Source organism: Apium graveolens, chromosome 2 (assembly GCF_009905375.1).
Source record: "Apium graveolens cultivar Ventura chromosome 2, ASM990537v1, whole genome shotgun sequence".
NCBI classification, from domain to species: domain Eukaryota; kingdom Viridiplantae; phylum Streptophyta; class Magnoliopsida; order Apiales; family Apiaceae; genus Apium; species Apium graveolens.
Genome location: NC_133648.1, coordinates 244,858,283 through 244,930,371, shown reverse-complemented (window position 1 = coordinate 244,930,371; position 72,089 = coordinate 244,858,283). Strand labels below are relative to the sequence as shown.

General features: G+C 35.7%; 1 protein-coding gene across 1 annotated transcript; it reads left to right on the top strand.

Annotated features, from left to right (window-relative positions):
* The first annotated feature begins 14,066 nt into the window (after positions 1–14,066).
* Positions 14,067–16,837, top strand: LOC141698825 (zinc protease PQQL-like). Its single transcript, XM_074503476.1, has 8 exons — positions 14,067–14,151; positions 14,463–14,834; positions 14,901–15,049; positions 15,466–15,603; positions 15,888–16,022; positions 16,141–16,398; positions 16,464–16,601; positions 16,684–16,837. Exons 1-8 carry the CDS (start codon positions 14,067–14,069, stop codon positions 16,765–16,767), a joined length of 1,359 nt encoding a protein of 452 aa, XP_074359577.1. The 3' UTR covers positions 16,768–16,837.
* Positions 16,838–72,089: the final 55,252 nt, after the last annotated feature.

The following is a 72,089-nucleotide window of genomic DNA, read 5'->3' as shown; positions in this document are numbered from 1 at the left end:
ATTGCACCAGAAGATCAAGAGAAGACTACTTTCATTTGTCCATTTGGCACGTTTGCTTTTCGTAGAGTTTTTTTTGGCTTATGTGGTGCACCTGCCACTTTTCAGAGATGCATGATGGCCATATTCTCTGATATGATTGGAAATAATGTCGAAGTGTTCATGGATGACTTCTCCGTCTTTGAACATTCTTTTGATGAATGCTTGAATAATCTTTGTTTGGTGCTCAAAAGGTGTGTGGAAAGCAATCTAGTGCTCAATTGGGAAAAATGTCATTTCATGGTGCAATAAGGCATCATTCTTGGGCATAAGGTCTCTAGCAAAGGCCTTGAGGTGGATAAAGCCAAGGTGGGAGTCATTGAAAATCTTCCGCCACCTATTTCTGTGAAAGGAATCCGTAGTTTTCTTGGTCATGCGGGTTTTTTATCGGCGTTTCATCAAGGACTTCTCTAAGATATCTAAGCCGTTGTGCAACTTGCTCGAGAAAGATATGTCTTTCAAATTTGATGATGAATGATTGGCAGCATTCGAGACTCTCAAGAAGAGTTTAATAACTGCACCAGTCATTACGGCACCTGATTGGACAGAACCTTTTAAGATGATGTGCGATGCAAGTGATTATGCGGTGGGAGCAGTTTTTGGGCAGCGCAAGAATAATATCTTTCATGTGGTCTACTATGCTAGTAAGACGCTAAATGGAGCTCAAATGAACTACACCACTACTGAGAAGGAGCTCTTGGCTATAGTTTTTGGTTTTAAAAAATTTCGATCTTATCTACTTGGGACAAAGGTGACAGTATTCACTGATCACGCTGCCATTCGCTATCTGGTCTCAAAGAAGGATTCGAAGCCTAGACATATTCGTTGGGTGCTCTTACTACAGGAATTTGAGTTAGAGATCAAGGATAGAAAAGGTACTGAAATCAAGTAGCTGGCCATCTCTCTAGATTGGTGAATCCCGACTCTACTTCACATGATAAGACACTGATCAACGAATCTTTTCCGGATGAGCAGTTGTTCGTAGTTCAAGAGGAAGAGCCATGGTTCGCAGACATTGTGAACTATCTTGTGAGAAATATAATGCCTCCTAATATGAATGAGTCTCAAAAGAAGAAGTTTATGCATGAGGTGAAGTGGTACATGTGGGATGAACCATATTTGTTTAGACAAGGAGCTGACCAGATCATCAGGAGATGTATCCCATTTTGTGAGACGGAGGGGATATTACGAGATTATCATTCAACAATTTATGGTGGACATTATGGTGGTGAAAAGACAGCAGCTCGTATTCTTCAAGCAGGGTTTTTCTGGCCTACGTTGTTTAAGGATGCACATCAGTTCGTTTTAAGGTGTGATCGTTGCCACATAGTTGGGAATCTTATTAGAAAGGATGAGATGCCTTTAAATGTGATGCTTGAAGTTGAGGTCTTCGATGTTGGGGGAATCGATTTCATGGGACCATTTATCTCGTCCTGCAATAATCAGTACATCTTGATGGCAGTCGATTATATCTCAAAATGGGTAGAAGTCAAGGCTCTACCGACTAATGATGCAAAGGTAGTGTTGAGTTTTCTTCATAAGAAGATATTCACAAGGTTTGGAATGCCACGAGTTATCATAAGTGATGAAGGGTCGCATTTCTACAATCGTAAGTTCACTTCTATGATGCAACACCACAATGTGAATCATCACATCACTAGTGCCGATCATCCGCAAACTAATGGTCAAGCTGAAGTGTCCAATAGAGAGATCAAGCGCATTCTAGAGAAAGTTGTTTGTCCGTCAAGGAAAGATTGGTCTTTGAAGCTCGATGAAGCTGTTTGGGCAAATAGAACAACATACAAGACTCCACTTGGGATGTCCCCGTTTCAACTTGTCTATGGTAAGGGATTTCATTTACTTGCGGAGCTTGAGCATAAGGCTTATTGGGCACTGAAGAAGTTAAACCTTGATCTAGATGCAGCTGGGAAGAAGCAAATGCTTTAGTTAAATAAATTTGTTGAATTTCGACTTCAAGCGTACGAGAACAACAAAATGTACAAGGAAAAAGTAAAAAGGTGGCACGACAGGAAGCTATCTCCTACGTCATTTGTGCCGGGCAACAAGTTCAACTATCCAACTCTCGTCTCCGACTTTTTCTGGGAAAGTTGAAATCAAGGTGGTCTGGACCATTTATCATCAAAATTGTGTTTCCACATGGAGCGGTGGAGATTTTTGAAAATGATCTGGGCCAAGCATTCAAAGTAAATGGTCAGACATTGAAGTACTATTATGGGGATACGGTAAACCGGGAAGTGGTTAGTGTCGTTTTATTGTCAACTTGATTGCACTACTCTACGTCAAGCTAATGACGTAAAAGAAGCGCTTCTTGGGAGGAAACCCAAGATATGAGACCATAGGACACCTTAGAATTTAGTACTCTATCCAAAAACCCAAAAAAATTTGAAAAATTAGGGCAGGAAATTTTTTTTCCAGGAACCTTCCAGGTGCCCGCCTGCTGGTTCCTAGCGGCCGCGTGTTGGTAGGCGCCCGCCTGCTGGTTCCAGGCGACTTCCTACGGACCTGGACCGAGAAAAATCAGTTTCAGCCTATAAAAACAAACAAAATAGAAAACACAAAAACAAAACCACAGCACCACAAACCCCATTAACCACGATTTCCTTCTACAAATCAACCACAAACCCCACTCCTAATCTAATTCTAACCCTAATCTTACCCTATATATACACACAACCTCTCCATACACATCCATTATACTTTCAACTTACAACTCTCTCCTACATACAAAACACAACTCTACAACTCTTATTCTCAGTTTCAATGGCCCCAAAGAAATCTCGAACGGTAGATAGCAGCAGAACCATTCCGACTGCTGATTCTTCAAGGAGTACTGCTGCGAGGCCCCGATTGGTGGATAGGGCTGCTGAGGAGGAGTATGCTAGGCTTCTGACTAAGCCGATTATGAAGGAGAGGTGATTTTTTCCATTAGGGGGGATGGTGAGTTGTTGCCGATGATTGCAGATAAGGGTTGGATTGCTTTTTGCGAGTCACTTGAGGCGGTCCCGATGAGTGTTGTTCACGAGTTCTATGCGAACGCCAAGGCCGACAAGAATGGGTTTTTGTTGTTCGTGGGCTTACTATTATTTATCAGCTTGCGGCGATTCGTCGTATTATTGGGCAGCGACAAAGGAAGCCCCATGAGGAGAATTGCAATGAAAAGGCCCCTGAGGATTTTGACTCGGATTTCATTATTGCTACTCTCTGTCATCCGGGCACGGTATGGAAGTTTAAGAGGGGATCCAACGAGTATCATTCTTTTCCGGCTGTTGTGATGAATAGGTATGCCCATGCATGGAATGCCTTTATTTGTGCTAATATTTTGCCTTCTTCGCATGCACATGAGGTTACAGTTGAGAGAGCCAGGTTATTGTGGGGGATTTTGAATGAGGAGTATTATGTGGACCTTGGTGAGTTCATCTACCAAGGGATTTTGAATTTTTTGAGGGGGAAGTCGCAGTAATATCACGTATGCCTCTATTATCACGAAGCTGTATAAGGCAGTTGAGTCCATTGGCCTTCTTATGAGCAGCTGCAGATGCCGGTCGCTCCTATTGATTCATCGATGCTGAATGCGATGCAGGAGTGGATGGGTGGAGAGCCCGAGGAGCATGGTTTGGGATATCATCTCCCAGGAGGACGTCCAGCAGCTGGTGCTACGATGGCTAGGCTCAGTCAGGCTCATGGTGAGGCAGGTTCTTCTAGAGCCCATGGAGGAGATGGTTCAGGGTTGGCTGATGTCCAGTACAGGAGGCTTTCTAGGAGGATGGATGCGATGTATGAGTCGCAGAGTAGGTTTACGCAGGAGCTCACCCTAGTACTTGGGACTGCTTTCAGAGGCCTTGGAGCTGACATCCAGTGGCCCGTTTTTGGCGAGGACTCTGCTTATCCACCTCCTGACACTCCACCCTCTGAGGGTGATGATGATGATGCTTCTGAGTAGGTATACCCTGTGTTCCTTTCTATTACCTTCACTTGGGACAGTGAAGATTTTAAGTTGGGAGTGGTAGTTAAGGAACATATTTGTGTGTGCATCATGTAGTTGCCTATTCATGATAGTTAGTTCATATAGTTGCATATTTTTGGCATATAGTTTTTTATTTATTTTATAGTTTTATCATGTCATTTAGCTCATGCATATACCATCATCCCTTTTTGTTGCTTTACCAATTGATATGTGATATTGATGCGAGTGTAGTGATAGAGTTAGAGTGATGTTGAATCTTGTTAGGTTGGCATGCATGCTAGAAACACTTGTAGTTTCACTAAGTCTTAAAGTATGCTTAAGGACTAGATTGTTGTCATGGTTTGATGGTTTTTAAGGTTAATCTATTGCTTATGCTTAGAATGTATGATAGGCTCTTAATGATAAAAGGCATGAAAAGATAAAATTGGAGTAAAAATTAGAATTCATTGCTAGTTGTGGCTATGCGTCAAATGGCTAGTAGTCGGCTCGTATTGTATGCGAGTAGTCTAGGGTTGAGCAAGATGGAGCGAAACGCACTTGCTCCGAATTTGAAAAAAAAAGAAAAAAAAAGAAAAAAAAAAGAGAAAAAAAAAAGAAAAGAAAAGAATTATAGTTTAATCATAGTTGATCACGAGTGAGCTCTTTGGTATTCGAGTTATTAAGTTCTTAGGGGACTTTGTGCCTAGTGATCTAATGCTTTTATAGTCTGGGATCCGCTAACCTAACGCTCGCTAAATAGATACCATTGCATAAGTCTTTTGTGGACCTCACTCATTGCACGATCAAATAAGCATTTGTTTATTATGTTGAATAAAAGCGTGATTCCGTAATAAGCTCCAGTGATCTTGAAGTGTTATAAGTCATTTTGTGTCTAGAATATATTCTTCGTATAATCTTGTGATTGCCTTGAGGATAATTGAGTTATGATAATTGATCTAGTTTGGAAGCATATCTGTTAAGCATTCACACACACCACATTTCTAGTTATATGATAGCTTGCATGATTTGATTGAACTTTAGTCACCTAATTGCATTTGTTGAGATGTCAGGTGTTGGTTGGTTTAGTCATCGCGATGGGGATCCCTGCATTCATGTAGTTTGTATTCATGCAGGTTTTTAATATGTTTTGAGTTTGTGATGCTTGAGGACAAGCATCGATTTAAGTTTGGGGGTGTGATAAGTGGCATTTTATACCACTTAGAACGTCTTATAATGACTTGAATTGATGTCTTGAAATCAAGTATTTTGTGTATTTGATGCATTTTTCTAGTTTTTTTGGATTTCAGGGTATAACTTGCTTAGCTAGGGAGATTTCATCATAATAAGCCTAGGGAAGTACTTGGAATCAGTTGCGGGGAGTTGTGCGAAGAAATCAGCAAAATCAGAAGCAAAAAGTGGAATTTTCCAGAAAGCATGCAGGCGCCCGCCTGGATGAGCAGGCGACCGCCTGGGGAGCAGGCGCCCGCGTGGGATTGGAGGCGGCCGCCTGGGGTCAGAATTTCAGATTCTGGATTTTCTAATTTGAGTTCTATTGGGCTTCTGAGACTATTGTTTCTTGTGGACTCTTATATAAGTAATCTTGGGGGAAGTTTTCACAACAAGCAAGGAGCAAGTAACAAGGAGAGAAGATTAAGAAGACCGTTTTAGCACGCAACAATGAAGAAGAGGAAGCATACGTTATCTTGTGATTCTTTTAATTTATTGTAACAGTGGATGCTAGTTTTCTTTACTTTGAACCTTAATACTCTTGTGACGTACGCTGTTTTTATTAAGTATTTTTGTTAGTTTATAGTGTTCTGTTATTATCATGTTTTCATATGAACCCATGGTGACAATGAGTTCTATTATGGGCTAATTGTGATCATGGGATCGTAGCGGATTTACTATGGATTTCTTTAGTTAATTGTTTAATACCTTGGTATGTGATGATTGTATGATATCTAGCATAGGTTGTGCTTATTCGTCTTATGTGCGTCGTGAACATATAAGATAGCCTGTTAATCTCTTGTGAAGTGACAGTGAATCTTGAGATTTAGAACTTGCCATGCTAGCATAGGTTCATGTATTGTATGCATGATTAGTGGGTAACTCTAACCGTTTTACTTTCCCTGTGTAATCATAATGAATAACTTGTGCTTAAATCGTTATGTTGTCAAATTCTGTAGATATATAGGGTCTCAACATAATTGATGCCTATTCAACTTCTATCTTAATTATGGATGCTTGATAGAATCGTACTTGTGCAACGAAAGTTGGCTTTTATCAGTTTCGTGTTGTTCGATTAATATCATCATTGTTACATGCTAAGGGTAATAACAATAATTATTGACTGAAGTAGTAATGAAGTTATGATCTCATGTGTATTTAATATTATTAATTCAAGTGTTAATTTAAGTGTTTAATTCCCATAGTTAATAATTAGTTAATCAATGTCTTGACATTGAAGAGTAATCATACATTGGTGAGTAAGTGTTAATTAAAAATAATTAATCAGAGTCTCTGTGGGAACGAACTAGAAATCAATCTATATTACTTGCGAACGCGTATACTTGTGTGAATTATTAGCGCATGCTTTGTACCTAACAGCATCCTGTCAACAGAAAATAAGAAAACAAAAAGTAAAATTACTTGTTCGAAGATTGTAAATTCTACTAAAATATTTTACTTACAATTTTGACATTTATTTCTTCCACTTCTTCGTCATTTGTCCCATCTTTTTTCTTACGGCCCTTTTGCCAAAACACCGCCCTATCTTTCTTCTCCCCAGGGTGCAACCTCCCTGCTTTTATCTGTTTAAAATATATAAATATTTAAAATCCATGAAAAACAAACAAAAAAGCCAACAACATTGATAGTTTCTTACTTCCTCTTCTTTTAAACTGATATACCCTTTCCTCGACATGCGATGTGGATATTTGCGTTTTTCACCCGCTGCTCTAATCCTTACGCAATGGTTATAGCAAAACAACAGTTTTAACTTGGACCTCAAGATAATTAAAAAAAACTTTTTTTACAAATTTATAATATTTATAAAATTATAAATTTATAACTAATTAACTATGTTTGATGTGCTTAAATTTTTTAATATGTCATATGCTAAATTTAGATCACTAAATTAATAATAAAATTTTTATTTAATTATCTAAATTAAATAAATTCAGATCACTAAATCTTTAGTTTTATTGTAGTCTTTTATATAAATTTTACATTATTTAAGTTATCTATTACACACGATATTTTTTTTAAGTCCTATTAAAAACAATATTTATAAATTCTTTATACCTCTCACTTCTTCGAAGTCCTATCTTCAACAAATTTTTTCCAAGCATCCTTGCCCATATAGGAATATTTCCTACGAGGTTTCCTAAGCTTTTTCTTCTGTCCAACAAACGGCATGACATAGTCGGAAGTCAACATAGTTTTGAATTGCCTCCACTTCACTCCTGCCAACTTTAGCACCAAAGCCTCACATTCGGGAGGAATTTTGAATGTACTCTGAAAACAACTAAAAACATATTTAACAACAATTAAAAACAGATGTAACAATAATTGTACATTGTCCTAAGAATATGTACAATTTTTACCTCAACATCAGACCATAAGTTGGCTTTTAATTCCCGATCCACCTTAGGCCAGCTTGCAATATCGATTGGAATCATAGTTCTAGCTAGCATCCCAATGTAGGACTGAAAGTTGTGTCTAGTATCTCCTTCAAGTTCTCCATACATATTTCATCTGACTTTAATTTTCTTTCCCTGAGCTTTCTTGATCACGACTTTGTACATTCTTGAAATACCTCGCGCAGATCCATACCTCTGTTTTGAAGTTTCAGTACTGGTTGCTGGTTGAGTTTCTGTTTCATTTGGTGTTTCTTTTGGTCCTTCAGACTGACCACTGGCATCTTTTGTTATTCTAGATTCTTTACTTCTCTTCGGCTTTTTCTGCTTCTTTGCTGCTGGTACAGAGTCAGCTACTTCAGTTGCTGTTTTTTTTTGGTTCAGACTGATCACATTGTTCTGTTGCCTTGATTAGTAGAGGCAACTCATTGGCTTCCTCGGCTGTTTTAGATTCACTACTTTTCTTAAACTTTTTCTACTTTTTAGCTGCCATTTCAATCCTTCAATCTATAAAGTATAACAAAATATTAGTACAAATATATGCTACTGAGAGAACATGCAGATAAAACATTAAAAAATTAAACGGAATGATATACATCCAAAAGTAACTGATATAAATATGTGCATTAAGCAAACCGTGTAAAGTAGAAGTGCATTAATATAAAATGGTAATATTAAATGATAAAACATGCAGATATAGAACATGAATAATTAAACGGAACGATATACATCCAAAATCAAATGATATAAATATGTGCATTAAGCGAAACGTTTAAAGCAGAAGTGCATTCATATAAAATGGTAACATAGTACATTAAGCGAAACGTATTAACTCTAGACAAGAAAGAAAATACAGACAATATAGTACATAGTTTTACAATATATACATATATTGTTCAGTTTTTAACCTAAATTCCCTCAACATTTTCTCTAACCCTATGCTCCATATCATCAGCAACATCACATGCCGAGATATTAGAGCAGAATGGCTGATGCTCAATTGTCGTGTCTCCTAGGTCATCTTCATTGTAGATATCGTGATCATATTGAGTCGTGGATTTTAATACAATAGACCAGGTAGCATCAACCGGATCTTCGACATAAAACACTTGCTTCACTTGATCAACGGAAACGTATTTATCCTACTTGTGGCCTTATTGACTAAAGTCCACAAGCGTGAAGCCAAGATCATCCACTTTCATACCTCTGTCATTTGATGCCCATTTACACAAGAATAAAGGGGCTTTGAAAGCATGGTAGTCCAACTCCCATGTTTCTAGAATGATGCCATAGAATGTCATATCACTCTTGATCGGATTTAAATCCCTAGCACTACAAACTTGAACCGTCTTAGCAACTAAAGAAACACCATTGTTCTGAACAACCCTTGATTTATCATGATCTTTTGTGAAGTACAGAACTCCATCAACTAGATATCCTTCGTAAGTCAAAACAATATAAGATGGTTTGGCATCCAACCATCTTATCGTTTCTGAAACAGCGGCGCGGTTTTCCTTAAGTTCACTCCTAACCTACACACATTGTCATTAACTATATATAAGCCACTAATTAATTATATGAAATAACACTCACAATAAAAGTCAGAATAAGAGAAACCAACTTTTCTTTCAAACCAATCAGTAAACAGCCGATTATGTTCTCCCATGAGCCAATGAACACTCTTTTTCTTTCCTCGATGAATATCTTCAAGATACTCCTTATGCTTTCTGAGAAAAAACATGTATTATATTCACTCACAAGAATACTTACCGAAAAGATATGGTTTTACAAGAAAGAAAACTGAACTTACGTTATATAAGGAAATACTTCAGAATTGTTTAACAGGACAGTTAAATGTGCCTCATCTCGCTCTTTCTCATTGACTTCCTTCATCTTCATAACGGATAAGGGACCAGAAATCCTGACTTGGTCTTTGAAAACCAGCTGTTTTGCAATTCTCTTTAAGAAACTCGGTGCAGAATTCTACCGATTCCTCACCAAGATAATTTTGGAAATACAACCTTTCGAATGATAACTGTTTCTAACATAACTCTTCATCACTTTATTAAACCGTTCAAACGCATACATCCACCTATAGCACACTGGTCCACACAAACTTAATTCCCAAACCAAGTGGACTATGAGATGTATCATAACATCAAAAAATGAGGCATAATTTTTTTTTCAAGCTCACACAAGGTCAATATCACATATGACTGCAGTTTATCTAGTTTCAAAATATCGACTACTTTGCTGCACAAGGAGTTGAAAAAGAAACACAATCGTATTATTGTGACCCTAACATGTTTCAGAAGAACGGATCGAATTGCAACCGGGAGCAACTGTTGGAGGAGGATGTGGCAGATATGGGACTTCATCCCATAAATCTTTAAATCAGCCATGTACACGCAGTTTTTAATGTTCGATGCATATCCATACGGAAGTTTCATATTCAAGAATGATGACACCATTGTTCTTTTTTCAACCTTTGATAAAGTAAAAGAAGAAGAAGGCAAGTAGGTTTTCTTTTCTCCTACTTGTGGAGCTATATAAGCCCTAACACCCATGTCAAGCATATCACAACGAGATGCCTCACTATCTTTTGACTTGTGCCGCATATTTAACAGTGTCCCCATCAGATTATCACACACATTCTTCTCGATGTGCATAACATCGAGACAGTGACGAACGTGGTAAAACTTCCAATATTCTAACTCAAAAAAAATAGACTTTTTCTTCTCCAGACAATCAAACTTTCTGGACTTCTTTACTTCCTTGCCATAAGAAAATTTAATACGTTCCTGTTGTGCCAACACTTCTTCACCAGAAAGGGGTGGACATGGTCGCTGAAGCTCTTGTTCGCCGTTAAAAGCCAACTTTTGTCTCCTATAGGGGTGATGGTCAGCCAAATAACGACGATGGCCTTGATAACACATTTTTTTACTATGACTTAAATATTTGGCAACGGTGTCGTTACCACATATGGGGCAGCTCTTGTAACCCTTATTAACACAACCAGATAGATTTACATATCCAGGAAAGTCATTTATGGTCCACATCAAAACCGCTTTTAAAGTAAAATTGGATTTACTATAAGCGTCATAAACATTTTGTTCACCTTCTACACAAAGCTTCTTCAAATCATCGATCAACGGCTATAAGTATATGTCAATATCATTTCCCGGCTCGTGCGGACCAAGAATTAATATTGATAACATTATAAACTTCCTCTTCATGCATAACCATGAAGGAAGATTATAAGCTACCAATACTACCGGCTAGCAGCTGTACCTATTGCTTAGGCCATTATTAAACGGGTTTATACCATCTGCTTCTAAAGCTAATCAAAGGTTTCTTGGATCACTAGCAAACAAAGGCCACCAATAATCAATATTCCTCCATGAAGGAGAGTCGGCCGGATGCCGTATCTAACCATCATTTGACCGCTGTTTTGAATGCCAAATCAACTGTTCAGCGGTATCAGGAGATTTAAACATTCTTTTAACCCTGGGAATGATAGGAAAATACCACATAACCTTGGCTGGACTATTTACCCTAAGTTTACCATCTTTCGCATAACATTATAAACTTCCTCTTCATTCATAACCATGAAGGAAGATTATAAGCTACCAATACTACCGACCAGCAGCTGTACCTATTGCTTAGGCCATTATTAAACGAGTTTATACCATCTGCTCCTAAAGCTAATCGAAGGTTTCTTGGATCACTAGCAAATGAAGGCCACCAATAATCAATATTCCTCCATAAAGGAGAGTCGGTCGGATGCCGTATCTGACCATCATTTGACCGTTGTTTTAATTGCCAAATCAACTGTTCAGTGGTATCAGGAGATTTAAACATTCTTTTAAACCTGGGAATGATAGGAAAATATGACATAACCTTGGCTGGACTATTTTCCCTAAGTTTACCATCTTTCGCAACCTTCCAGCGAGATAAACAACATTTAGGACACTCAGATGCATTACGATTTATACCCATGTAGAGTTTATAATTGTTTGGACATGCATGAAATTTAATGTACTCGAGGCCCAAGTTAGATAAGGTTTTCTTTACCTCATACGCATTAATCGATAACACATGATCTTGAGGATGAAAAGAACCAACAAAAGTGAGAAGATCAGTGAAAGCGCTATCGCTAATACCAAACCTAGCTTTCCAATTATGTAGCTTTAACATTGACTCTAACTTCGTACATTGAATACCCTTATATAATGGTTATTCTGCATCAGCTACAAACCTATTGAAGTCATATGAATCATGATCATCCAAATTATAAGCAGCTTCACAAACGTCAACAGTTTCGGATTGAGCATTTTGCTCCATAGGTAGAAATGTACTACCGACAGATGACCTAACACTCTTAGAACCAGTATCTCCATGCCAAATCCAATCAGTATAGCCTAAACTAAAACCTTTTTCATATAAATGACCCTGTATTACTTTTACGTTACATTTTCTAAAATTAACGCAACACCCATAAGGACAAGGGATATTCTTAGGACCCTTTGAGTTTTCTTCTACAAATATTAAGAAACTTTAAACCCTCACTGATATTCTAAAGAATCCATGTCTTTGAAAATCCATGACTTATCCATATATTTTTAAGACAAACAGCAACCTAGCAACCTACATGTTTGTCATTTCAAATATTAAGAAGTAACACTTAGTTGTTTACTTATTTAGGATTAAACATAATTAAACATATTAATTAATTATGCATATAAATTAAACATGCGAATGCTTGTAATATGAATTCTTGTAACACGCATAATTAAATATATAAATTAATTATTACAACTACACATGTTTACCCATATACAATTCCACACCTAAACTAAACAAGAACATAAACAAGAACATAAAAAAGAACAAGAACAAGTACATACAGTGAGGAACACAACATAAACTAAACAGAACAAGAACAAGAACAAGAACAAGAACATACACAACATAAACTAAACAAGATCCATACACATGCATCTATTAAAATTAAAAAAGAACAGGGAGGAACACATGCATCTATTAAAGTAACAAAACATACACATGCATATGAAATCTTACCTAATCGAGCAAACCCACTTCAAGATTAACCAAACCCAGCTCCAGAGACCGAACCGTAAACAAACTCGATTAAAATCAAAACATAAAATTTGAAATTATATTCAAAAAATATACTTTTCACACACTAATCGAGTAGTCCAGACTTCCATTAAGGCTCTTCAGCACCAATCGACCTCGATTTATGAATTAATAGAGTTTAATTCATATATATTTTAGGGGTTTTAGGTTAAAGAGAATGAGTGAGAAGAGAGACAGTGAGAGATGAGAGAGAAGAGAGAAGAGAGACATGACAGTGAGAGAGAAGAGAGAAGGGAGAAGAGAGAATGAGATAATGAGAGAGAGAGAGAAGAGAGAATGAGAGAGCTGAGAGAGAGAGAGAAGGGGGAAACTGTTTTGGTTAATGGGGGGAACTGAAAATAAAAAATTTGGTTAATGGGGAATTTTTTGGTGTATTAACGGGGGAAAGAAAGAAGCGGACCTTTTTTATTTTTAAAAAAAATGATTATAGACATCGGTTTGTTTAGATACTGATGTCTTACAACACCTTTAACATCGGTTTTAAAGCAACCGATGTTAAAGCTACTTTTAACATCGGTGACATTTCTAACCGATGTTAAATGGGTGATATGGTAGGCACTATTTCTAGTAGTGATGGCGCCTTCGGTTTCTAAATTTCTTAAATCAATTCCAGAATTTAGAATTAAAGAGAAATCTCAATAATCTGATTCTAGGGAGTCCCGATATAAAATTTATCATTTATTTGATTCTAGGGAGTCCCGATATAAAATTTATTACAATGCTCTTTTTTGACGTACAACCGCTTATACTGTATTATTTTTGGGCCTAATTATTTTAAATAAGGGATAAAAATATACTTAATTGCTTTTGATGTATGTATTTATTAAAAATATAAATAGCCTGAATTATTTATTTTATTTCATTTTTATTTCATTACACTACAAGAAAAAGTTGAATAGACATCACACATTAGACATCGGTTGCGGATGCCACTGATGTTAAAAGAGGTAATAACATCACCCCGTGTTTTTCAGATGTCTTTGTTATTTGAAGGCATCGATTATTTAACAACCGATGTCTAAAGTTCTCTAAAATAAATCAGCGCGGGCCACTTCAATTTGTTTCCCCCTTAGTGAAATTTTACAAAACTTTCCCTCGTTTGATTGCCAATTATTCCCCCTGTCCAGAGAAACTAAAAACAAAAAAAAAGTAAATCTCTCACAAATCTCTCTCTCATCTCTCAACCCCCACTGAATCTCTCTCTCTCTCTCTCTCTCTCTCTCTCTCTCTCTCACTCGTCTCTCACCACTACAACCTTCGCTACTCTAATGGCCAGTGCCACCAGCTCTGCTGTTTTAGTAACCATCATCTCCACCAGGTCCGATGGGTTCACCATCACAATCACCTTCACCGGTCTGCTAACAATCTCTTGGTGTCTCCTTTACATGAATACTATTATGGTCTTCTCTACTTTAACATTTAAGTTTTTTAAAATCAAAACCCTAATTTCTTAAATTGGGGATTTTTAAAATCGAAACCCTAATTTTTTAAATTGGGGTTTTTTAATTTTAATACTCTTTGTTGGTTATAAGGAATATGGTTTGGGTAATAATTAGCATGTTATTTTCGTTTACTTGGATTTATCTTTCATTTATTAATTTTTTAATTTTGTTTTTCTATATGATACAACTATTATTTAAGGTAATCTTTGGTTTATATTTAAGGTGCTTTGATTGTAGATGAAATCTTGGGTATAATCAAGGGAGTTGCAGTGAAAAGTGTTTACTTGTTTGTTATAATTCCTGCATACACAGTTTATTTGGGTTGTTTTTATAATTCGACAAGTTTATATGGCAGATCGGTGTTGGAAGAGGAGAAAGAGCGCGGAGTTACGCACATTGTTGAGCATTTTGCTTTCAGTGCGACTAACAAGTACACGAATCATGATATTATAAAGTTTCTTGAAAGTGATGGTGCAGAATTTGGGGCTTGTCAAAATGCAGTGACATCTTCTGATGAAACTGTTTATGAACTGTTTGTTCCGGTTTATAAGCCTGAAGTTTTACCTCAGGCTATATCTATACTGGTTGAATTCAGTTAGAGGTAATAGTGACGTTTTGGTTTTTTTATATAATTTGAGATTTTATCATATATCTTTATAGGTTCAACCTTATGCCTAGTACAGATTCGGGTATCATCAGATGATTTGGAGAAAGAAAGAGGAGCAGTTCTGGAAGAGTATAGAGGTACTAGAAATGCTAATGGAAGGATGCATGAGGCACATTGGGCGCTCATGATGGAAGGTTCAAAGGTCTAGTTGTTGGCACTTTTAATTCCAAATATTTTTAGCTATTATCTAGCACTTGTCGAACATTCTCTTAGCTTAATTAGAAAACGAATCCTGATTGACGTGCTCAGTAATCCTGATTTTTTAGTATGTCGGTTTAAGCTTATATGTATGTGATCCTCATTGTATTGTACAAGTTCGTTTTGTGCTCCTTTTTATTTGTGAACGAAACTTATCTGTGCTTTTGCATTGGCATGCTCACTATTAGCCTAAGAATTGAAAGTAAGGTGATCAATTCTTTTTATCGTAGTACTTTTAATATGAGTTTGGTGTTTCCTGTTTGAATTAGGGTATAGTTGTAATTTATTGTGAGCATGATTTTGGGAACAATACATCTATATCTATATGAATACATCATATATGCTCAACAATGGTTGCAGTATGCCGAGCGTTTACCCATTGGACTGGAAAAGGTGATCCGAACTGTGTCTCCTGGGACTGTGAAACAGTTCTACAGGAAATGGTATCATCTGAAAAATATGGTTGTTGTAGCAATTGGAGATTTCGCTGATACACAGGTCTAGATTTCAAATCTGGCTATTTATCGCATACTTTGATATTTCATAACAGACGTGTATTTAATATATATGTTCTCACCAGAGTGAAAAAAATCTCCAGTTGGTAAAATTAAACCTGGAAAGAATCTGTGTGTGTATTTGGAATGAATTGTGTCAAATCCAATCATGTCAGCAAGCTTAATAATATAGTATATTCCTTTGAAATACGGCGACTAATAATGCTGAGTTTTATTTTTTAATTATCTAATTCTCTCTTCCCTCGCTCGTCATAATCGATATAACAGATTGTTGTTGAGCTTATAAAGATGTATTTCGGGAATAAAATTTCAGCATCTGATCCTCCTCCTATACCACACTTTCTGGTTCCATCACACGAAGAGCCACGATATTCATGTTTGTTAGAATCTGAAGCTGCCGGGGTTAGTTTGTTGTGCATCTTTTTTAACTACACTTCTTTTTAACCATGTATTTTCATGTTGGATGATCCTTTCCATGCAATAAGTCAGACAATTCCTATCTTTAATTGGCCTTGAATAGCCTGCAGTGATGGTAAGCTGTAAGATGCCTGTGGTGGAGCTGAGGACTGTAAGGGATTACAGGGAATTACTTGTAGAGTGCATGTTCTTTCATGCTTTGAACCAAAGATTCTTTAAGATATCTCGCAAGAAGGATCTACCATATTTTTCATGCTCGGATTCTGCTGATGTCCTTGTTCGACCAAGTAAGGCCTATATAATGACTTCCTCTTGCAAAGAGAAAGGAACTATAGAGGCCTTGGAATCAATGCTTACTGAGGTGTGCATTTTTATAAAATTGTTAAGTCTTTCTTATATTTCTTCTACTGATTTCTTATCTTTTAGGTTGCAAGGGTTCGGCTACATGGGTTTTCTGAGCGTGAAATAGCTATTGCTCGGGCGTTCTTATTGTCAGAAATCGAATCTGCCTATTTGGAGCGGGATCAGATGCAGTCAACCAGCTTGCGAGATGAGTATTTGCAAGTATATTACTTCTTTGCCTTTGTCTAATGTTTTCTTTGTTGTTGTCAAGTTTGACCTTCCTACTCAACCTTTTCTTTTCCAGCATTTTCTTCATGATGAACCTGTCATTGTTGTCGAGTATGAAGCGCAGTTGCACAAAACTATATTCCCTGTGAGTACATATTGATGTTTAGTGTTTTCTTCTATATATCCACAATTATTCCCTATAATTTCACTCTAGTTTAGTGTGAAAAACTAATTCTACACGTTTTGGCCAATTCGACTTGGATAAATATATCAGCTCATGAAGTAGTCCTATGCACCGCACTACTGATGTGATAATATTTTACCAGTTGCAAACTTTAAATAATTAAATTGTTGCCCAGCTCTCCTATATTATCCTTTCAATTTGATGTCATATATCTACTCTCTCCAAATTATAAAAAATGGAATGGATGTAAATGAACGGAGTTCAATAGATATGCAGTGCTTAATAGTTGCTTCTCTCTGTGAGAAAGGTAAATTCTTAACTTTAATTTTTATTGTGTTTGGTCGCATCATATATGTTCTTTTCGTTGTAGCTGAGTAATAGGTGGTATGGTCTAAATTTTCTCTGATATGAATTCACCCAAACAATATTTCTAGAATTAGTTGCACAACAATTTTACTAGCTATCCTTCTTATTTTATTGCCTTTGTTTTTTGTCCTGCATCAAAGCTTCTTATGTACTTTCTAATACCATCTTATTTCTTAGCTCTCTGATGTTGTGGATTCCATGGAGGTCAATATACAAAATGAAGAGTCTGTAACTACAGGTACTTACTCTTATCTACATATTTATACTCTAATAAGCTAGAACAATGAGAGAGCACTAGTTTTAATAGTTTCATCTTGGGGAAAGTATAGCATTGAAAGAAAAACTGAGAGTACAGTTTTTTAAATCAGCTCTTAAATTTGCAGAAGAAATACTGGGCCATGCTAAAGACCGCACAAAAGATCAGCGTCATGGATATATTATTCTCTATCTTAGAGTTTGATGCATCTTATAATTCATATACTAATCTCAGATCACGAATGCACCACATTTCTGCTGAGAGGTATAAACTATAAAGAACTTCCGCACACTGATATATGTTTTCTATGTCCCTTCTTTGACTTTGGGTATACTCCATAAAAACCTTGAGCATCGTACTTCACTATTTTACAGGCCACCTTTAAATCTTTTTCGCCAATAATTAGCTGGAACATGCATCTATTTAGACGTGTTGCAGAAGTCAACTGGTGGACAAAACTCTAAAACACAGCGGGAACTTGGATCCAGTCTTCGTGAGAATGTAGATGCTTCACCAAAATATATAGATGATGAATTGATGGGCATAGCAGAAAACAAACTAGTATCTTTTCAATGTAAGATGCAGTTTATTTTGATGATGATAAAGGACCAGACTATGTATTTCAGCATGTATTCAAATCTATTATTTCTTTAGTTTACTTGAGTGCAAGTTCCGTATATTTGATATATCTTAGTTACAAAAGCAATTGTACATCACTCCTAAAGAACAAAAAATGATGTCAAAAAAAGTTAATGTACATGCTTTTAGATAAAAATACTGATGTCAAAGACTGCCATGTTCAAGTATAAATTGAAAATAGGCATCACTTTGTTTGAGATAAAACTGATGTTTATGTGACAATATATACATCACTTTTAAAGAAGAAAAACTGATGTCAAAAAAGTTAATGTACATCGCTTTTAGATGAATAATTGATGTCAAAGACTGACATGTTAAAGTCTAAATTAAACATAGATAACACTTTGTTTGGGATAAAACTGATGTCTATGTGTCGATATAGACATCACCTTTCATTAAATAAATCGATGTTTAATATCTGATTTTACATCACCTAAATGAAAATACTCGATGTCTATGTGGAAAAAAACATAGCTCGTAATATGTTTAATCTGTTGTAATAGGTGTAATTTATTTATTAAATTATTTATTTCTAACATTTTTTGTAAAAAAATAGTGCATAGACATCATTTTTTTTGCCAGAAACGATGTCTAAGTAAGTAAAGACATCGGGTTATGGCCGATGTCTAGAATAGACATCATCGACATCAACATCGGTTGCCAAACAACATAGACATCGGCCAAAAACCGATGTCTATGGACTTTTTTCTTGTAGTGTTAAAAGCAAAAGTTGGAGGAACATAAGTGGGGGTACGTTTTTGTTCTTCACACAAATCCAGTGGTTTTGAGAGATTCACTGATCTGTTCCTGATGCTCGAATAATCAAATTGAAGCTCTAATTGAGCCCGACATTTTAATACCAATTTCATTAACAAAGGTTGATTCTTTATTAAATTTGTTATTTTCGTATTGGGGTTCGAATTGGGTTATGTTTGTGTGATGAATTTCTGTTTGTTTTGATGATTTAGTAAGCTTTATCATGATTATTGGAGTCATTTTGTGCTATTAAATCATGTGTTGTAATCCGGGATTGTTCAAGTCGAGTTCTTGTATACTTAGGGTTCTTTATCTTGATTTTCTAGATTATTCGTGTGTTTGTTGTTGATTATTGATATGTAGGTAGATTGTATGTATCCTAAGCTTCAAATTGTGCTATTAATCTTCGAATTTGGTGTTGGATTGCGAAAAATAGGGTGTTGATCGGAGTTTTCGAGCTTCGTCGGGTTTAATGGCGAATTCCGGCCGGAAACAATGATCAAGGGGCTGTTTTGCTTCCCTTTTGTTATATCTGACTTACTGGGTTTGTACAGGAGTTATTGGGACTGAAATATAGGATTCAAATGGTTCGGTTTGAGCCATTTTCGGCTTGCTGGAATTTACCCCCGGTGGCCGGAATCGCATCGGGTCCTGGGTTCATATGAACTCCGGCGGGTTGTTCTTGAACAACCCGATGACCCAATTCCCGACCCCTTTTCTGATTAGGGATGACCCGGGTTTGATTGTAAAATCCCCACTTTCTGTTTCTAAATTTTTGTTTCTGCATTTCTGATTTTAAATTTAATTCAAAAATCCTTTTCTATTTTCAAAAAAAAATCATTTCTTCTAATTTCAAAAATCATTTAGTTATTATTTTAAATTCTGAAAAATTATTTACTTAATTTATTTTAAACTCCAAAAATTATTTCTTTTATTATTTTAAAAAATCCATATTTGTTTTAATTATTTATAATTTGTTTTAATTGATTATTTATAGATTTAATTTATTGGTTAATTCAAATAATCAATTAATTTTAATTATAAATAGTTAAATAAAATACAATTATTTATAATTAATTCAAATAATTCCTAAAAATTACTTTTAATCTTTTAAAAATTATATTTTGGTATTTAAAAATTAATTAATATTTTTATTAATTGATTTATTTCTATTTAATTCTTATTTTATTCGTAATATATAGATCGTTTCTCCATTTAATACGAAACGAACGCGTCTAGACTCTGAAAAATAGTCTGCTTTCATTAAAAATACTTTCGAGGCCCAAATTCTTTTATTTCGAAAGGTTTCTTGTTTTGCGGGTCGTTCTGAGTCGATTAGTCATCAATAGGTGGGTCCTCCGGCTCGGGAGTAGGGTCACGCTCAGGGGCCATAACATCATCAACCGGGTCAACCTCCCCCATAGGCTCCACTGGTACCTGACACAATAGGCAAGGTGTTACTAACTTAGAGTCAGAATTCACTTGAGGGTAAAACTGTCAAGACTACCTATGTAGCCTGGCGGCAAACTTGACTTGAATTCTAACTGATTATTATTATTATTATGTCTATGTATTTTATATCTTATCTTTTCCGAGACTTGATAACCTAAGGCTCTGATACCATTTCTGTGGCGCCCCAAAATCTGGGGTCAGGGATCTAGGAGGCCACATCATCTTGAATCCTGTATAACACTTATCTCGTATCACAATATATAAATACTCACACCTTTGTGACCCCACACTTATCAACACACACACACTTACAGTTTATTGTCTTGGAAACGAACCATTCAATACCAGAGTATATCAATCCACAAGGTGATAGTTAGTACAATCCCAAAAGTGGTTAAGGTTTTACCGCATAAATAACCTTTAAGTAAGGTTAGTCCGTCGGCCAAATATTACAAAAGTCATACTTGTAAATAAGCCGGACTAAAAACAACTGAAAACCAATCCAGCTTATTCGGTCTACCTGAGGTACAACACCAAACATCCTACGAAACATCTGGTCATTTCTTACCTATTTCCTGGATGCGAGTCTCATGACAGGCATCTTGATTCACTGTTGTGTTGTGTCAATTTAAGAAAACAAGTGTGAGCTATAATGCCCACCATAATAATGTACAGTATGAAATGATTGTATGATAATCTTAAGTATAATTCCATATATGATAAATATGTTTTATTCAAAAATAGTTTTCCTCGGTGATACACACCTTCTTTCGAAAACAATTCTTTACTGGATTTATTATCCTGTGAATACCTTAATGGTAAACCCAACACCTAGGTTTGGGTTACGGTATTGCATCACAATTCCAGTTGGGAGAATTTAGGACATTCACTGGAGCCACCGCATATGATGAACAGTCGTACTATAGAAAATAGTAACCTTTTCTGCTAGTAGAAGGACGACACCTTCGTATCCCGGTTATCAGCCTTTCCGCATTCGGGCTACGTGTCCCATTTTGGGTATACACATACTTCACAAGTTCCTGAGTACACAGAGTACCTTCGCATGCGGTACCTTTGGTAGTCTCCCTAGTATACATAGTAATAGAGTCTACCCCTCCAAGTCCTTAAAAGAATCCTATTATATCTCGAGAACTCGAACCACATCGAAGTTCCCTAAGCGTTTTGCTTGTTGATAGAAACAGCTTATCTTATTGGTGTATATATATATGTACTTCCGAGAATTTTTGGAGGAAGTAATAAGGATGTGAGTTGACCGTTGTCAACAGATAATTAAATAAGGGGAAGTTTCTTTTGAAACTATATTCAAAATATTTAAAATAAGTCGAGATAATATTCTTCGACGATCTAAAATTACTCGAATGATTTTCTGAAATTCAGAAAGTATTTTAAATCAGGTTTTATGATTTTTAAATCATATTAAATTATTAAGTAAATACTTAATTGTTAAATAATAATTATTAAATAATTAAACCTCAAATAATAATATTTTAAAACAATATTGAAATAATATTCCTCAACCAATTTATGTTTAAGTAATTAAAGTAATCTTTAATAATTAATCGAGTTCGAAATAAATAATCGTTGGAGAACAATTCTGCTATATTAAATGAGTAAATGAAATAATATCCATTATTTGAGTAATTAAATCTAGTTGAGGGATACAATCTTTGGAAATCTTTTTAATAATAGTTCGAGGTATTTAATGTTTCGCAAGTGGACATCGAGTCCCTTGGAATAAAATAAGTGCGGACTTTAATCGTCCAAAACATCTCCGGAATGATTCCCGGTTTTTTGTTTTAAAACTCTGACTGGCTCTCGGTCTTATAATCATAAATCACGCTCATGGCTGCGTTAAAACATTCTACGACATATATATCGTAACGCTATCGCTATATACGCGAAAACTCGAATACTTAGTATCATGGCAAGTATGGTATTTATGCAAAAGATAGTAAAACAATCCTTTCACAACACAACAGTATATGGAGTTTGGTTCGTAAACTTTCCAGGGTACTTTGAGGTGGAGGATGCTCTAGGGTCTGCTCGGAAATCTATAATCATAAACACATATCGTTTGGTTAGATTCCGTTCTTATTTATGGAGACTCGTACATACGTGCTACTTATTAATTATTCTCGCGACTCATTTTACTCTTATTATTTATTTAAGTACTCATTCATGTCACGGTCGTTTTATTTCGAAATCTTTTATGTCCGTTTACATTTCCATTGTTGTGTCCGCTTATGATTTCTAACGGTTTTCTAATCGCGCGGTCTTGGTTATGTTATTTTTATAAAATTAAAAAATTATTATTTTCACTTAAAATTTTTATAGAAGTTAAGAAACTCTATTTACTACGCTCTGTAAAAATTTCACGATTTATGAATATTTTTAAGTTGATCATTTCTATTTCAAAGTTCGTAATTTGTAGCAGTTTTTGTCGCGTAAATCACTTTTACTAAAACGGTCATAACTTTTGATCCGTAAATTGGAATCAAGCGATTCAAGCGCATAAACGATCCTCATAACATTTTATACCATAATAAAGTGTTACTTTGCAAGAAACTAAAGTTTATACATTTGGTACCTTCTGCAGAAATTTAATGTTGAGTTTTGTTCGTTTTAGCGAGATTACGATTACGATCCGAGTTTCGTTTATGTCTTAAATCTCTATAATACCATCAACAATCATCAAATCATCATCCTAACACTAAATACACTCAAGAACATCATGTTATTAAGGCAAAAATCATCAACCTTAGAACTAATTAACTAAACATCAAGATTACAACAAATCAACCACTAAAATTAAGTTTATAACTAGGTTTTCAAAGGTTCTTGAAACTTAAACCTTAAATAAAGATTGGTCAAAGATTTATACATTTCTTGAAATCTTGAGATGTGTTCTTGATGATGGTGGAGTATTGGTAATGTTTGGTAGGATTTTTGGAACTTGGATCAACCATTAAAAAAAACCAAAGAAAAGTTACTATTCGTACTATTCATGATCACTTTTCTTGAATTTATTTCACCCATCAGACCTTAATAAAATGAGCTCAGAAATTTATCTTACCTTATTTTAGGATGTATGAAGCTTGGGAATTAATGGTGACTCTTTTCCATGGCTAGAAGAGAGAGTTTTGAATTTGATTTCCCTTCTTTTTTGTGTTTGGCCGAATGGAAGAGAAAAGGGGGGAGAGAGATTTTCTTACTTCTTGAAATGCTTCTTATGTAAGATTGTGTTATATGATTTATATATCTTCTAGTATATAACCTAAGACCGTCAAATCTTGGCATACCTTAGGACATATCTTGCTAGCTCCCTAGGTTTACAAGCTAACCTATCTAGTTTAGGTTTTAGCTTTACTATTCCTAGCTTGTAGGTCATCATGCTTCCTAGCTTAGGTTACTATTTGATAATTTAACCATGGTTAGTTTCTTACCATAGTTAGTTAGTTTAGTTAGTTTGGCTCGATACGTTTATTTATTCATTTACGCATTTACTCGGTCGCTTATTCATTTTCGTCATAAATTCTCGTAAACGGTTCGTGGTGTAAATTCTTTCATATACGTTCTTTATGTTTTGAAGTATCGATCTTGGATTTGAATTCGTAGGATTTTAAAATTGTTATTATATTGTGATTCCCGTAATCCTTGATGGTTTGTAGATACGGTCATTTTTCAAAGTTCGTTTTCTTCGAAAACTAATACCGTTTACATACACTCATTTAGTACGTATAATCACGTTATCGACTCCGAAATTCAATTCCCCATGCACAACTGTGGGCTAAAAAGTTTTTCCCGTATGTTAGGGTTACTATTCATTAAGCGTTTTACAAATTCTCAAAAATTCGAGTTATTATAAAGATTCTGGTATTTTGTTGTTTTCTTTATGTGTGGGCTATCGTATGGATAGACGATAGGATTTTGACGCGCAGTTTGTCGAGTAATTATTGTGTAGACGATTAAAGTTGTATCTTTTAATTATAGATGTGGATTTTTCGAGTTGATTGTGATAAGATGTTGGATAAAGAATGAAATGGAATGGTGTTGATTATCAAGCTTCTAGCAATCGCAGGAGCAGCATATCAGTGAGTTGTCAAAATAGAAGGACAACGAGGTCATGAGATGCCAGACTGAGATAAGTGTGTTATTGCGGGTGTGACTAACTGCTAAAAATCAAAGGCAAGTATCCCTATCTTCACTAATCATTCAAGTGATAGTTATTTTGAGTACTATTATGCAAGTTTTCTACGCTATTCTAATTCCAGAATAGTTCAATATTTTTCAAATTCAACTGCTTGTGATAATGCAAGTATTGTTTTCCTATTCTCAGTTTAGAATAGATAAATATTTTACATATCGCTGAATTAAATGCTTATTATGCAAGTACTCTTTTGCTATTCTATGTTCAGAATAGTTAAGTGTTTTTACTTATCCAAATACCGGGTTTTATAAATGTTTTATACCTTGAGAAAAGATGATTTTGCTGCGAATGTTCCTATCAAGTGAATGGGGGAATAAAATTATTTAGGATGTCGATTGATTCGGCTCCTTTTTCAATAAAAAGGTTTTAAAATTGGATGGTGTTTACGGCGTAGGTGATTGAGATATCGATCCAGCTGTAATATCTTGCAAGGCGAATATATGCCTTTTTTGGCGCCCTATAGGTACGGTATGGCTGCGGGATACTGGTAGCACATATATTTACGGTATGGTTGCGTGATACCGGTGCTGTTTCGTGATTGATCATTAGGAATAGAATGAAATATATTTGGTTCCAATCTAAACTGTTGTTTTCTAAATTGTTTTGATTATCATAGAATAAATGATTTATTAACTGTTTCTGTTTTGAATAAAAGGTGAAATGCAGTTTTGATTCAGTTTCTGATTGATGTCGATATTTAGGTTTTTGTTAATTATCAAAGGTGGTATTAGTATAGATGATTGATGTTGACTTCAGTATGGGATGTTGTGAGCATCAAAGTTTGTATTGATATCTAATTTGATATGACAACAAAATGAGTACTAATATCAAGAGTTTGATTTGAATAAAGTTTATGATTCAGTCCATAATCATTATTTCATGTTATTGTTGTTTACGATATTTCCGTAAACACTGTTTTACGAGTTTTATCCTCGTCAAGATTTAAAGTGTTAGGTCATACAACACTGTAGAAGGGGGTTGAATACAGTGTTTATACAATCAAATCAATTTAACACAAGTATGTAACAAAGATCAAGTATATTTAATAAACTCTGTTACAATAAGAACTGTTGTTCTCTCTCAGTGATGCACAAATATCACTAAGAGCTGCTAGGTTACAATGTATAATATTCTCGATAATGATAACACATATAGTGTAAACCCTAAGCCTGTGTTTATATAGTACACAGTTACAAGATAACTTCTAATTGATATGGAATACAATTCTGTCTCCTAAAATATATCAATCAGATATCTTCTACTAGTCTTCCAGTCTTCTAACTATTTCTATGCATATCTTCTTTTATTTTAGTCTTGATATGCTACTATAAATCAGTTTCCTTCATTATATAAAAGTCTTCCTGCATTTAAGTTCTGATATGACCTTAAGTTCTTATATTAAGTTCTGACTTCCAGTAAGTTCTGATATGTCCTATTTGTTAAGATCTGGAAACTAAACATGAATCATATTATACATGACATCTCAAATATATCTAACAATCTCCCCCAACTTGTAAATTATACAAAATATACAAGTTAATAGATTTGATGATGTCAAAAACATTTAAGTACAAATGCAAATAAGAGTTTAACTAGATAACTAACTACAACTTACAGTCCTTGTAGTTTTGACCAATCTCACTGAGTCAATCTGAATCCATAATGATTCTTGACAAAGCTTGATATGAGCTTTTCTTCTTTAATCCTCAGGACTTGAGAGAGTGTAGTCTTGACTTGCTTCATCTCTTCATCTTGACTCCCAATATGGGATATTATAGTCCTTAAAGCAGAGATATGGTTTCTTTCTAAACCATCATTCATTCTTATTACCCTAGGATGAGAAGAATCTTCATTGTAGCACAGACATTTCTCATACAGTAACACTTCAAGCTTAGTAGAATTCTTCTTCATTGGAATTTCACTTCCATCATCTTCAACAATATTAGGAATGAATTCTATAACTCGTGAACCAGAAATTCTTGCTTTATCTCTGATGGTCTTCAATATAAAGTTTGACCATCTCCTGGTAAAATCAGACTTTACCTCTAAAAGGTAATGAAAGAATTGAAGTTCTTTCAGTGATTTGTTTAGCACATCTGATTCTAATATCTGATATGTCCTTCCATCTTCAAGAAATAGAATCAGATTTTCCTTGACATTGTGCTTGTCATGAGCATCCAGTACCACTTGAACAGAGATAACCTTATCAAGGTGTTTCTGTGTAACATCTTCAAGAGGTCTGTTAGTCAATAAAAATGGATCTCTAGTAGCAACTTTAACTCATGTCTTGATCTTAGCTTCATCAGAACATATTCCAGCCCTGTCTCTTGGTTCTCCAGCATTTAACCCAATAGTCATGAAAGTAGACAGTAATTGGCTTTTCTTTGGATCTGATGGTTTGACATTTTTCCACAGAAGTTTCTTTTTATCAGCTACTTTCATCTTGTCTAAATCAACTTGAGCTCTGTCACAGGTTGATGTCTTGATGACTTCATCAGAACTTGTTGTTTCTGTTGTATATTGCACTTCTTCACTCTTAACAACTTGAGCCTTGTCAGAGGTTGTCTTTGATTCTTCAGAAATCTTCTTTCTTTTCAGAGTTTGAACATCTTTATCTTTAGCAAGATTATAATCAGTAACTTGAACCATTTTGCACACTGGCTTTATTAGAATTTGAGGAATTTTCATCTCCAATAGCTTGGTTGGTTCATCAACTTTTCCTTTCCCATTGTCTTTGGGATCAATCTCAGATTGTGATCTTATTTTAGGCTTTGATGCCTCAGTATGTGACTTCTCCTTGATCACAATGCCTTTTACCTTAGGCCTTGGAGGTTTCTTTGCAACAGAAACTTCTGGCTTTAGATTTGTCTTTTCAGCTTTAAATCTAGCTTCTTCCTCCTTGAGATTTTCTAAATCCATTCCTGGATTATGCTTCAGAAATAATTTTCTAGCAATTTCCTCATCAAGTGTCTGAATCTTAGGATCCTTGTAGTAGATAGTAGTCTGCTTTCCCTTAAGCTTCAAAGTTTACATGAACTTTTGAGAATCTTGACTTCCACCCTGTATCAGAACATCAGGCTTTGTCATCAGACTTTGCTCATTAGAACTTGATATCAGATTTTGAGTTTCGGTACTTGCTATCAGATTTTGAGTTTGAGCAGCTTCAGAACGTGTCTTCTTTTGAGTAGAAGATTTGCTTGCTTCAGTAATCAGTTTCCTTGAAGAAACCTTGCTGCTCTGCCCTTTACTTTGAACTTGACCTCTACCCTTGCTAGGGTTTCCCTGGTCATTAGCTTCATCATCTTTCTTCTTCAGTATTTGATCATTAGAGCATTTGGACTTAACTATCATCTCCCCCTTTTTGGCATCATCTGATAATAGGAGTGAGAGAAGAAGTTCCACTGAAGATTGAATATCATTCAATTGAGCTTGTTGAGAAGCTTGATTTGCCAGAACCTCAGAGATTTGGGCCTGTTGCTTCTCTTGAGCTTTCTCAATTGCTTCTACTTTTTCAGAAATAGGTCTGATAAACCTCTTTTTGTCAAGCTTGGTCTCCATATCTACCTTTTCAGCTTTTTCAAGAAGCTTATTAACCTTTTCTTGAGTTTGTGAGTGTAGACCTTGAAGGTTCTTGGTAGATAGAGCAGTGATCTTGATATCAGAATTTATCACAAGCTCATCAGCTTTAGCAATGTGCTCTGTCAGAACTTTAGAGCTTGGAATGAAATCATGATCATTCCACTTCTTGGTCCACTCTACTCCTCTATGAGTTTCATCCTAAGGTACGGGAGCATCCTGTTCAACATATTTCTTGACCAATGCTTCCTTTCCAAGTACAGGAGCCGGAGTATGTACAGAAACACTGTCTTCAGAGCTTAAAAAGACTCATTATCCTCTGATAACACAACAATGTGTGAGGTTATAGGAGTTTCTGATTCAACTTCATCTAAATTCTGATCTTCAGGTTCTTGATCCAGAATTGGTGTAGATGATATCTCAGCATCAGAATGTAAGATTGGAGAATTATCAGTAGATGGATGAGCTATTGTAGGAGCTTCCAAATACAGAATAGTAGGAATGTGCAGCCTATTGATGTCAATTTCAGGACTTAAGCCTGAATCTTCAACTGTAACATCTTCATGAAGAGGAGAGACTGGAGGTGTAACCACTGTATCCTGAACAGTGTCTTTGTCTTTAGCTGGAGGTGGCAGAGAGTCAATGATAATTGGCTCTTTTGAGATCAGAGATTCCTGATCTCCTTCCTCAGCTTCTTCAGTATCTTCTGATGGAGGCTTATCCAAATGCCTCTTAGCCCTCATTTTCTTCAATCTCCTTGCCAATGAAGGAGTTGCTTTATCATCAGAGTTTAAAGTTCTTTTCCTCTTCAAGGTATCAAAACCTTCAGGTGCAGTTGCTTTCTGAGAATCCACAGTTTCAGCTTCAACTGTCACAGGTTCTGATGCATGAACCTGTGCTTCCTCTTCACTATCAGATTCATCCCTGAGAATCATTTTCCTTCTCTTTTATGGAGGCTGAGGAACAGACTTTGTCCTTTTTAGCCTGGAAGGTGAAGGTCTAATGGTATGTGCTGATTGTTGAGGTTGAGATGACTGTGTTGGTTTGAAATATGTCCTGATGGTAGGTTGTGGTTGTGGTTGAGAAGTGGTTGGTTGTGTAGTGGTTGGAGGTTCTGATGGAGGTTGGTTTGTTTGGACATCAGGTTATAGAGAAGTGTATGTGGCTGGATCAGAATTTACCAAAAACTGCTTGACTGATATGGGAATTTGGAGGGGTCTCAAAACAGTTTTCTTATTATCAGTAGATAATAAGTCAGTAAAAGCTCTCTTAGCTAGCTTAAATGGTTCAAATAACTCACTAGCTAATTGTGGTGCATCAGAGCAACAAGAACTATAAATAAGCTGACAGAGTCTGGCAAAATAAACTGTATTTCTATCTTCTGTCATCCTATCCCCAATAAAGCCTAAAATAGCACTTGCATAATCAAAATGAGTTTGATTTATGAGAGCATACCCGATTTGTTGACTAAGAATTGGAATTACATCAAAATTTGAACACTTATTTGCAAAAGTCCTGGTGATGTAGTCGAAGAAGAAACTCCATTCCCTCCTTATGTTGGGTCTCTTCAATTGTCCCAGCTTCGCCAAAGTTTTCTCAAAGCCCAGATTGGCCATTAGCTGTTGAAGAGCTGCCTCCTCAACTGTTGAGAATGTGCAGTTTTCAGGTAGATGAAGTGCTTGTCTAACTGTGGCCAAAGTCACCCCATAAGCATCCTCCCCAGTAGTAAAGACAATACTTGGGGACCTATTGGCACCACCATCATCATACACTCCTGACCTCCAGAACTCCAGCACTTGAGTTACTGAGAATGTGTCTGGTTGGGTCAATGCATAACCTATCTCAGAGTTAGCGAGAAAGTCCTGAACGATATGAAGATCTGAAGGGGTTTCACTCTTGCTAAGAATAGCCAAGTAATTATTGGGGGAAAACTTAGCTCCATTGAAAACTATGTCTTTTGGTGCCATTTCTGTAAGAAATAAGTGAGAAAATATATTGTGCACAAGGTGTTTGATAAAAGTCCTGTATGAAAAAGCTTCAGAGAATATTTGAGAGAGAGAGAATAATAGAGATTAAGAATAGAAAAGTAGGTAAAAGATTAGAAAATCTTTTAACTCCCATATATATACTCTCTCTCCACTCAACAGTCCTTTTTAGAAGTAAAACAGACACTTGTACACCTGTCAGCCAGTAAGTAGTTAAAGCAGAGTTTCTCATGCAGAAATAAGCAATAATTAACGTGCACATGCAGTTTTTCAAGACAAACACGTTTACCACTAACCCAAATAATTATGACTGTTTTATCTCACCTAATTATATTCTGATTAAATATGACCGTTTCAGTATTTCCACAGATAAGTCAAGTAAAAAAATAATGCCACATAAGCATCAGAGTTTCCATCAGGATTTAATATCAGAACACTTTTATCAGATTTTAATAGTCATCAGAACATGGCTTCTGTACTCAAAAAGTGAATGTTTGTATGTGTGATTCTTCATACAAAGACTGACTTGTTTCTTCAGAGTTTGATCATCAGAACTTTCATCAAAACTTGTCCTCAGAATTTATGCAAATGACACTTAACTGTTTATCTAAAACAACTGAATCACCACAGTAATTTTCATTATTCTTATGGAGTGAGAGTGTGTGCATTAGCTGAATATCAGATAAAGATTAAAGTCTGATAAACTTTAGTACATCTTAGAAATAAGGCATAACTAAGAAAGTGCTTAAAATCTGTCATTAATATGGAAGTCTACAATAGAATAAATTTATGCAAGAATCCACCTCAACTGTTTGTGCTTATTTTATGCATCTTTTAGAATTCTTTTTTCACAGTGGCTCCTCAGTGTAAATGAGTCACAACTGCTTATCAGAATTTATGCTATTATCAGATTATTTCTCCAGTAATCAGAGAATGTGAAAAGTCACCAAGAAAAAATTATTTTCTTTTCTAATGCATATAACTTAATACCAGCAATGCACTTGGGTCTTCCCTTCCACATATTTACTCTAGATCTCAAAGGAGTACCTGACTTTAATTTTCTTTTCTTTTTTTTCTTAAAAGAAGTGAGGCTTATCAGCATTTGGTTCATCCTTAAGATTTACTGACATCAGAATTTGACAGATAAGAAGCAAGAATCTACACAAAGTAAATTTGACTAAGCTCAAAATCATAATTTGCTTGTGTTAATGAATTTCCACATAAACAACTAATTCAGACATGGGATTTCTAATATGTTAAAGACTACTAGGTCAGCATCTAGCACAGTAATCCTTATTGGATTGAATAGTCACAGAATATTCAAATCACTATCAGAGTATATTGATCCATATCAGATAACAATCAGCATTTAATGTATTTCAATTTAAGTACAGATTACATGAAGAAAAGACAATCTGTAAACACTGATCATAAAGTCTGATGCATGAGAACAAAAACTAAGCAGATTTAGAGAAAGAACCTGAAACCATTCCAAGTTCAATTACCAGTCTTGTAAAAGTGGCTTCACATAGTGGTTTTGTGAAGATCTCTGCTAGTTGTAGATCTGTTGGAACAAAATGCAATTCCACTATACCTTCCATCACATGTTCCCTTATGAAATGGTACCTAATGCTGATGTGCTTTGTCATTGAGTGTTGAACTGGATTACCTATAATAGCAATAGCACTTTGATTGTCACAATAAATAAGTATTTTAGAGAATTCTAACCAATAATCCAGTAACTAATTCATCATCCAATGAATCTGTGCACAACAGCTTCCTGCAGCAATATATTCTGCTTCTTCAGTTAATGTGGAAGTTGATTTCTATTTTTTGCTAAACCAAGAAACTAATATGCCTCCAAGAAATTGGAAGCTTCCACTAGTGCTTTTCCTGTCTATTTTGCATCCTGCAAAATCTGCATCTGAGTAACCTATTAGCTTAAAATCTGATTTTCTAGGATACCACAATCCTAGATCAGCTGTACCCTTGAGGTACTTGAAAATTCTTTTCACAGCTATTAGATGAGGTTTTCTTGGATCAGTCTGAAATCTTACACAAAGACAGGTAGCATACATTATATCAGGTCTACTAGCAGTTAAATAGAGTAAAGAGCCAATCATACCTCTGTAGTTAGTAATATCTACTGATGAACCAGTATCTTTATCTAACTTGGTTGCAGTGGCCATAGGAGTGGATGCAGTTGAATTGTCTTGCATTCCAAATTTCTTGAGTAAATTTCTGGTGTACTTAGATTGACTGATGAAAGTACCTTCTTCATTTTGCTTGACTTGAAGTCCCAGAAAATAACTAAGTGCTCCCATCATACTCATTTGATATCTTGACTGCATTAGCTTTGCAAACCTTTCACAGAGTTTGGCATTTGTAGAACCAAATATGATATCATCAACATATATCTGTACCAAAAGTAACTCCTTTCCATGGTTGAGGTAGAACAGTGTTTTATCAATTGCACCTCTGTGAAATCCACTTTCCAGAAGGAATTGAGCTAAAGTCTAATACCATGCTCTTGGAGCTTGCTTAAGGCCATAAAGTGCTTTGTCAAGCAAGTAGACATGATTTGGAAATTTTGAACCTACAAAGCCTGGAGGTTGTTCAACATACACCTCTTCTTCCAATTCTTCATTGAGAAAAGCACTTTTCACATCCATTTGAAAGACTTTAAAATTTTTGTGAGCAGCATAAGCCAAAAAGATTCTTATGGCTTCCAATCTAGCAACTGGTGCAAATGTTTCATCATAATCAATACCCTCTTGTTGAGAGTATCCTTTTGTAACCAGCCTTGCTTTTTTCCTTGTAATTATGTCTTCACTGTTAGTTTTGTTTCTGAACACCCATTTTGTGCCAACAATGGATCTGTTCTTTGGTCTTAGCACTAGGATCCGACTTTATTTCTTTCAAATTCATTCAACTCTTCCTGCATTGCTTGCACCCAATTAGCATCTTGAAGAGCTTCTTCTACTTTCTTTGGTTCAGTCTGAGATATAAAAGAATGATAGAGACATTCATTTGATGTTGCAGTTCTAGTTCTGACACCTGCTTCAGGATCTCCAATAATTAAGTCAGGTGTATGTGATTTGGTCCACTTCCTTGAAGATGGATGTTGATTTCTAGAACTGGATCCTCTCTCATGATCCATGCTGTCTCCATCAGCATTTTTTGATGCTCCCCTGTATTTATACTCTTTGAGACTTCAGAATTTGAGTTGGATCCTTCAGGATTTGAAGAATCAGAGTTTCCAGAATTATCAGAATTTGGCTCATCAGAACTTGATGAATCAGAACTTGAAGAGCCAGTGACAGGTTCTGATGCTTGTCGAGAGTCTTGAGTTGTGGTAGGATCTTCAGCTTGCTCCCCCTGGACAGGTGCATTTTCCTTTGGAGTTGTTACCATAGTTTCAATGACATCAGAATTTAACCCGTCAGAACTTACAGCATCAGAGTTTAAGTCATCATAATTTACATAATCAGAATTTAAATCTTCATTTTTAAATCTCAGTTCATCATGATCATTGAAATCTTCAAGTCCAGTAATCTTCTTATCATCAAAAGATACATTGATAGATTCCATGACAACCCTTGTTCTTAAATTGTAGACTTTGAAGGCTTTTGTGGAAAGTGGATATCCAACAAAAATTCCTTTGTCAGCTTTTAGATCAAATTTTGACAGCTGTTCAGGATGAGTCTTAAGAACAAAACACTTACATCCAAATACATGAAAGTATTTCATATTTGGTTTCTTTTTCTTCACCATCTCATATGGTGTTTTTCCATGCTTGTTTATGGGTGTAGCATTCTGTGTAAAACAAGCAGTCTGCACAGCTTCAGCCCAAAAATAGGTTGGTAGCTTTGCTTCATCAAGCATAGTTCGTGCAGCTTCAATGAGAGTCATGTTCTTTCTTTCTACAACTCCATTTTGCTGTGGAGTTCCAGGTGCAGAAAATTCCTGTTTGATTACATGCTCTTTGCAGAACTTTTCCATAATTGAATTCTTGAACTCAGTGCCATCATAACTTCTTATAATTTTAACAGAATCTTTAACCAACTTATCCAGTTGTCTGACATGATCAGTTAGAGTAGATGCGTTTTCATTCTTCTTGTGCAAGAAATACACCCAAATGTATCTTGTGAACTCGTCCACTATAATGATACCATATTTCTTCTTTGCAATTGACATGACATTGACTGGACCAAATAGATCAACATGTAGTAGGTGATAAGGCTCAAGAATTGAGGATTCAGTTTTGCTCTTGAAAGAAGATTTTCTTTGTTTTGCCTTTTGACATGAATCACAAAGGTCATCAAGAGCAAATACTGATTTTGGCAGTCCTCTCACAAGATCTTTCTTTACAAGCTCATTTATGTTGTTGAAATTTATATGAGAGAGTCTTTTGTTCCAATTCCAGCTTTCTTCAATTGATGCTCTACTCAACAAACAGATTGCAGAACCATCAGAACTTGTTGAAAGTCTGGCTTTATAAATGTTACCATGCCTATTACCTTTCAGAACCACTTTGCCTGTAGAATTGCTTACAACTTCACAGTGTTCTTTAAAGAAAACCACATGATAACCTCTGTCACAGATTTGACTCACACTTAGCAGATTGTGTTTAAAACCTGAGACAAGAGCTACTGATTCAATGATGACATTCCCAAGATTGATATTCCCATATCCCAGAGTTTTTCCCATGTTGCCATCTCCATAAGAAACTCCTGGGTTAGCTTTCTCCATAAAGTCTGATAGCAGGGCTTTATTTCCGGTCATATGTCCTGAAAATCCACTGTCCAGTACTAGGATATCTTTCATATTGCCCTGCAATCACAAAGACCACTAATGGTTAGTTTAAGGACCCAGAATTCCTTGGATCCTTTGGCATTTTTAAGTTTGTTAGCATTTGCAGCGGATTCAGTTTCAGAGTTTATGCTAACATGCTGTTTATCAGAACTTATATCAGACTTTGCATCATACTTTACACTAGAAGGAATTAAAGTAACTTTCTTCAAAGAAGGTTTTATTTTATAATAATCATAGTACAAACTATGATATTCCTTACAAGTATAAAAGGAATGCCATAAACTACCACAAGAAATAAGAATTATGTGGCTTAAACCTAACAGACTGACTCTTAACTCCTGAATTAGGAGGTAAAGAGTTTATATCTTTATTTTTCCTGCAAAAAGAAGCAAGATGGTTAAAGTTTCCACAGTTATAGCATTTCTTTCTAGTAGCATTAGGAACATGTATATAATTATTGCTTTTATTTGCACATTCCTTTCCATTCCTATTTTTCTTAGCTTCCTTTACCTTGTTGACATTCCTAATCTTTTTCAGCTTATGCTTAAGCTGCTTCTTTGTCATTAAGCCTGTGTTTACTTCAGCTGGTTTATCTTGTTTTAATTTGTCAGAAGTTGACTTTTCTTTGACTTCTGTCCTAGACTCTATCATCCTTTCAGGATCAGATTTACAGTTTTTGCTACAAACTTAACAGGATTTACCTTTGGCTTAGCAGTCTGTTTAACAACAATTGGCTCAATTTGCATATTTCCTTTTTCACTTTTATCATCTCCATAACCTAAGCCCTCTTTCCAGTTTCCACTACTTAGTAAATCCTGAGTTGTTCTGTCAGAGTTAGTCCAAATTCTGATGATCTCTCTTTCCTTTTCTAAGTCAGCTTTTAGAGATTCATTCAATTTTAACACTTCATCTCTAACATACAAAGCATCATCTCTTTCTTTATTAGTTTGATGAAGAAAAACTAACTCCTTTTCTAAATAGTCATTTCTCTTTTTAAAAGCAAGATTTTCAGATGTTAATCTTTCACATGTTAAAGTCTGATCTCTATAACTAATGAACATGGTTTTAATATATAATCTTAACTCAGTAATTTCATCAGTATGAAAATCATAAGTTGTTTGAGGTACCTTCAATTCAGCAGTTTCAGTACAGCTATAAGCATTTGCCATCAAGGCATAGTTCACCTCATTTTCAAAATCTGAAGTGTCTGTCCAGCTTTTCTTCTTTGTGACAAGTGCCTTGTCTTTGTCACTTTTTCCTTTCTTGCAGTCAGGAGATATGTGGCCTCTTTCACCACAATTGTAGCATTTGACATTTGAGTTGTCTCCTCTGTCAGACTTTCCTTTGCCTTCAGACTTTCTGAATCCTTTCTTCTTTGTGATACCCTTCACCATAAGAGCACACAGTTGCATCCTCTCAGCATCAACATCAACTTCAGATAAACTTTCAGTTTATGAATCATCATCATCAGAATTTGATGACTCTGAATCAGACTTTATGATGAGAGCCTTTCCTTTGCCCCTTTTTTACGCAACCACTTTAGGAGATTCATCCTCAGCTTTAAGAGCAACTGTCCTTGACTTTCTTCCATACCTCTTGCTCCTTCGATCCATCTCAAGTTCATAAGTCTTGAGCATACCATAAATTTCATCAAGAGTAGTTTCAGTAAGGTCATAGTTGTCTCTTATGGTAGTAGACTTCAAATCCCAATTTTCAGGAATAGCTAAAAGGAATTTTAGATTTGAATCTTCAAGATCATATTCCTTATCCACCAGTGATAGATCATTCAAGAGTTTGACAAACCTGTCATATAAGTCAGTTAAAGACTCATCAGCTTTTGAGTCAAAGTGCTCATACTCTTGAGTGAGCATAGTCCTCCTGTTCTTCTTGATTGCATCAGTTCCCTGGCATCTTGTCTCTAAAGCATCTCATATCTCCTTTGCAGTTTTGCAATTAATTATCCTGTTTGACATGACATTATCAATGGCACTATGCAGCAAATGCCTAACCCTTGCATCCTTAGCAATAGATGAGATGTCTTCAGCTGTGTACTCACCTTTCTCCTTTGGTATGGTCTTTGCTGGTTGATCAGCAACTACAGCAGAGAGCTTAATAGGCTTATGTGGTCCTTCATTAATTCTGTCAAGGTATTCTGGATCTGTAGCTTCCAGAAACATAGCCATCTTCACTTTCCATATGGGATACTCAGAAGGTCTCAGTATGGGAACCCTAATAGTCTCATATCGAATGTGGGTTTGAGTCTTTTGAGTTTCTTCAGTTTTGGTGGGCTTGGTTGTAGTTTGTGCTTCTTCAGACATGATTGTTTGGATCTTTACTGTATGTGTGTTAACAGAAAAACTCTGATACCAATTGTTAGGTCACACAACACTGTAGAAGGGGGTTGAATACAATGTTTATACAATCAAATCAATTTAACACAAGTATGTAACAAAGATCAAGTATATTAAATAAACTCTGTTACAATAAGAACTGTTGTTCTCTCTCAGTGATGAACAAATATCACTAAGAGCTGCTAGGGTACAATGTATAATCTTCTCGATAATGATAACACATATAGTGTAAACCCTAAGCTTGTGTTTATATAGTACACAGTTACAAGATAACTTCTAGTTGATATGGAATACAATTCGGTCTCCTAAAATATATCAATCATATATCTTCTACAAGTCTTCCAGTCTTCTAACTCTTTCCATGCATATCTTCTTTTGTTTTAGTGTCCATCTTCTACTGTAAATCAGCTTCCTTCCTTATAAGAAAGTCTTCCCGCACTTAAGTTCTGATATGACCTTAAGTTCTGATATTAAGTTCTGACTTCCAGTAAGTCCTGATTCCAGTAAGTCTTGATATGTCCTTGTTAGGTCACAGAACACTGTAGAAGGGGGTTGAATACAGTGTTATTACAATCAAATTGATTTTGAACACAAGTAACAGTACAGATATATTCAATATAATAAACTCTATTATAATGGAACTTTTCTCTCTCAGTGATGAACAAATATCACTAAGAGCTACTAGGTTACAATGTATAATCTTCTCGATAATGATAACACATATAGTGTAAACCCGAAGTCTGTGTTTATATAATACACAGTTACAAGATAACTTCTAATTGATATGGAATATAATTCTGTCTCCTAAAATATATCAATCAGATATCTTCTACAAGACTTCCAGTCTTCCAACTCTTTCCATGCATATCTTCTTTTGTTTTAGTCTCGATCTTCTACTGTTAATCAACTTCCTTCCTTAACTGTAAGTCCTCACACACTTAAGTTCTGATATGACCTTAAGTTCTGATATGAAGTTTTGACTTCCAATAAGTCCTGATTCCATTAACTCCTGATTTGTCCTGTTGTTAAGTTATGAAAACTAAACACAAATCATATTAGACATGACATCTCAAATATATCTAACAATCTCCCCCAACTTGTAAATTATACAGAATATACAAGTTAATAGATTTGATGATGTCAAAAACATTTAAGTACAAATGCGATAAGAGTTTAACTAGATAACTAACTACAACTTACAGTCCTTGTAACTTTTACCAATCTCACTGAGTCAATCTAAATCCATGATGATTCTTGACAAAGTGTGATATCAGCTTTTCTTCTTTAATCCTCAGGACTTGAGAGACTGTAGTCTTGACTTGCTTCATCTCTTCATTCTGACTTCCAATCTAGTAGATTACAGTCCTTAAAGTAGAGATATGGTTTCTTTCTAAACCATCATTCAGTCTTATTACCCTAGGATGAGAAGAATCTTCATTGTGGCACAAACATTTCTCTTTCAGTATCACTTCAAACTTAGCATAATTCTTCTTCATTGGAATTTCACTTCCATCATCTTCAACAATATTAGGAATAATTATGTAACTCTTGAACCAGAAATTCTTGCTTTATCTCTGATGGTCTTAATATGAACTTTGACCATCTCCTGGTAATATCAGACTTTACCTCTAAAAGGTAATGAAATAATTGAAATTCTTTCAATGATTTGTTTAGCACATCTGATTCTGTCATTTGATATATCCTTCCATCTTCAAGAAATAGAATCAGATTTTATTTCACATTGTGCTTGTTATGAACATCCAGTACCACTTGAACAGATAAAACTTTATCAAGATGCTTCTGTGTAACATCTTCAAGTGGTCTGTCAGTCAATAGAAATGGATCTCTAGTAGCAACTTCAAAGCATGTTTTAATCTTTGCTTCATGAGAACCTAGTCCAGCCCTGTCTCTTGGTTCCCTAGCATTTAGCCCAATAGTCATGAAAGTAGACATCAATTGGCTTTTCTTTGGATCTGATGGTTTGACATTTTTCCACCGAAGTTTCTTTTTATCACCTACTTCTATTTTATTTAAATCAACTTGAGTACTGTCAGAGGTTGACTTGATGATTTTATCAGAACTTGTTATTTCTTGTTGTTCTTCACTCTGAACAACTTGAGCCTTGTCAGAGGTTGTCTTTGATTCTTGAGAAATCTTCTTTCTTTTCAGAGTTTGAACATCTTCATTTCAGCAAGAATATCATCAGTACTTTGAACCATTTTGCACACAGGCTTTATCAGAATTTGAGGAATATTCATCTCAAGTGGCTTGGTTGGTTAATCAACTTTTTCTTTCCCTTTTTCTTTGGGATAAATCTCTAATTGTGATCTAATCTTGGGGTTTGATGCCTCAGTTTGTGACTTTTCCATGATCACAATGCCTTTTCCTTAGGCCTAGGAGGTTCCTTTGCAACAGAAGCTTTTGTCTTTAGATTTGTCTTTTCAGCTTTAAATCTAGCTTCTTCCTCCTTGAGAATTTCTAAATCCATTCCTGGGTTATGTTTTAGAAATAATATTCTAGAAATTTCTTCAACAAGTGTCTGAATCTTGGGATCCTTGTAGTAGATAGTAGTCTGCTTTCCCTTGAGCTTCAGAGTTTGCATGAACTTTTGAGAATCTTGACTTTCACCTTGTATCAGAACATCAGGTCTTGTCAGACTTTGCTCATCAGAACTTGATATCAGATTTTGAGTTTCCGTACTTGCTATTAGAATTTGAGTTTGAGCAGCTTCAGAACTTTTCTTCTTTTGAGTAGAAGATTTGCTTGCATCAGTACTTAGTTTCCTTGAAGAAACCTTGCTACTCTGCCCTTTACTTTGAACTTGACCTCCACCCTTGTTAGAGTTTCCCTGGTCATCATCTTTCTGCTTCAATAATTGATCATTTGAGCATTTGGACTTAACTATCTGCTCCCCCTTTTTGGCATCATCTGATAGTAGGAGTGTGTTAGGTCCCAATGTGTTTGTAGAAGGGGGGGGGTTGAATACAAACAATACCGAATAATCGAATTTAGTGTGGAATAAAAAATTGAAACAAAATTCAAGTTAAATAAAAATATTATTAAACTTGAAAGGTGTTACAACAACTATATCGATTACAAGGAATTAATCTCAAATTTATTATCACAAATCTAGAATAAATTTGACATGAACTTTTTCTATTTTTTTAATAAAAAGATTCAAATGCTAAACGCAATTTGAGATTAAGTTTTAGGGATTTTGATCCGCTAGATTGTTACACAAGAACAACATAAAGATTTCTAGTGGTTTGGATTTAACTTTACAAACTAGAAATTTGATCTTGAAATTAGCAGAGAATATAAAATATTGTAGGCGGCTGCTTCTGTGTTCTTGAGTTGTATTTTGGATAGATAGAATAACTTCTGCTGCTTCTCTTCTTTTTAAACTAATCAACAGATTTGAATGAACTGGAGTGACAATCGGTGAGACAATCCAATTGTACTAGCAAGACAATCTGTTGAACTGGAGAGACTTTCGGTATGGCTATTGTTTGTACTAGCAAGACAATCTGATTGAACTAGCAAGACAATCCTCTTCCAGTGTAACTTTCGGCAAGACAATTATTTGTACTAGCATGACTTTCGGTATGACTATTGATTGTCATACCGATTGTCATATTAGTACAATCAGATTGTCTTGTTCAATTTAAATAGATTTTAATCCAATTTAAATTCTGAAAATCCTTAATATTATTTCTGAATTAATTAATCAATTAATTCAATTAATAAATAAATTAATCTTTGCAGATATAATTTATTTTCTTAATTAAATTATATGACTTAATTAATTAATAGAGAATTAATATTAATCTTGAGCAGCAACCATTCTTCTGAATATCTTCTGAAAATCACTGAAAATTATGAATCAATTCCACCACTTCAATATTGACACTCGATGTACTGTCTGGTTCATGAGTGACTAACTTCCGTGACGTTTCTTCATGTCTTGACTTTGATACTTGATTTTCTTCAGATTAAATCCTTGTAATTATCTGATACCCTGACGAGATCTCTATCACTTGATTAAATCCACAATCTTGATTTATATCACTGAGGCATGATCAATTTCTTGAACTTCTTCCAGTGAATTAATTCCTCAAGTCTGTAGATGAACCTTGTTTCTGAATCCTTTGACAGATATTACTTTGTGAGATCTCTTTGACGGTAGATCCATTATTTACTTATTACTTTCTTATTTGAGTTGAGTTAAATCCTTGAATATATAAATAGGCTATGACATATGCCTTACAATCTCCCTCTATTTGTTTATTAGACAATAACTCACAAATACCTAGAGGATAACTCAACTAACAAATAAGAAAAAGATATAAACAGAAATGCAAAGTAAATAGCAGAAAAATTCTGGATAACATTTAACCTTTTCCAGATTCCAAATAGATGTTCCTCTAGACTGAACATATCTTCAAGTAGTTTCATCTTCTTTTTGTACAACCACATTTCCTATTGAGAAGCACATATCTCTCTTGTTTCTCCCCCTATGAGAATCAACTGATTAAAGAAGATCACCTTCGTTTACCACCTCTCCCCGTATAATAGGATCCGCAGATAAAAACCAATGGTACTCCCCTTTTGAAAACAGCTTCTTCCCTTACTAGAAAATCACCTTGTGCTTTCCACCTCTCCCGTACAATAGGATCCGTAGTTACAAACAACAATGGTGTGGTGTAGTGTACATATGTAGGATCTTTTTCTTCCTCCCTGCTATTTCTCCCCCTTAGTTGAGGAATCCTCCAAACTATTATTTAAGCTTTTATCTCCCCCTTAAAGAAGGAATGTATGCCGTCATCTGAAGGAGTTCTCATATTTCACTTGGTTGGAAAAGAAATAACAAGTAGTTTCTCTTTCTTCCTCACTGTGAGTGTGTGATTCTGTTTAGTGTACCTCCCATGTGTTTCACTCTTCTCTCCACTCGTGTTTACACTCATTCTCACAAGTGTATCACTCTTCTCTCATAGCTCCATAATCCAGCTGTACCTGCAAGGAAAATCACCTTAGCCATCCTTAAGGAGGTCACAAGTGGTGCAATGGGAGTTCGCAAATCCCCATCCTTGTTAAACTCGTCAGATGAATCTGAGTCATAATCTACAAGTTGCTAGTTTCCCTTTTAGGGTTCCAGATTTGAATTCTTGGAAGGTAAACAATGATCCAACGAATTTAGCATAAAGATCAAAGTTTCCTTCTAATGTATGTGAAATCATTTCCTTGTGACTCATTAGGTAATTTCTGAATCATTGTCAATAAGTTGCCGATCTGCACCTATGTCAGATCGACTATCCGCAGATGCATCCAGGGGATTTAAGCCTGAGGAGGTAGATACTGACCACTGACATATGGCTTTTGGATCAGTATCCTCTCCTAACACCTGTAAAGGCAATTGGTCCATTAACGAACCTTAAACAATCGAATCTGACCTTAAAATGGTCGTAACTCTTGTTTTCGTCAACTCATCCTTTGTGTGTGTAACCTCTCCTTGTGCATTAAGAATTGTTTATGTTTGAAGTGGTGACACTACATCGGATGCCTTGGCCGACAGGCAAATTTTAATAGACGCACCCTGTTGAGAGAATGAATCTAGTAACTATTTTTGTGCCTTTTCAGCCATTACATCTTTTTGAGAAGATGTATGGGGGCTAGCAGTTGTCTCGATTTAAATACTACTCATCTATGTAGGAGATAGAGCTACTGGGTTGACTACAGAACCTTCCTTATGTGGTGCACTAAGGCACTATCTCCCTCACGCTCATTCATACTACATTTAGTGGTAAGAGAGTGTTGGTTGGTTCTGTTTCTGTGTTTGTCTCTACAGTCTGGGATAGAAATTGTGGGTTTTCAACCTCATGACTGTCAATGAAAGAAAGTCATTGAAGACTGAACCTGTATCACAGAACATATGGTAATAGAGAGAAAATGATTTACAATAGTGATTTCAAAAGATTTTACATGAAATAAGAAATCACTAATGTATAAAAAAGTTTGAGTTCAATGATAGCATTATCAATATATCATTACACATATAAAACAATATGATTGTGCCTAGTGATAAGAGAGTTAAAAATATGACGACTCTACTAGTTCATATTAAACAATAACTTCAGTTAGAGTGCCATACCATGTTCTTGACGATTACTTGAGTAGTACACTAGTTCATACCAACCTGAAGTGAGACTGTGAAGAAGAGATTGCATAGTCCAATAGATCTGCAGCTCCAAAGTCCATGAACTGTGGTGCATTGACTTTCTCTTTTGACTCACCAACCAGGAGTACACTTGTACACATCTTACTAGAGTCCAATTCCAAGTGTAATGTGCATCAGGTGCCTGATATGTCGTAATATTCTCAAGTCTCGTCACTGGTGCTATATGTTAGATACTGCTTCCTGATAATAACCTAGCACAATATACAAAATTTCACTGATAACATATCCAGCTTGCAAACAGCCATATCCCTCAGATAAACCTTTGCTGTTATCTCCAAAGGTAACCAGTGGGCCAGCTTTCTCAATCCACATTTGATAGCAGGGCTCTATCTCCGGTCATATGTATTGATGATCCACTTGTCAAGAATCCACACTACCGGTTACACCTGTATACTGCCCTACACTTCAAATGGATTAGACCTTCTTCGGAACCCAAACTTGGTTGGGCCCGACATACTTGTAGAATTGTCCTTTGTCAGGAAAAACAACATTTTTAATTTTAATGGTCTCAACATCCTCAATGACTGAACATTTGACCTTGTAAACAGCCTTAACAAATTTCTGTTTAAGCTTAGGCACAAATGTCTCTTTTCTAGCCTTAGAAGGACTAGCAGTCTTAGATCTATCATGCTTCTTGTTATTCACATGCTGACGAGGAGTAGTCTTATCACTAGAAACATGCTTACAATTAAAATAAGCATACATCAAATTAAAAGCACAAGACATACAATTAGCAACACCACATGCTTTATGAGAGTGATTAACAGCAGGCAATTTATGCATGGTAGACATGTCATTTTTGTTATCCAACTCATGTGTGTCTGACTTAGTCTCAGTTGCTTTCACAACTTTGACTGGAACTTTCGACACAGTTGACTTGGAAATAACCTTCTCATTAGCATGATCTTCAGCACGTATTTCTTCCTGAATAACAGAAGAGGTCGCATCAAATGGTTCAGCAATTGATGCTTTATAGAGGGGTTCATCAACACCCTTAAGCACATGTGGTACTTCCTTCCCTTTAGCACATACATGAGGAGGGGAGTTTATGCCTAATTCTCCAATAGCAACATTGTAATCATAACCTATTCCAGATGTTTGATTAACAGCTTGCTTACTGTCGAACTCTTTAGCCTTCGAACAAGAATTGAAGTAGGCTCTAACCTTAGTCTCAAGACCGGTGATCTTATCTTTGAGAATAGTTTCGAGTTTTCTATAACAGTCAACTCTATTCACCAGAAAAGATACTTGTTCTTTTAACTTGTCTTGATTAATGTGCACAAGTCTTAATTCATTGACCACTTTCTCAAGGTCTTTGATCTGTAAACTTAACAGTTCATTATCACGACGAGCACAATCTAAGTTACCTCCTAGATGATAAACTAATTCAGCATCAGTATATTTTACCTCTTTTCTTAACGATGAAGCTTTTCCATCAATAGCCATAAGAGCAAGATTCCCTTCTTCTTCATCTTCACTATCAGTATCATCCCAGCTTCTTCCCTTTTCCAGATAAGCCCTTTCAGAGTTACTCTTCTGATTTGAATCATAAGAGTTCTTCCTTACTTGCTTTGGCTTCCTACATTCTGTGGCCAAGTGTCCCAACTCATTGCAGTTATAGCATCTAATGGTGCTCCAATCAACCATCCCTGTTTTGTATCCACCACTACTGGTGTTAGAGGATGAAGATCCACCTGTCTAGAATCTGTTGTAGTTGGACTTGTACTTGAACTTGGGATTTCTCTTGAATCTGACATTGGAGAATCTCTTGACAATTTGGGCCATTGACTCATCTTCCAATTGCTCCAGCTCTTCCAATGAATAAAAATCATCACTGGATTGATTTGTAGTAGTAGGATCATATTCCGCTACTATCACATTTTCCTCAGCCTTGGAAAACTGTACCATTCTCTCCGACTGTTGATATTGTTGTTGTTGTTGACCTTCAGCTATAAGAGCAGTAGATGTGCTGACCATTCTATCTTTCCCGTAAACTTCCTTCTGCTGAATCTGCTCCAACTCATAGGTTTTTAACACACCATAGAATCTATCCAAAGAAATCTCACTCAGATCTCTATCTTCTCTAATGGCAGTGATTCTATGTTCAAGATGAGTTGGCAGTGTTAAAAGGAACTTTTTGTTGACCTCCCTGATTGAATAATATTTCACATTTATGTTCAGGTTGTTGATCAACGCATTGTACCTCTCAAACACTTCAGTAATTCCTTCTCCTGGATTTGATTTAAAATATTCATACTCAGAGGTTAGGATCTCCAACTTGTTCTCCCTAACTTCCTTTGTGGCTTCATTAATCACCTCAATAGTTTCCCAGATGTGTTTGGAATTTGTACAGTTCATCACATGTCTGTTCATCAAGGGATCGAGGGAATCAACTAAAATTAACTGAAGGCTGGCATCCAAGGAGGCTTCTTCTTTTTCAGCAGGAGAAAAATCCTCAGGCTCTTTTGGATAGGTTCTAGTTTTGGTAATCACAACATCATCTACTATCACCTCTGGTTCAATAACCATTGGAGTTGTTGGACCCTTCTTTAACAAGTTCAGATATTTGGGATTTGCAACTTGTAAAAACAAGAGCATCTTCTTCTTCCACATGATATAATTTTCTTTATCAAATAGTGGAATTTTAACGGTTCCAACTTTTTGTGAAGTCATTATGAATTTTTGAATAAATAAAAATTCAAGGAGTTGAAAAATCACAAAAGTCTAGGATCTTGATTTGTTCGTTAATCAGAAGGCTCTGTTACCAACTTTTAGGTCCCAATGTGTTTGTAGAAGGGGGGGTTGAATACAAACAATACCGAATAATCGAATTTAGTGCGGAATAAAAAATTGAAACAAAATTCAAGTTAAATAAAAATATTATTAAACTTGAAAGGTGTTACAACAACTGTATCGATTACAAGGAATTAATCTCAAATTAATTATCACAAATCTAGAATAAATTTGACATGAACTTTTTCTATTTTTGTAATAAAAAGATTCAAATGCTAAACGCAATTTGAGATTAAGTTCTAGGGATTTTGATCCGCTAGATTGTTACACAAGAACAACATAAAGATTTCTAGTGGTTTGGATTTAACTTTACAAACTAGAAATTTGATCTTGAAATTAGCAGAGAATATAAAATATTGTAGACGGCTGCTTCTGTGTTCTTGAGTTATATTTTGGATAGATAGAATGACTTCTGCTGCTTCTCTTCTTTTTAAACTAATCAACAGATTTGAATGAACTGGAGTGACAATCGGTGAGATAATCCAATTGTACTAGCAAGACAATCTGTTGAATTGGAGAGACTTTCGGTATGGCTATTGTTTGTACTAGCAAGACAATCTGATTGAACTAGCAAGACAATCCTCTTCCAGTGTAACTTTCGGCAAGACAATTATTTGTACTAGCATGACTTTCGGTATGACTATTGATTGTCATACCGATTGTCATATTAGTACAATCAGATTGTCTTGTTCAATTTAAATATATTTTAATCCAATTTAAATTCTGAAAATCCTTAATATTAATTCTGAATTAATTAATCAATTAATACAATTAATAAATTAATTAATCTTTGCAGATATAATTTATTTTCTTAATTAAATTATATGACTTAATTAATTAGTAGAGAATTAATACTAATCTTGAGCAGCAACCATTCTTCTGAATATCTTCTGAAAATCACTGAAAATTATAAATCAATTCCACCACTTCAATGTTGACACTCGATGTACTGTCTGGTTCATGAGTGACTAACTTCCGTGACGTTTCTTCATGTCTTGACTTTGATACTTGATTTTCTTCAGATTAAATCCTTGTAATTATCTGATACCCTGACGAGATCTCTGTCACTTGATTAAATCCACAATCTTGATTTATATCACTGAGGCATGATCAATTTCTTGAACTTCTTCCAGTGAATTAATTCCTCAAGTCTGTAGATGAACCTTGTTTCTGAATCCTTTGACAGATATTACTTTGTGAGATCTCTTTGACGGTAGATCCATTATTTACTTATTACTTTCTTATTTGAGTTGAGTTAAATCCTCGAATATACAAATAGGCTATGGCATATGCCTTACAGAGTGAGAGAAGAAGTTCTACTGAAGATTGAATATCATTCAATTGAACCTGTTGAGAAGCTTGATTTGCCAGAACCTTAGAAATTTGGGCCTGTTGCATCTCTTGAGTTTTCTCAATTGCTTCTACCTTTTCAGAATTAGGTCTGATAAACCTCTTTTTGTCGATCTCCATTTCAAGCTTATCAGCTTTTTCTAGAAGCTTATCAACCTTTTCTTGAGTTTGACAGTGTAGACCTTGAAGATTCTTGGTAGATAGAGCAGTGATCTTGAGCTGTGTCTTAACATCAGAATTTATCACAAGCTCATCAGCTTTAGCAGTGTGCTCTGTCAGAACTTTAGAGCTTGGAATGAAATCAGTTTCATTCCACTTCTTGGTCCACTCTACACCTCCGTGAGTATCCTCCCAAGGAACCATTGTAGCTTGCTCAACAAACTTCTTAACCAATGTTTCCTTTCCCAGAATGGGAGCTGGAGTATCAACAGAAACACTGTCTTCAAAACTTGAAGAAGATGCATTATATTCTGACAGCACTACAGTGTGTGATGCAACTGGAGATTCAGTAACAACTTCATCTAAATTATGAGCATCAGAATTTATCTCCACATTTGGTGTAGATGGTATCTCAGCATCAGCATTTAAGATAGGAGAATGAGTTGGAGATTGTTGAGTTTCTGTTGGTGGAGCTTCCAGATAAAGAACATTGGGTATATTCATATTATGAATATCTATTTCAAAATTTGTAGCTTGTTCTTCAGCATCATCTGTAGCTTCAATAGGAGAGACAGGAGGTGTTACCACTGTATCAGGAACAGTGTCTTGGTCTTTAGCTGTAGGTGGCAGAGATTCAATGATAATTGACTCTTGTGAGATCACAGATTCCTGATCTCCTTCCTCAGCTTCAGTTGTATCCTCAGATGTAGGCTTAGCATTATACCTCTTTGCCCTCATTTTCTTCAATCTCCTTGCCAATGAAGGAGTTCCTTTAGTAGCAGAATTTACTGATCTATTTCTCTTCAAAGTATTAAAACTTTGAGCTGCAGTTTCTTTCTGAGAAGTAACATTCTCAGCTTCAACAGTCACAGGTTCTGATGCATGAACCTGTGCTTCCTCTTCACTATCAGATTCATCCCTGAGAATTATTTTTCTTCTCTTTTGTGGAGGCTGAGGAACAGACTTTATCCTTTTTGGCCTAGAAGGTGAAGGTCTGATCGTATGTGCTGATGGTTGAGGTTGAGATGTTTGTGATGGTTTGAAATATGTCCTGATGGTAGGATGTGGTTGTGATTGAGAAGTGGTTGGTTGTGTAGTGGTTGGAGGTTCTGATGGGTGAGGTTCAGATGGTTGGACATCAGGATATAGTGCGGTGTATTTAATTTGGATCATAGTTTATTAAGGCATGTTTGACAGAGATGGGAATTTGGAGGGGCCTCAACACAGCCTTCTTATTATCAGTAGATAATAAGTTATTAAAAGCTCTTTTAGCTAGTCTGAATGGTGAAATGCACTCACTAGCTAATTGGGGCTTATCAGAACAACAAAAACTATAAATAAGCTGACAGAATCTAGCAAAGTAAACTGTATTCCTATCTTCTGTCATCCTATCCCCAATAAAGCCTAAAATAGCACTTGCATAATCAAAATCAGTTTGATTAATGAGAGCATACCCGATTTGTTGACTGAGAATTGGGATTGCATCAAAATTAGAACATTTGTTTGCAAAAGCCTTTGTGATGCAGTCAAAGAAGAAACTCCATTCCCTCCTTATGTTGGGTCTCTTCAATTGACCCAACTTTGCCAATGTCTTTTCATACCCCAGACTGGCCATTAGTTGTTGAAGAACTGGCTCTTCAACAGTTGTATAAGTGCAGTTCTCAGGCAACTACAGTGCTTGGCGTACCGTAGCCACAGTCACTACATGCTCATCCTCCCCTGTTGAAAAGATGATACTTGAGGACCCATGAGCACCACCATCATCATATGCGCCACTTCTCCAAAACTCCAGTACTTGAGTTCCAGAGATTATTTCAGGTTGGGTCAAAGCATACCCAATATCGGAGTGAGCAAGGAAGTCCTGAATAAAGTGAAATTCCGATGGAGCTTCATCCTTGCTAAGAATGGCCAAGTAATTGTTAGGGACAAATTTCGCTCCATTGAAAATAATGTCTTTTGGTGCCATTTCTGTAAGAAATAAGTGAGAAAATATATTGTGCACAAGGTGTTTGATAAAAGTCATGTATGAAAAAGCTTCAGAGAATATTAGACAGAGAGAATAAGAGAGATTAAGAATAGAAAAGTAGATAAAAGATTAGAAAATCTTTTAACTCCCATATATATACTCTCTCTCTCCACTCAACAGTCCTTTTTAGAAGTAAAACTGACACATGTACACCTGTCAGCCAGTAAATAGTTAAAGCAGAGTTAGTGGGCACGAGAAATAATCAATGATTACCGTGCACATGCAGTTTTTCAAGACAAACACGTTTACCACTAACCCAAATGATTATGACTATTTTTATCTCACCTAAATATATTCTGATTAAATATGACCGTTTCAGTATTTACCATAAATAAGTCAAGTAAAGAATAATGCCACGTAAGCATCAGAGTTTCCATCAGGATTTAATATCAGAACTTAACTTTTATCAGATTTTAACAGTCATCAAAACATGGCTTCTGTACTCAAAAAGTGAATATCTTTTTCTGTGATTCTTCATACAAATACTGACTTGATTCTTCAGAGTTTAATCATCAGAACTTCCAACGGAACTTGTCCTCAAAATTTATGGATATGACACTTAACTGTTTGTCAAAAACAACTTAATCACCACAGTAATTTTCATAATTCATATGGAATGGTAGTGTGTGCATTTAGCAAAATATCATATAAAGATTAAAGTCGGATATACTTCAGTACATCATAGAAATAAGGCATAACTAAGAAACGTGCTTAAAATCTGTCATTAATAATGAAGTCTACTATAGGATAAATTTTGTGCATGAATCCACCTCAACTGTTTGTGCTCATTTTATGCATCTTTTGAAATTTCTTTTTATAGTGGCTTCTCAGTGTTAGTGAGTCACAACTGCTTATCAGAATTTATGCTATTATCAGAGTATTTCTCCAGTAATCAAAGAATGTGAAAAGTCACCAAGAAAATTTATTTGCTTTTCTAATGCATATTACTTAACACCAACAATGCACTTGGGTCTTCCCTTCGACATATTTACTCTAGATCTCAAAGGAGTACCTGACTTTTATTTTATTTTCTTTTCTTTTCTTCAGATAAGTGAGACTTACCAAGCATTTAGTTCATCCTTAAGATTTACTGACATCAGAATTTGACAGATAAGAAGCAAGAATCTAGTTTGTGACTTAATAATAAGATACACAAAGTAAATTTAACTAAGATCAAAATCAGAATTTGCTTTTGTTAATGAGTTTCCACATAAACAACTAATTCAAACATGGGATTTCTAGTATGTTAAAGACTATTATGTCAGCATCTAGCACAGTATCCTCATTGGATTGAATAGTCATAGAACATTCAAATCACTATCAGAGTATTAAGATCCACATCAGATAATAATCAGTATTTAATGTATTTCAATTTAAGCACAGATTACATGAAGATAAGACAATCTGTAAACACTGATCATAAAGTCTGATGCATGAGAACAAAAACTAAGCAGATTTAGAGAAAGAACCTGAAACCATTCCAAGTTCATTTACCAGTCTTGTAAAAGTAGCTTCACATAATGGTTTTGTGAAGATATCTGCTAGTTGTTGATCTGTTGGAACAAAATGCAATTCCACTGTACCTTCCATCACATGTTCCCTTATGAAATGGTACCTTATGCTGATGTGCTTTGTCATTGAGTGTTGAACTGGATTACCTGTCATAGCAATAGCACTTTGATTATCACAATAAATAGATATTTTAGAGAATTCTAACCCATAATCTAGTAACTGATTCTTCATCCAAAGAATCTGTGCACAACAGCTTCCTGCAGTAATATATTCTGCTTCTGCAGTTGATGTGGAAATTGATTTATGTTTCTTGCTAAACCAAGAAATTAATTTGCCTCCAAGAAATTGGCAACTTCCACTAGTGTTTTTCCTATCTATTCTGCATCCTGCAAAATCTGCATCTGAGTAACCTATTAGCTTAAAATCCGATTCTCTAGGATACCACAATCCTCGATCAGTTGTACCCTTGAGGTACTTGAAAATTCTTTTCACAGCTATTAGATGAGGTTCTTTTGGATTAGCCTAAAATCTTGCACAAAGACAGGTAGCATACATGATATCAGGTCTACTAGCAGTTAAATAGAGTAAAGAGACAATCATACCTCTATAGTTAGTAATATCTACTGATGAACCAGTATCTTTATCTAACTTGGTTGCAGTGGTCATGGGAGTGGATGCAGTTGAACTGTCTTGCATTCCAAATTTCTTGAGTAAATTTCTGGTGTACTTAGATTGACTGATAAAAGTACCTTCTTTGTAATAACCCCAATTTTTGGAATTTTTGAAACCCTTATGAATAGTGTTTTGCTAATTATGCTGAATAAGAAAACTTTTCATGCCACACTATGTAGGGGCTCTTTTATTGATCTTCTGGGATATTATTAGTACTCTATATGATAAATAAGTGTATGTAAAGATCGTCAGAATCCAAATTCGAACACTTTGATTTTTCCCGAAAATCTACCAGATACAGAAAGAATTGAGTATAAGGTAACAAAAATAAAAAGGATTTAAATTCAAGGATTAAAAGAGAGGATCATAAAAGGAATATAATGTATTGAGGAAGGTTAAAGAAACCTAAGTAATAAGATCCCGGGTATGATCCCTCAAACGATAAACAAAAACGAAAGTTAAGCGAACCGTATAACAGATCAGCGGTCATTAGGCAAGCAATTAAGAGTTAATCAAGGAGGTTAGGGATGATGATGTCATCAAACCAACAAGAAGAGGACAAGTGTGGAGGGTGACATCACATGATGACCAAAGCATGACATAAGGGAAAGAAGTGTGGTTGATTTATAACCACACAATTTTTCATGGTTAAAAATGATTAAAACAAAACAAAAGTCAACTAACCAAGGAAAATCAAAACAAATCACAAAAAACACAAAAGCTCTTCCCTTTTCTTCATCAAGCTCTCGGCCAAAATAAACACAGCAACTTCAAACTGCCATATCTCCTTCAATACTCACTCAAATATTGTGCTCTATAGCTCGTTGGAAAGGTATTGAGATGGCCTACAACCCTTGTTCACAAGTCTCCTCCAAATAAGCAAGGTAAGACCCTCATTTTTACAGTTCTTTCAATCCGACTTTTAGAAACTTTAAAGCCTAACTTTGTGTTCTTGATTTCTTTGGAAAGATCAAGCTTGTAGGAGGCTCCATAAGGCTTCCTAGTAACTTTCAACCCTCCAAGAAAGGTATAAATCTTCACACCCTTTAGTAATAAGTTTGAATGTTGAAGTTTGGAGATGGTTTGGATGGATGAGTAGTAATTTGAATGATAAACATGATTCGAGCTTAATTGTTAAGTAGTTTAGTTGAATTTGGAGATGTTATAATATATGATTGGATTGAGATCCTTGAGCTTATTATGACTGAAATCAGTAGCATTGATGTGTATCTTGAGTTGTTGTTGATTGGTAGTTGGATTGATATGATTTGGAATGGTAAAAATTTGGGAAATCGCGTAAACATAGCCGTCGTAATGTCCGATTTACTTTAGACTGTTTTTGCTCTTAATATCAGGACCCGAGAACTCCCTGTTAGGTTTTGACCATTGCCATGATTAGATATTTCATATTACGAGCTTCGTTTTGATATGTGGTTCGTTTGAATCCGATGTACGGTTTAGGAGAAACGACCGTTTTAAGTAACGGCGTTTCGCGACCGAACCATTACCCCTCGCCTTACTTTGAAACCTTAGTTAAGGACCTTAAATGACTAATTGGGGTATGAAACATTTATTTAAAGTGGATTAGGCAGTTGGTAAGGTACTCGCGAAAGAATCGCCTTAAAAACCTTAATGGTTAATTTATTAAAAGTGGTAGAGCCGAGGGTACTCGAGCGACTTAAGAGAATCAGTAAGCGCAAAGCGAGCGTTAGAGTCTAATTTGGTTAAAGTATAGATTTACAAGTGACTTTGGTTTAATTCCAACTTATATATTGTTTATAGGTTACCAGACTCGCCCCAAGCCATTTATAACCCCCAGTCGCTCAGGCAAGTTTTCTACCCGTATAACGGTTATTGTGATGTAAATATATATATGAATTATCTTGTGATAAGTGCATGATTGTTATTAGCAAATTTTGCGATATATTGGAGCATGCTGATATGATATATATGCATGTCTGTTTCGTAATCTGGTTATCTATCTGTTGATTTCAATGCTTATAGTTGTATAATACCTATGCTGGAGATAAGCAGTAGTTGCGTATACCTTTAGTATAGGGGACCCAAAGGTGAACATATTTCTAAATCGGGAGTCGATGTTCCCGAGTATATTATATACATATATATATATATATATTTATATATATATGGATATAGTTTTCAAAACTATTGATCGAATAAGGTTTATTCGATAACTTTATTTTATTTAATGAATATTATTTGAATATTCATTCGAGGACTTATGACTCTGTTTATTCTATTTCATGATTATTATTTGAATATTCATTTGAGGATGTATGACTCCGTTTATTTTATTTAATGAATATTATTTATAATATTCAATCAAGGTATTAAGACTCCGCTTATTATTTAATAATATCCTTTATTTTATTAAAGAATAATGTTTCGATAATCAAACTTATTTTCGATTATTCGAATAAAGATAGTACTTTCATATAAGTATATCTTTGGTTATTTAATATCCATTTCAAGTATGAGTTTTAAAACTTCTACTTCGATTATTTTTATAAGGATTATCTTTATGAGAATATTATTTAAATAATAATATTCAGATATTTCTAACATATCGGGACTTATTTATTTTAATAAATCAGCAGTACTCCAAACATTCTAAAAAAATGTTTTTGAGTCTTCAAAATGATTTCTAAAAGTTAGGGTGGATCCCAAAACTCATTTTTTATATTTAAGATCCTCCTTTCGAAGGGGATTTAAATACTCACTCAAAACCTGGGGGATCCGGCTCTGTGGTGTATTTTACATTCGCAACGTGGTTGCTGTTTTGAGAAAACAATTTGATTACTTGCCCAACGTTCGGGAAGTAAGTCCATCTAATTGAGTCGGCATAAGCGACAGGCCGGGGTACGGTCTATCAAAGTGTAAGTGGCTGGGTGGCAGTCCATCAATGCGTAAGAGGCCGGGTGGCGGTCCAGCACAAGGTCCTTATGTGGCCAGGGTGATGACCGGCGGGGGATTCATCCATCTACTAGTAAAAAAGGTTACTTATTGGTATCTTTGCCTGATCAGCAAGATATCAGATTTATGCCAAAATTCTCTTCTTTCCAAATTCATTGGATATGACAACTCTGTTTATACTTGTCGTGACAGAGGTTTTCAGGGAATGTATGAGATATATATATAGGTGTTTATATATATCGGGACTTAATGAAGTATCTCGTAACTTCATCTCTTTTGAATGATATTTCAAAGATTGAATTTATTCAAGTCTTATCTCGTAGTCTCATCTATGTGATGAACTTTTGAAACATATTATACCTTGAACGGTGGTAGTTCAAGTAGTATTCGGAAAAGATATAAGTATATTGGAGTATCTTGTAACTTCAACTTTTTAACTTATATCTAGTAAATGATTATCTTATGCATGACAAAGATTTTCAGAAAAACGTTGAGACAAGGTTAGATATATGAAATCACCTTGCAACGATATTTTTATACAGTTATAAACTGGAACTCTGTGTATATTATGCATGGAAGAGGACTTCCAAGATTTTGAAAAGTATATATACATATATACTGATTATTTTGCGACTTGGTCGCGTTAAGATATCAACTTGGTTCATTTCTTCTTGACCAAGACTTTCATGAGTACTATGAGAATGCTCATATATTGTAAATCATTATAAATATTATTTTGGTGGGCTTGTTGCTCACCCTTGCTTTCTTCTTTCATCACACAACATCAGATTGACAAGATGAACAGGACCAAGCTCCCAATTCGCGAGCGGATAGGAAACATTCCGCAGTTTCCTATAGGCATTGATGTCGCTGTAGCTGAGGTAGGAACTACCAATAGGCTAGGCTTTCAACTTTTGATGTACCAGATTATGTATATTTATGAATTGTAATAATGGCAAAGAAATGTAAATTTATTCAGAAACCCTTTTGAGGTGTAATGGCTTATAATTGTGGAATAAAATGACTTGTGTTATTTTTTTTGGGTATCATCTCTGAGACTATAATTTGCGGCGTGTGTGTTTATTGTGGGGTCACAGTACAGAGTAGTTGATTATTTATTAAGTTTGGGTGTTATTAAGGGAAATGGAACTCGTGACAACCCGGATCCCCGACACCGGATTTGGGGGTGTTACAGAAGTGGTATCAGAGCTAAGCGTTATAAACTTCAGAGATGATGTGACGTTAAGATAATAAGTTCATTAAGATAATAAGAACTCTTGCCAAGTTCATAGTCGGGCTACCTAACGTAGTACTGACAGTTAAAACCCTTATGGGAACCCTTAGAAATATCGTGATAGAAGCGTAGTTCGTTATCGTAGATGGTAGCGGGACTCCGAACCCTGAGGTTGAGGAGCAACAGCGCGATGATGTTTTATTACTAATTGGAGATCGGATTGTGGATCCGATAGAGCATCCTAACGCAGGACCGGATGATGTTCATATTGAGGATGTAGTGGTTGAGGATGTTGTCCTAGATGGGATTGTTGCTGAGGAGGATCTCGTGGAGGATCCTAACAAGAATGAATAAAGGACCATTGAGGAATTAATGACCATGGTTAGGGAAACTACCAGAGGTAGGATTGGCCGGTCACTACCGGAGGTTCGTTCAAGTTTGTAAAGATAGTAGCCCCTTTAACGCAGCTTACTCATAAGACTGAGAAGTTTGAATGGACAGAGAAATGCGAGTACAGCCTTTAAGAACTGAAGCAAAGATTGGTGACGGCCCCTATGATGGCATCGCCGGATGGAAAAGAAGATTTTGTGATCTGTAGTGGCGCTTCGCATAAGGAATTAAGGTGCTTCTTATACAACACAACAAGGTAATCGCGTACGCGTCAAGACATCTAAGGGAATATAAAATTCGATATCCCCACCCATGAGCTTGGGCTCGTGGCAATAGTTTTGCCCTAAAGATTGGAGGCACTACTTGTATGGAGAGAAGTGGGAGATTTACACAAGCCATAAGTGCTCTAATGCATTTTCACGTAGGAAAAGCTCAATATGCGCCAGAGGAGGTGATTAGAGCTAATCAAGGATTACGATTATGAGATTCTTTATCATCCAGGGAAAGCCAAAATGGTGACTAATGCCCTTAGTGTAAAGGAGAGACTCAAGATGATAATGTCTTTGGGAAAGTTGATAAGAGATTTTGAGAAAATGAAAATAGATATGAAGGTAATCGGAGCCGGTACCGAAAAGCTGTTTGAGATTGCAATACAGCCCGAATTATTGGAAAAGAACATATTATGCCAGAAAAAGTGATGAATGAAGGCAGAGAGCCAACAAATAGATAAGAGATTAATACTGAGAAAGATAATAAGGGAATAATGAGGTATTCCTACAGAATTTGGGTTCCAAATGTTCTAGAGCTTAAAGATGAAATCTTAGATTAAAGCTAGTTTGAGGAATAAGATTTAGAGCAAACCCTGAAAGTGATAGTCCGGGAGGTCGCCATCAAGATAGAAGGAACCCATAACATAATGGAGTGGAAAATGAGGATTTAAAACATGTAGGATGACCCCGATTATGGGGAGAATGAGGGAACGTTCAGACTATGGAAACGTGAGTCGAGTAAGGAAAGGGGACCCGAGACGGTACTCCTATACGGCAATTCATGGACCTGTCTAAACAAAACTTATACTTTTATTCCCAACCACCACCTTGAGGAAACAATGCGGTGAGAAATTCTTTCAGGTTCTTTAAGTCGCTAAGCTCTTAGAGTTCCAAGGAACAAGCTGACCCAGTCAAGGCAAGAGCCTGGCTAAAGGAAATATAGGAATCATTTTAGATTCTAAATGATGGACGAATCACAAAAGACTATTTTTGTCACTTACCCTCCTAAGAGAAGGGCCACCACTGGTGAAAGACCAAGAAAGGCACGGAGCCAGAGGTTAGAATAAACTGATTAAAGTTCAGTCAATTGTTTTCGGGAAAGTAATTCCCAAGGTTATGGAGATAGTGTAAAAGCTTTAGAGTCAGAACAAAGGCGGACGAGTATGATGAAATATGAAGCTAAGTTGTAAAAGTTGTCAAGATTCGTTCTGATGATAAGAATCCCAGAACGATGTGATGCTTGAAGTCAATGATTAGTGGGTTCATGAAATAATGATAAGAGAAAGGAAAATAAAAAGAAACTGAAGTGGAAAGGAATATAAAGGCAATAGAGTTTGAGGAATGATAAGGGAGTTGGGTATGAGGAAACCCTAAAGACTCGTAGCAATAGAAATAGAAAAGTATGTAATCGTCAGGATGAGGGTGATTCACCATGAGTTAAAGTTGATGATTGAAGGAATAAGAGATACATATATTTTATCCCCTATAAGTTGGGAGGATTTGAGGAAACCTTGAGATAGTTCGAAGGATAAATATTGAGACGCGGATAGACTGAGGAGACAAGAAAGTAAGAAATTAGGAAAATTGGATGAAGGAAGTGACCTTCAAGAATGTGAAGTGTAAGACCGGTGGCTTGATACCCAGGAAGGGAGTCGCCAGGTATGAGAGATATCCCAACATTGAGATGACTGTTGAGATAAACAACAAAAGTAAATACGGAATTATTAAGAAGAAGTTCACGTTGAACACGACCAATATCTTCCAGAACATCCTTGTTATCGTTACCAAATCAAGCAAGAAAAGTAGATAACCGTAGTTATCTTTTGGAGGCCATATGGATTGACCTCAATTTGAATAAGGATGCTATTATGAAATTAGGTATAGACTATCGAGGTGGGAATGATTGAAATAAGACACCCTTATCAGGGATACATGACTTGATTTATCTATGGAAGGATGCAAGTACCTTTTTAAAAGGTGGAATTAAGGATGGAACCTCGATAACTTGAGATGAATCCTAGGGGAATGCATAAAGGTTGGCATTCCACCCTTAATAGGGACAACATGAGTTTTGACAGTATGAATTGGAAAGGATCAATGTAGCAACAACCTTTAAAGATCAGTAAAGAAATTTTTTGAGAGTACATAGACAATGGTTCTAGTATTAGTAAAGGGTATTTCGATATGCCCTGTATCTAGGGAATACAGGAGGAACGATTCAAGGATAACCTTAGAGGTTTTACAAGGAGAAAGGTAATATTCAAAATTCTCAAGAGTAAAAATGTTGATAAAGGAAATATGACGTAATTATAATGATGCCAAGTGGGGCACGTTTTAAACCACGAGAAAGTATGGATCGAACCAGTAAAGGTCGAAATTGTTCAGGGCCATTAGGGCCTAAGATAAAAGATGTTCTAAGTATGATTGAGAGTCAGTCGTGGAAATGTTCACATCTAATGACTAAGGCAATGACTTATGGAAAAAAAATGGTGATTTTTTTTCTTCTCACCAGAACTTAAGAAAAGCATTTTCACATAAGCAGTGATTGAAATGAGGTAGAAAATTTAGTTGGAGGTGGTTAAAATGACATTGATTGTAAGGAAATTTTACTATCAGGAAAGGCCAAAGAGGTGGCCGACACTTTAAATGTAAGAGGATAATTATAGGCGCTCGTGCGAGAGGAATACAGTGATGATGGTTGAAGCCGGGAAGGTTGTATTACGGTTCGGAAGATTGACATTCCTTCTGATGACTGTGCAATACTCAACCGTAATAGTAGTTGGGTAAAGGTTTAATTCATGTAATCGCCATGAGCGGGCTATCTATCTTAGAAGGTACTATCTTGAGATAAGCCAGGACCATGTTTCAAGAAGGACTAAACGATCCTTTGAGTTAAGTCTTCTATTGAAGGCATATGATTAAGAAGGGTATTAACCTGCTATCGTTGCTTTGATTGAAACTGTTCTGCAATTTTATCTACTTCATGTCATGAAAGAACGTCAGAGTTTGGAGTGTTCTTCATGAATTATGATTGGTGATTATGTTAACTCCTTAGAAGTATTCTATACGACATGTATGGACTCCGTATGGTTAGATATTAAGATTTCATGGAAAGTGAATGACGACAGTAGGTCAGTGGTGGACCATAGTAATGCAGCAATGATTCTGCGAGTAATGAGCTGATTACAACCGTGAGAGTTGTATTGGAATGGATGTTGAGATTGAGTACCACTAATCGGGTCGTCGTAGTGCATAAGTTATCATTGATAGACTAATTAAGTAGAGTATCTACCTATTGAATATTTATTCCCTCTTATAAAAAGAGAGTCGTGTTACTATATGAGGAAGGTTGCGGTGCAAGCATAGAATTCTAGTAACGATGATGTCTAGAATGAGATCCCAGATTCGATTTTCGATATCGAGGAAGTTTCAAAGGTGATTGTGTATAAGCTCGAGGAAGAGCAAGGGTCCATAGAATGATGGACGGAATAGCAAAAATATTTAGGCATGTGAAATATGATGCTATAATACTTAAAGTTGATATAAATATATATATGTTTTGTTCTCCTATGACAAACCTCTATAGTTCAGAGGTAGATTTCATGTCAGATATTTTATGGCAATAAATTTTTTTTTTTACGAATATACAATTCTCTTCAGTTTGTTCTTTTCTCTTCTTTTCATTTCATGTAAGCTGAGAAGAACAACCCTTCCAGAAGGGGAGGTATTGCCGAATGACTATCTATCTGTGTGATAGAAGCCTAGTAGGATACCATCTATTGTTTAATTGCTTGTCAAGTACTAAAGGCTGGCCACCTTTTGTACTAACTATGCGATATAACAAGTGTTCATGATCATAGTGATCTCTTAATAAATTCTTTTACTTCTATATGAAGGACCAAGCTTTCGAAGATGGAAGCAGCTAAAGGAAGTAGTATCAGTACGGTGGTATTCCGATTCTAACACGTTCGTGATACTAAGGTTGACGTGGTTATTAAAAGGTTATAGAACGCTAACGAGCAAAAGTGTAACCAGTATATTATTATGTACGGAAGATAGTAATGACTACAAACTAGAAAAGAATGGGTATTGAGAAGCAAAAGCCATAGTGCTAGAAGCTATGATGAGAATCTGTGCAATAGACTTGAATGAATTTAGAATGATCACTTAACGCGGATTGAGTTTTCTTATGAAAATAGATCATATGTCATTATGGAGATGTCGCCTTATGAGATCCTTGAGGGAAGACAATGTCGATCTCCCTTATGTTAGGATGAAGTTGTAGAGCGCAAGATGCTCGGACCCACAGTAGTCCAAAGGACCAGGGATGTAATAGATCTAATCAGAGGATGGCTGGTAGTAGCCCAAGATGGACATAAGAAGTATGCTGATTTGACAATGAAAGGACAAAGAGAATGAAGGAGGGAACCTTGTATTGTTAAAAGTATTCCCTTAAAAAGGAATTGATGAGGGTTGGAAAGAAAGGAAAGTTTAAGTCCACGAATTGTTGGACCCTTGAATATATTAAGACGTATTGGGAAGTCAGCATATGAGCTATCCCTACCCCCGAACATGTAGCAAGTCATAATGTGTTCCACGTATCAATATTAAGGAAGTATAATTCGGTGCCAGACAAATAAGGGCATATGAGCGCATAGACATGCAACACGACGTAACCTATATGGAGCAACCAGGAAGGGTTATAGATTGAAAAATGAACAAATGCTTAGGAGATGGGTTATCAAACTATTAAGAGTTTGATGGGAGAACCACAATGTGGGAAAATTTACTTGAGAATTAGAAAGTACAATGCTAAGAAAGTATCCGTATTCATTTTCTATCTGATTCCGGGACAGAATCCTTTTAAGGAGGGGAGACTGTAATAACCCCAATTTTTGGAATTTTGGAAACCCTTATGAATAGTGTTTTTGCTGATTATGCTGAATAAGAAAACTTTTCATGCCACACTATGTAGGGGCTCTTTTATTGATCTACCAGATACAGAAAGAATTGAGTATAAGGTAACAAAAATAAAAAGGATTTAAATTCAAGGATTAAAAGAGAGGATCATAAAAGGAATATAATGTATTGAGAAAGGTTAAAGAAACCTAAGTAATAAGATCCCGGGTATGATCCCTCAAACGATAAATGAAAACGAAAACGAAAGTTAAGCGAACCGCATAACAGATCAGCGGTCATTAGGCAAGAAATTAAGAGTTAATCAAGGAGGTTAGGGATGATGATGTCATCAAACCAACAAGAAGAGGACAAGTGTGGAGGGTGACATCACATGATGACCAAAGCATGACATAAGGGAAAGAAGTGTGGTTGATTTATAACCACACAATTTTTCATGGTTAAAAATGATTAAAACAAAACAAAAGTCAACCAACCAAGGCAAATCAAAACAAATCACAAAAAACACAAAAGCTCTTCCCTTTTCTTCATCAAGCTCTCGGCCAAAATAAACACAGCAACTTCAAACTGCCATATCTCCTTCAATACTCACTCAAATGTTGTTCTCTATATCTTATTGGAAAGGTATTGAGATGGCCTACAACTCTTGTTCACAAGTCTCATCCAAATAAGCATGGTAAGACCCTAATATTTACAGTTCTTTCAATCGGACTTTTAGAAACTTTAAAGCCTAACTTTGTGTTCTTGATTTCTTTGGAAAAATCAAGCTTGTAGGAGGCTCCATAAGGCTTCCTAGTAACTTTCAACCCTCCAAGAAAGGTATAAATCTTCACACCCTTTAGTAATAAGTTTGAATGTTGAAGTTTGGAGATGGTTTGGATGGATGAGTAGTAATTTGAATGATAAGCATGATTCGAGCTTAATTGTTAAGTAGTTTAGTTGAATTTGGAGATGTTATAATATATGATTGGATTGAGATCCTTCAGCTTATTATGACTGAAATCAGTAGCATTGATGTGTATCTTGAGTTGTTGTTGATTGGTAGTTGGATTGATATGATTTGGAATGGTAAAAATTTGGGAAATCGCGTAAACATAGCCGTCGTAATGTCCAATTTACTTTAGACTGTTTTTGCTCTTAACATCAGGACCCGAGAACTCCCTATTAGGTTTTGACCATTTCCATGATTAGATAGTTCATGTTACGAGCTTCGTTTTAATATATGGTTCGTTTGAATCCGATGTACGGTTTAGGAGAAACGACCGTTTTAAGTAACGGCGTTTCGCGACCGAACCATTACCCCTCGCCTTACTTTGAAACCTTAGTTAAGGACCTTAAATGACTAATTGGGGTATGAAACATTTATGTAAAGTGTATTAGGAAGTTGGTAAGGTACTCGTGAAAAAATCGCCTTAAAAACCTTAATGGTTAATTTATTAAAAATGGTGGAGCTGAGGGTACTCGAGCGACTTAAGAGAATCAGTAAGCGCAAAGCGAGCGTTAGAGTCTAATTTGGTTAAAGTATAGATTTACAAGTGACTTTGGTTTAATTCCAACTTATATGTTGTTTATAGGTTACCACACTCGCCCCAAGCCATTTATAACCCCCAGTCGCTCAGGCAAGTTTTCTACCCGTATAACTGTTGTTGTGATGTAAATATATGTATAAGCATTATCTTGTGATAAGTGCATGATTGTTATTAGCAAATTTTGCGATATATTGGAGCATGCTGATATGATATATATGCATGTCTGTTTCGTAATCTGGTTATCTATCTGTTGATTTCAATGCTTATAGTTGCATAATGCCTATGCTAGAGATAAGCAGTAGTTGCGTATACCCTTAGTATAGGGGACCCAAAGGTGAACATATTTCTAAACCGGGAGTCGATGTTCCAGAGTATATTATATATATATATTTATATATATATGGATATAGTTTTCAAAACTATTGATCGAATAAGGTTTATTCAATAACTTTATTTTATTTAATGAATATTATTTGAATATTCATTCGAGGACTTATGACTCTGTTTATTCTATTTAATGATTATTATTTGAATATTCATTTGAGGATGTATGACTCCGTTTATTTTATTTAATGAATATTATTTATAATATTCATTCGAGGTATTAAGACTCCGCTTATTATTTAATAATATCCTTTATTTTATTAAAGAATAATATTTCGATAATCAAACTTATTTTCGATTATTCGAATAAAGATAGTACTTTCATATAAGTATATCTTTGGTTATTTAATATCCATTTCAAGTATGAGTTTTAAAATTTCTACTTCGATTATTTTTATAAGGATTATCTTTATGAGAATATTATTTAAATAATAATATTCAGATATTTCTAATATATCTGGACTGATTTATTTTAATAAATCAGCAGTACTCCAAATAATCTAAAAAATGTTTTCGAGTCTTCAAAATGATTTCTAAAAGTTAGGGCGGATCCCAAAACTCATTCTTTTATATTTAAGATCCTCCTTTCGAAGGGGATTTAAATACTCGCTCAAAACCTGGGGGATCCGGCTATGTGGTGTATTTTACATTTGCAACGTGGTTGTTATTTTGAGAAAACAATTTGATTACTTGCCCAACGTTCGTGAAGTAAGTCCATCTAATTGAGTCGGCATAAGCGACAGGCCGGGGTACGGTCTATCAAAGTGTAAGTGGCTGGGTGGCAGTCCATTAATGCGTAAGAGGCCAGGTGGCGGTCCAGCACAAGGTCCTTATATGGCCAGGGTGATGACCGGTGGGGGATTCATCCATCTACTAGTAGAAAAGGTTACTTATTGGTATCTTTGCCTGATCAGCAAGATATCAGGTTTATGCCAAAATTCTCTTCTTTCCAAATTCATTGGATATGACAACTCTGTTTATACTTGTCGTGACAGAGGTTTTCAGGGAATGTATGAGATATATATATAGGTGTATATATATATCGGGACTTAATGAAGTATCTCGTAACTTCATCTCTTTTGAATGATATTTCAAAGATTGAATTTATTCAAGTCTTATCTCGTAGTCTCATCTATGTGATGAACTTTTGAAACTGATTATACCTTGAACGGTGGTAGTTCAAGTAGTATTCGGAAAAGATATAAGTATGTTGGAGTATCTTGTAACTTCATCTTTTTAACTTATATCTAGTAAATGATTATCTTATGCATGACAAAGATTTTCAGAAAAACGTTGAGACAAGGTTAGATATATGAAATCACCTTGCAACGATATTTTTATAAAGTTATAAACTGGAACTCTGTGTATATTATGCATGGAAGAGGACTTCCAAGATTTTGAAAAGTATATATACATATATACTGATTATTTTGCGACTTGGTCGCGTTAAGATATCAACTTGGTTCATTTCTTCTTGACCAAGACTTTCATGAGTACTATGAGAATGCTCATATATTGTAAATCATTATACATATTATTTTGGTGGGCTTGTTGCTCACCCTTGCTTTCTTCTTTCATCACACAACATCAGATAGACAAGATGAACAGGACCAAGCTCCCAATTCGCGAGCGGATAGGAAACGTTCCGCAGTTTCCTATAGGCGTTGATGTTGCTGTAGCTGAGGTAGGAACTACCAATAGGCTAGGCTTTCAACTTTTGATGTACCAGATTATGTATATTTATGAATTGTAATAATGGCAAAGAAATGTAAATTTATTCAGAAACCCTTTTGAGGTGTAATGGCTTATAATTGTGGAATAAAATGACTTGTGTTATTTTTTTTGGGTATTCATCTCTGAGACTATAACTTGCGGTGTGTGTGTTTATTGTGGGGTCACAGTACAGAGTAGTTGATTATTTATTAAGTTTGGGTATTATTAAGGGAAATGGAACTCGTGACAACCCGGATCCCGGACCCCGGATTTGGGGGTGTTACATTCTTCATTTTGCTTGACTTGACGTCCCAGAAAATAACTAAGTGCTCCCATCATACTCATTTGATATCTTGACTGCATTTGATTTGCAAACCTCTCACAGAGTTTGGCATTTGTAGAACCAAATATGATATCATCAACATATATCTGTACCAAAAGTAAGTCCTTTCCATGGTTGAGGTAGAACAGTGTTTTATCAATTGTACCTCTGTGAAATCCACTTTCCAGAAGAAATTGAGCTAGAGTCTCATACCATGCTCTTGGAGCTTGCTTAAGGCCATAAAGTGCTTTGTCAAGCCTGTAGACATTATTTGGAAATTTTGAATCTACAAAGCCTGGAGGTTGTTCAACATATACCTCTTCTTCTAATTCTCCATTGAGAAAAGCACTTTTCACATCCATTTGAATGACTTTAAACTTTTTGTGAACATCATAAGCCAAAAAGATTCTTATGGCTTCCAATCTAGCAACTGGTGCAAATGTTTCATCATAATCAATACCCTCCTGTTGAGAGTAGCCTTTAGCAACCAGCCTTGCTTTGTCCTTGTAATTATGCCATCACTTCAGTTTTATTTCTGAACACCCACTTTGTGCCAACAACTGATCTGTTCTTTGGTCTTGGCACCAGGGTCCAGACTTTATTTCTTTCAAATTCATTCAACTCTTCCTGCATTGCTTGCACCCAGTCAGCATCTTGAAGAGCCTCCTCCACTTTCTTTGGTTCAGTCTAAGATAGAAAATAATGATAGAGACATTCATTTGATGTTACAGTTCAAGTTCTGACACCTGCTTCAGGATCTCCCATAATTAAGTCAGGTGTATGTGATTTGGTCCACTTCCTTGCAGATGGAAGCTGATTTCTAGAACTGGATCCTCCCCCATGATCCATGTTATCTCCATCAGCATTTTCTGATGCTCCCCCAGTTGTTATGCTCTCTGAGACTTCAGAATTTGAGTTGGATCGTTCAGGACTTAAGTATCAGTGTTTCCAGAATTATCAGAATTTGGCTCATCAGAAGTTGATGAATCAGAACTTGAAGAGCTAGTGACAGGTTCTGATGCTTCTTGAGAGTCTTGAGTTATGGTAGGATCTTCAGCTTGCTCCCCCTGGATAGGTGTATTTTTCCTTGGAGTTGTTACCATAGTATCAATGACATCAGAACTTAACCCGTCAGAACTTACAGGATCAGAGTTTAAGTTATCAAAATTTACATAATCAGAATTTAAATCTTCATTTTCAAATCTCAGCTGATCGTGATCATTGAAATCTTCAAGTCCAGTAATCTTCTTATCATCAAAAGATACATTGATAGATTCCATGACAACCCTTGTTCTTAAATTTTAGACTCTGAAGGCTTTTATGGAAAGTGGATATCCAACAAAGATTCCTTCATCAGCTTTTAGATCAAATTTTGACAGTTGTTCAGGATGAGTCTTAAGAACAAAACACTTACATCAAAATACATGAAAGTATTTCTGATTTGACTTCTTTTTCTTCACCATCTCATATGGTGTTTTTCCATGCTTGTTTATGAGTGTAGCATTCGGTGTAAAACAAGCAGTCTGCACAGCTTCAACCCACAAGTAGGTTGGTAGCTTTGCTTCATCAAGCGTAGTTCATGCAGCTTCAATGGGAGTCATGTTCTTTCTTTCTACAACTCCATTTTGCTGTGAAGTTCTGGGTGCAGAAAATTCCTGTTTGAATCCATTCTCTTTGTAGAACTCTTCCATGATTGAATTCTTGAACTCAGTGCCATTATCACTCCTTATAATTTTAACAGAATCTTTGACCAACTTATCCAGCTGTCTGACATGATCAGTTAGAGTAGATGCAATTTCATTCTTCTTGTTCATGAAATACACCCAAGTGTACCTTGTGAACTCATCTATTATAACCATAACATATTTCTTCTTTGTAATAGACATGACATTGACTGGACCAAATAGATCAACATGCAGTAGGTGATAAGGCTCAAGAATTGAGGATTCAGTTTTGCTCTTGAAAGAAGATTTTCTTAGTTTTGCCTTTTGACATGAATCATAAAGGCCATCAGGAGATCATAAGATCTTTCTTTCCAAGCTCATTTATGTTGTTGAAATTTAAATGAGAGAGTTTTTATGCCAATTCCAGCTTTCTTCAATTGATGCTCTACTTAACAGACAGATTGCAGAACCATCAGAACTTGTTGAAAGTCTGGCTTCATAAATGTTACCATGCCTGTAACCTTTCAGAACCACTTTATCTGTAGAATTTCTTACAACTTCACAGTATTCTTCAAAGAAAACCATATGATAACCTCTGTCACAGATTTGACTCGCACTTAGTAGATTGTGTTTAAGTCCTGAGATAAGAGCTACTGATTCAATGATGACATTCCCATGATTGATATTGCCATATCCCAGAGTTTTTCCCATATTGTCATCTCCATAAGAAACTCCTGGGCTAGCTTTCTCCATAAAGTCTGATAGCAGGGCTTTATTTCCAGTCATATGTCCTGAACATCCACTGTCCAGTACTAGGATATCTATCTTGTTGCCCTGCAATCATAAAGACCACTATTGGTTAGTTTTAAGGACCCGGACTTGCTTGGATCCTTTGGCCTTTGTAAGTTTGTTAGCATTTACAGCGGATTTAATTTCAGAGTTTATGCTAACATGCTGTTTATCAGAACTTATATCAGACTTTGCATCAGACTTTACACTAGAAGGAATTAAAGTAACTTTCTTCAAAGAAGGTTTCATTTGATAATAATCATAATACAAACTATGATATTCCTTACAAGTATAAATGGAATGCCATAAACTACCACAATGAAAATAAGAATTTTGTGGCTTAAACCTAACAGACTGACTCTTAACTCCTGATCTAGGAGGTAAAGAGTTTATACTTTTATTTTTCCTGCAAAAAGAAGCAAGATGGTTAGAGTTTCCACAATTATAACATTTCTTTCTAGGAGCATTAGGAACATGCATATACTTATTGCTTTTGTTCACACCTTCCTTTCCATTCCTATTTTTTCCTAGCTTCCTTTACCTTGTTGACATTCCTAATCTCTTTCAGCTTATGCTTAAGCTACTTCTTAGTCATTAAGCCTATGTTGACTTCAGCTGGTTTATCCTGTTTTAATTTGTTAGAAGTTGATTTATCCTTAACTTCTGTTACAGACTCTTTCATCTTTTCAGAATCAGACTTTACAGTTTTAGCTACAAACTTAACAGGATTTACCTTTGGCTTAGCAGTCTGTTTAACAACAATTGGCTCAATTTGTTCAGTTCCTTTTTCACTTTTATCATCTCCATAACCTAAGCCCTCTTTCCAGTTTCCACTACTTAATAAATTCTGAGTTGTTCTGCCAGAGTTAGTGTGACGACCTCAACCCCGGGGTCAGGAGTTGACATCATCAACAACAATAATAACAATTATAAATCAATCTAAAACATAACTACGACCCCTTTACCAAGACCTTTTCCAGGTTTAAGTATGACTCAGGTTAATCAACTAACACAACTCAAACTTACAACAATCATCTCGACGCAGCAACTCAACAGACCACCCTTGGTCTAGCACAACCATCTCAGAGGAGTCTGACACGAAAGGAACTGGAACTCTGCCCGACTATCACCGAAGAATCTTCTAGGCATCTGCAATATATATATATAAAACATTCTGCAAGGGTGAGCAATTGCTTGCTCAGCAGCACCACTATATGAATAACAAGTAAAACAGTTTAAAGTAAAGCAGTTATAGGAACATAATTCATAACTTGCCAGAAACAAGTAAAACAAGTATAAACTGGATATTAAAACTAGCATGCTCTGTAAAACAACAAACATCAATAGTGTGTTGTGCATAAATACCAAAGAATAATTCTAGCATGCCATTTTCATTTCAAAATCCGCTATATCAACTACTCATGCTCTTACGGGAATCACACAAAACCAAATCAGATACGTAGCGGATATGTGAAGACAACTGATCAGGCTATCAACACCAGACGGCTCCAACTGTCATCTCATTCACCTGTTCCGGAACTCAAAGACTAGCTAGGTCTCTGACCTGCTGGACTAATCGGTTTTATAGTGCGCGCAACCGAATTAGCCTCTTACGCCACCTCAATAGGCCTACTCTGGCCCAAATGTATCCCATATCTGACCGTTTTATCCAGTTCTCAAAACACTTGTACCTATCTCATTTTCAAAATCATTCGTTTAACCAGCACACATATGAAATCCATTTCGCAAATCATTCCATTCGAGATAGGTACCTTTTAAAGTTACTTTTCCCCCAAAACAATTTGAAAATAGTGAATTATAACTACAGGGGATACGTAACTTAAAACATTTTTGTTCCATTACGAGAATAAAACATTTAGCTATTCATATGCACTGAACCATAAAAGAATGGTCAGGGGTACTTGCCTTGCAGAGCGTTACAACTATCACTAAATAATTTTGATAGATTTGAATATTCAGGTTCTCATGGAAAAATGACTGTCTCACTAGAAGACATCCCTGCTTCGCAGCAATTTATCTCAAGAAAATATCCAGGACTCTCAAGGTTCTTCGCTTGGGAACCTCGCTACGCTTGTCGACTAATCACTAGGTTATCTTTAGTTCGACTTCACTTCTGGAGTCCTTCAACTAGAACCTACAGAACCGAAATACCCTAGGTTAGACGTCTAGGTATGCTTGACATATCCTCGATACACATCTACCCATTCGATATCAAATCCCGACTTGTACTTATTTAGATTATTACAATACACGCATCAATTTAGGGTTCACGTTCTCAAAATCGGTTTGGTGTTCATTTTCAGAAAATAGGCATACTAGTCCTTGTACGAAAATAGGGTTATTAGTTTTGGCAAAACAATTTACCAATACATACAATCAGGTTCCGCACAAAACATATGTATATACTTATTTACAGCGGATTCAATTTCAGAGTTTATGCTAACATACTGTTTATCAGAACTTATATCAGACTTTGTATCAGACTTTACACTAGAAGGAATTAAAGTAACTTTCTTCAAAGAAGGTTTCATTTGATAATAATCATAATACAAACTATGATATTCCTTACAAGTATAAATGGAATGCCATAAACTACCACAATGAAAACAAGAATTTTGTGGATTAAACCTAACAGACTAACTCTTAACTCCTGATCTAGGAGGTAAAGAGTTTATACTTTTATTTTTCCTGCAAAAAGAAGCAAGATGGTTAGAGTTTCCACAATTATAACATTTCTTTCTAGGAGCATTAGGAACAGGCATATAATTATTGCTTTTGTTCACACCTTCCTTTCCATTCCTATTTTTCCTAGCTTCCTTTACCTTGTTGACATTCCTAATCTCTTTCAGCTTATGCTTAAGCTGCTTCTTAGTCATTAAGCCTATGTTGACTTCAGCTGGTTTATCTTGTTTTAATTTGTCAGAAGTTGATTTATCCTTAACTTCTATTACAGACTCTTTCATCTTTTCAGAATCAGACTTTACAGTTTTAGCTACAAACTTAACAGGATTTACCTTTGGCTTAGCAGTTTGTTTAACAACAATTGGCTCAATTTATTCAGTTCCTTTTTCACTTTTATCATCTCCATAACCTAAGCCCTCTTTCCAGTTTCCATTACTTAATAAATTATGAGTTGTTCTGCCAGAGTTAGTGTGACGACCTCAACCCCGGGGTTAGGAGTTGACGTCATCAACAACAATAATAACAATTATAAATCAATCTAAAACATAACTACGACCCATTTACCAAGACCTTTTCCAGGTTTAAGTATGACTCAGGTTAATCAACTAACACAACTCAAACTTACAACAATCATCTCGACGCAGCAACTCAACAGACCCCCCTTGGTCTAGCACAACCATCTCAGAGGAGTCTGACACGAAAGGAACTGGAACTCTGCCCGACTATCACCGAAGAATCTTCTAAGCATCTGCAATATATATATATAAAACATTCTGCAAGGGTGAGCAATTGCTTGCTCAGCAGCACCACTATATGAATAACAAGTAAAACAGTTTAAAGTAAAGCAGTTATAGGAACATAATTCATAACTTGCCAGAAACAAGTAAAACAAGTATAAACTGGATATTAAAACTAGCATGCTCTGTAAAACAACAAACATCAGTAGTGTGTTGTGCATAAATACCAAAAAATAATTCTAGCATGCCATTTTCATTTCAAAATCCGCTATATCAACTACTCATGCTCTTACGGGAATCACACAAAACCAAATCAGATACGTAGCGGATATGTGAAGACAACTGATAAGGCTATCAACACCAGACGGCTCCAACTGTCATCTCATTCACCTGTTCCGGAACTCAGAGACTAGCTAGGTCTCTGATCTGCTGGACTAATCGGTTTTATAGTGCGCGCAACCGAATTAGCCTCTTACGCCACCTCAATAGGCCTACTCTGGCCCAAATGTATCCCATATCTGACCGTTTTATCCAGTTTTCAA

Coding starts and splice junctions, on each gene's coding strand:
- LOC141698825 (XM_074503476.1), top strand. CDS start 14,067: ATGGCCAGTGCCACCAGCTCTGCTGTTTTAGTAACCATCATCTCCACC. Junction 16,023..16,140: donor TAGAATCTGAAGCTGCCGGG/GTTAGTTTGTTG, acceptor GGCCTTGAATAG/CCTGCAGTGATGGTAAGCTG. Junction 16,399..16,463: donor TGGAATCAATGCTTACTGAG/GTGTGCATTTTT, acceptor CTTATCTTTTAG/GTTGCAAGGGTTCGGCTACA.